At 41.5% G+C, this 72,089-nt stretch overlaps 1 protein-coding gene across 1 annotated transcript; it reads right to left on the minus strand.

Moving 5' to 3' along the window:
* Positions 1–1,795: 1,795 nt before the first annotated feature.
* Positions 1,796–56,772, minus strand: LOC131233779 (magnesium transporter MRS2-I-like). The gene is made up of 11 exons (XM_058230567.1): positions 56,429–56,772; positions 56,293–56,322; positions 39,456–39,609; positions 38,740–38,861; positions 28,018–28,092; positions 25,200–25,427; positions 24,826–24,870; positions 24,015–24,059; positions 23,845–23,874; positions 2,407–2,526; positions 1,796–2,303 (listed from the first exon to the last, which is right to left on the minus strand). Exons 1-11 carry the CDS (start codon positions 56,669–56,671, stop codon positions 2,163–2,165), a joined length of 1,233 nt encoding a protein of 410 aa, XP_058086550.1. The 5' UTR covers positions 56,672–56,772; the 3' UTR covers positions 1,796–2,162.
* Positions 56,773–72,089: the final 15,317 nt, after the last annotated feature.

Genomic DNA, 72,089 nt, shown 5'->3' on the forward strand with positions numbered 1-72,089 from the left:
GGGACCGTATTTCCTTTCTCAACCATCTATTTACTGGCCATCCTGTTTAAGGGTTAATATTGGGCATTTGGGAGATTTTTGCAGCATTAATCATCCACAATGGGGCCTCTTATTTGATGGTAGGTCCAGATTCGGTAAATAACCTTGGGCTATCAGTTTGTATAAGTTGGAAACAAGTTCAGTGATCCAAACCCTTAATATCAAGAGGGAGATTACAAGTTCTACAGCCGTTGATAAAATGATTCAAGCCTCGAGCATCTAGATTGACAGATCGGGACCAAAATAGCAAGATCAGTAAAATTCCAGCGTCTGCTGAATATATAGTCCATCATAGTAGGGTACATATTTGCTTGTGTTTTCTTAGAGTGCAGAAGATCAACCGCGATAAAGGGAACACATGGGTTAATCAAAATCCAAAATAAAAACCATGACGATGGATGACCCTGACCAGCAAGTGGAGGTGCGAAATGAAGCAGCGTGCATATTAGCCATTAATTAAAATAATCTTTAATTATAAAACTATCAAATTAAAGTGAACAAATCAGATCAGCTGAGAGGTGACCCATCATTAATTTAACAGGGCTCACACTTCCTTCACAAAAGGCTATTTTGACTTCCGCAAAAAAAAATTACTGATGTATGAAAGAATGGCTAAGTAGAGGAGCGTTTTCATCCAAAAAAAAAAAAAGTGTCCAAGAGACTAGAAAAAAATATGGATTTACAATCTGACGTGAGCGCATTTATTACATTATAATTGAGGGTTATTTATATTAATTTTCCGGTGGAAGGTCCGTGCAAATGTAAGTGGCTAACTTTTCTTTTTTAATTATTGTTTGAAGGTCACCAATCAAGCTTAGAGCTGTCAATGGGCTGGACTTGGGCCTGCAAAATCAGAATTTTGAATAAGGCGGGCCCAATGGTCCAGCCGAAAACAATTCAAAACCCGGGCCAAGACCAAACCAGGCCTGGCCTGTTGACAGCCCTAATCAAACCATTAGGATCGCTTGAAAGCAACAATTTTTGTACGGTGGGCCATTTGGGGTAGGGTGCGAGGTGTCTACAGCTCGGATCATCTCCATTTTACACGTGCCCGGTGAAGATTGGAAGGAGATTGTGATTCATCGAGTGGAGAAACATAACCATACAAAACGATCTGATACACGGTGGATGCGAGACCAATTAGCATCTCCACCGTACACTTGGCGCGTGTTGTGGATGATCAGCACTGCAGAATGCAGCCCACCGCAGGGCAGTAATGAAAGCCATATATGTACCACAACAAATACAGACCCTCTCATGCACTTTGAATCTACTCAATTGCAAATGTAAGGATTAGCATGACAATGTTCTTGTCTCATGTAATGCATAAAAGAATTACTAGTGAGAAACTATCAGGCCCTAACACAACCGTCCGGAGCAAGTGGGGCCCACAGCTCGGTCATCAAGCCGTTGATCTGATAAGGCCCGCTATGGGTGGGAAATCTTTGGGTTGTTATCTTTCTTTCTTAACCATCCATTTCCAAGCCATTGATCCCTTGGAGACCTCTGGGGCATCCCCATTAGATCAACTGTCTGGATTACCAAACCATGTGTCCATTCATACAGATGGCTGCATTAAGTTACAATTCATGTCCCGATGCAACCGGACCGATAGTTCCGCGTCGTATATAAATACAAGAAGTCGGGAAAATCAAAGCACTCTATGATCAATTTCTGAAATGGGTCACAAACAACAGGAGTAATCATTGATTATCGACATTAAAAGTACAAGAACAGGACACTGATGTTAATTCTACAACATTTATTTGTACTTTCACCTGAAATCAGATCAATCCCTCCAACGACCATATATATGATCACCACATGTTCATGCAATGGCTGCTGTATCTGATGGTCACCAATCTGAGTTTTATTTTTATTTTTATTTTTAATCTAGAAAAAGAAAGAAACCATTTCTAAAAAAAAAAACAGAAACTAGGCTAAGAAGACAACTCGAAGGTGTTTGATTTTTCAGTGGGGCTAGGTCTGTCGACGGTCTCGTCTGAGTTGGTTTAAGCCCAGATTTTGAACTTGCTGGGTGCTGCGACGAGCTCACTGACAGCCCTAGGCTAACTGGGCCTTCTCTAACCTTGATGTAGAATTTTAGTGTCCACATCTTACCCTCAACGTAGCAGTTGGGAAGCAGAGTCAATTCCAGGAGGGAGGTGTATTAAGACATCAAACCCAATTAGACCTTTGTGGCGCGCATAAAATATGATGGCGATGAAAATAGTGACACAAGTTACTCCCGTGATGATGAGCACCTGTTTGGTTGCACACAAGTAACTTGATTTATATACGAAAACAACATGTATTTGGCCAAGCAGAGATTGTTTATTTGAAAGAAAATAGGAAGAGAAAATGTACCCATTTAAATATATATCCATGGTTTTGATTCCATCCATATGGGACACTCATGCCGAAGTATCCAGCAACCAACGAATAAATAGAGAGGCAAAAAAGTGTACTGTTAAGGAAGAGATCTACCTGCAACGGAATAGAAGAAAAGATAAATAGATATGCAAACAGTGCATTGCAATTGAAACAATTACCGCCGATTATTGCTGTTGTTTTCGACATTGGGTGCGTGGGGGTGCCATAATTGAAATTGCAGCTTCAAACTGAACAACAATGACCCCAAGCACCAAAATAGGCAGACACATAGTGTATATCCGAGATCTAAGGAGATCGGTTATCTATTCAACCACTCACTCAATGTGTAAAATCGGATAAGCCGATATTCAACGGGTGGGATTCATTCTCTGATGATGGGTTGCACCTTTGCCTTCTATGCAAAAGGTCTTTTCAATAAAGATAAAATAGAATGAGAAAAGAGATTCTTATAGTCGGTTATAAAGGACAGTTGTTGAACACCTTTTCGATAAAAGAACTGAATCCAGTGCGGGAGCTTATACTCGAATTACAGCTAGAAATTACCGGCTACTTGATTACTGCTATGAATTACACTATAGAAGGTAAAACAACAAGCTTGAAAAATCAAGATTACACTAAGAAATGTAATTTGCTTAACAAGGGAAGTAAATGATTGCGTTGTGGAATGTAAAATGGCAAGATAATTAAAAGATAGATTGGTATGTTTGGGTTGGTTTGAAACGATTTTCCTTTTTGCAATACTTTTCTATATGTTAATTTGATTTAATTACATGTGTTTTTATCATGCGAGGTGGTTTTGAACCTAAAAATAAATATGCACTTAAAAGGATGGATTCATAGCTTAAAAGAAGATAATGAAGAATTGAATATTTGGAAGTCATTAATGAATAATTCACATGCCAAAGATCCAAGGAAACCAAGTGAAGAATGAAGAGAATCGAAGATTTAAAGTAAATAAAAAGAATCCTGAAAATTGGCTAGAAAAATTATATCATGAAATTCCGAGTCTAAAAAGAGAAGTCCTGAAATAATTTCAGAAACAGACTCCGGTCCCACCGAAATCACGCAAAATAGTCTAGCGAGAAAGTGAAAATTTCAGCCTTAATTCGTTCTGACCGAAGCCAACTTCGATCCCACCAAAATCAGCTTCGGTTCCACCTAAATTTGACAGATTCTGCATGCCTTTTTCATATGCGACTTCGGTTCGACCGAAGGCAACTTTGGTTCGTCCGAAGCTTAACAAAATGTGTAAATCTAAGGTCGATTTGTGAAATTTCCAATTCGGTAGGAAAGTTTAGAGTTCCCCAACTACAAATAGGAGTCCTTAAGATGTTCTAAAGCATCTTTTAGGGTTTGAAAAAAGGAGAGAAGACCAAGGTGAAGCACCGACAAAGTTCTTCCACTTCAATTTCTTCATGGGTTCTAGTTGATCTTTTTAATTTCTTCTAAGATGTTAGTCTTGTTAGGCTAATCTTTTACTTAAGGCTAACGGATGAAGCTTATAGTCTATTTTGATGTTTATCTTACTTTGATTCAAGTATATCGTTGAACTTCTATTGATTTCTAGTTTGAATAAAGGAATATTTCTGGTTTTTTGTGGTTTTTTGTGACTCCAATTACAGTAGATACTTGAAAAGCTTTTAATATCTTCTTATTTATTTTATAATTGTGTGATTTGTAAAATTCATGATTTACCATTGTCTCCTGAGCATGGTATATGGTTAAATTCCCTGCGATCATCACATTAGTGCTTTCTGAGTGAACTAATGCAATGAAAGTTCATATTCTGTTTTAACTGCTCTATCATCCAATTGGATAGGGTACGGCTTCGATTCCAAACTGAGTTATCATTAAATCAAGTATATTAATTTTAAGATTGTTATAGGTGGATTCTTGGATCCTTAGTCTTTTATCTTTATTATTTCAATTTTTTTTTAAATCATTGGATTAAAAACTCAAACCAATCAAGTTAGAATTAGATTAATTTTAGACCGTACTCCTCATTCCTTGTGGATTTGACCCTGTTCTCACCGAGTTATTACTACATTGCAACCCTACACTTGGGGTTGTGAACCATAGGGCTGAAGTTAGGCTACCACTTTTCTTCCTTCAATGCCTCCCAAGGAGGAAAGGTGTGGATTTTCTACACAACCTTCTTGTCTATTGACCCAATCCCAGCTTCAAACTTGATTCTTTCTATCACGGTGGGCATTCAGGGCAGAACGGACACAACTCTAGTCACATTTGTTTATGCAAAATGCTCGAGAATCCTGAGAAGGCAATTGTGAGACCGGCTCGCTTTTTTGGCGATGGGATGTTCGGCTCCTTGGGTTGTTTCAAGAAATTTCAGCGCGGTCTTAAACTCTTCGAAGAGGAGAGGAACTAGCTCTTTCGACTCTTGAGGCTCCTCTAACTTTGCTAAAGGGCTAAATAGGGTAGGGCTGATAGATGTAGGCTTCGTAGAGAGTAGGTTCACGTCATGCAATAACCAGGCTAGCCAAGCAATGGTATGGGCTAGGTTGGATAGAGTGTGCTACAAGAGCTTGTGGATGAACGCCTTCCCGTCATTCCAAGTGAAGCACTTACCTAGACTCAACTCGGACCACGCCCCTCTTCTCCTATCATTTCTAGCTCAATCGAAGTCCTTCTCGAAGCCATTCAGATTCCAACACATGTGGCTGTTACACGAATCTTTCCAGGAGCTGGTTCGAAGGGCATAGGGTTTCGATATTGAGGGGGAGTCGATGTTAGTCCTCCTAAAAAAGTGTAACGTCTCGAAAAAATTGGTATAAAGACACGAGTATCACCTCAGGAAAAAATTACTAAGGATCAAATTCTGTAGAAATTAGATAAAAATTAATTAAGTATTAAACTAAATAATCAGTGAGGTTAGCTTGGACAACAATTTATACAAATTGCAAGACCCAAAACCATTAAAATCTCTAACTCAACATTACCTAAAAACCTACGAGCAATCTCAAAACCCAGTTGCTCCCGAGAGCACATTGAAACCCCGTATCAAACCTGGACAGCGCGTCGAAAGTCCGATTACTGTGAAACTATAAGGTTATGACCATCTTACTAGGCTTAACAACCATCGTGGGAATCAAGCTCAAATAGTATCCAGAAATGCACAACTTGAGCCCCAAGCGAAGTGTGTGAGAAATGCGAATATCTTTAGAAAAGGAACTCAAACTTAAGTGAATTGGACCATTCGCTTACGGGCAAAATTGAAGACTTCAGACCGTCAGTTTTTGACCAAATTTTACCCATAGATCAGGAAAATTTCCTTGCACATGTCAGTATACTTGTGGCCCTCATCGAGTGACGATGACCGTTGAACTGATACAGGTCCTCCATGATCTATCCACAAATCCAATCAGACCGAAATTGTACCTAGCTTAGATCCATGGTCAAGGAACTTACTCCATGATGTAGGTGAGTAATGGGCCTCCAAATGAGTCCCGTTTACCTGAAGCAGACACCATTTAGTTATAACCTAAGTATACCATGGCCATGGGGCCATTTAAACCAGTTCTAGGCCCATTTAAGGACCTTAAACCACCCCATTCCTATTTCATACGAATTTTCTCCTAAGCCTAGGAGAGAAGAGAGAAAAGAAGAGAAAAGAGTGAGGAGAAGGGAGAGAGTTTGGGAGATCGAGGCGGTGCTTCTCTCTAACGACTACACGCACTAGATCGTCTTTACATCTAGCTACTCGAGCCATTTCAACTCTGATTTGGGTAAGAAATCCTAACTATAATCTTGTTTTAGGAATCCAAATTGAAGAATCGATGAAATAGCTAACATATTTCGTGATTTAGGTAGTCGTTGTACTGTAGACGGGGACGTAGGATTCGAACCAAGTTCGAAACGAGAAATCCAACGGAAGGTGTGGACTATAAACGTTTGGGTTATAGTTTTCAAGGCTTTCAATGTCAGCAATGATTTATGTCTGACTTAATTGCTGCCATATAATCTTGGTTACGATGTATTCGATAAACTATACGTGTGTGTGTGAACTATGTGAACATATAATGCATTCCATGTGTTTGTTGAAATGTTTGAATGAAAATAAAATTATCATTTAAGCTTGCCATGACTATTAATCTAGAATACATGCTTGTTGTGTGTATGACAACTCATTTGTGAAAGGATTTACCATAATATATGCTATAACTAATTTAGTTTATGTATATAGTATTATGTAATCTAAATGTCTGATAAACTATCTGAATGAGAAATTATTTGATAAATTGCTTCCAACAAGGGCGTTGAGATGGGATTCTCAACTACCTTATTCATATTTATAGTTTCCTTCAAATAATGTGAATTGCTATGTGATTTATGGACGAAATGCATATGTATATTAACATGTTCAATGTGTTTGATAAAATGCTCACATGAGAATTATGTTTGAATTGTTTGTCAAATGCTGTTATGAGTAACGTATGTGACTACCTATTGCATTTGAGTATGATTGGGATTGCTACGTAGTCCAAGCAATTGGTAATGGTTCCCGATTGAGTGGCCGAACTAATTTCACCACATTAGATACGTTCGATGAAGCCAAGCCGTACGGTGATTGTCGACAGTAGTTAAGCCACGCGGAGTGCTTACGCGCTCCATGTCGATTAATTTAACGTGCGTTCATACCAATCGAACTTGTCAAATAAACCAATTGGTCAATTGTGTGTTCACCATGTATGGACACTACTGCTTGAATCTAAGGTACCACTTACTAATGTAAAACCCGTTTCAACCATGGTATCAAGATCTGTTGAGACTCATGAGCCGGACATGGTAGTGTATGAGACACTGTGGTCGAGCTGTCGGCCTACGCTGGGGTGATGAGCCTCCCCGTAGTGACCAGTAAGCAACCCAAGCTCATGAGCTAAATATAGTGGTGTATAAGACACCGTATTCGAGCTGTCGGCCTACATTGAGGTGATAAGCCTTTCCATAGTGACCTCGAGTATAAATTAAGCCTACGCTGAGGTGACGAGCCTCTCCGTAGTGACCTTGAGTGTAAACTCGTGAACTTACCTATCCACTGTTTTCATCAGGGATGATGCCCTACAACTTATCTATCGTATGTGATTAATTAGGATTGACAACCCTAGTTGGATCCTTGTTTGAGTAAATGATATAACGGGAGATACCTTATCTTCCCGAATCTATTGTATGAATAAGCCTAATTAAGTATTGGCTAACACGACCATGCACCACATTGCATGTGCTTTGGCGAGGAAGTGCACGTTTAGGGAGTTTGCCATACGCGATCGTGAGATAATGTCACTGAGAGAGTGCAGGTGAGGGCATACATCATTATAGCATACCATTCCTGCATTAACAAGAGTACTTAGGATATGATTATTGTATTGCTTTATCATTATTGTTTAACTGAATTGATAACATGTTAACCTTTACCTTGTATTACTACTGAGTTGATCACTCAATCCCACTCTGGGACAGCTTTTAAAACACCAACCAAACTCTGTTTTAGCTACAGATGATGATGAGGCTTTCGCGACGAAGCCAGACTTCTTTGACGAGGAGTTCTCCTACGTTCAGCTCTCAGGCAAGTCTGTGTAAACCTAGAGCTACGTCGTCGGGATTACAGGAATATTCAATTAGTGGAACATTTACATTTTAATATATTGTATATTTTGAAACAGATTATGTATATATTCAACCTGGTAGCACGTTCATACTCTGAAGGTTATGAAACACGTATATACTTTATATATTTATCTCAGTCTTCCACTGGCTTAATTACATTAACTCTGAAGTATGATATGTTGTTTTAGTGTAATCTCACTCATGTTCAATACACTAATATGGTCAACATTTAAACATTATTATCTATGTTGCATAAGTGATGCGTTGGAACTTGGGAGTTGAGCTTTGCTCAACCCCCGATTTTCAGGGCATTACAAGTTGGTATCAGAGCATGATTTGGATTAAACTGGACCTGAGTTATGGCACCACGATGCACACTAACGTACTTTGACTTAAGTGAGGGCGATAAAACATAGAAATGATCATAGGATCCCAAGTTTCACCGACGAGCCAAACTGACCGTTGAATATAACCTGTATGCATCTTTGATCATGTGAAATAATCTCAAGTCCTTTCTAGACCGTCAATCGATAGGCTTGGATGATGATTCAACGAATCCCACACTCAAATGACCTAGAAAGCATGAATACGCACTTGTTGGACCCCCAAAACACTTCGCATGGGTGTAGGGGCCCAAAACTCACTTTTCGGTGGGACCCAGGGGGTCCCTCGCATCTTTCCAGCACCCGGGGGGGGGGGGGGGAGAAGGCCACTGCCCACGGTCCAGCAGACTGCTGTGGCATCATGCCCCTCTCCAGCAGGCCGCAGCAGGCCCACTGGTCCGGCGGCCCGCCGCCCTCTCCCACCCGTGTGGGGCTTGCATTTCGTGTAGGGCCACCCTATTTGCACCCCTTTGCCTCTCATTCCTCCATTTCACTCCATTCAAGCTCTCCAAATCCCTCAAAAATCTCACTTTTCCTCTCAAATCTTCATTCCATACTCAAATCTTCTTCTTCTTCTTCATTACATACCCATCCTCCACTATTTTCCTTAAAACCCATCTCCTACCACCTTCTATCTCCCTTATTTCCTCTTATTTGAGCACACAAATCCATCTTTGTGTCTCATAAACCCCAAAACCTATCAACCCATCTTGTCCTTCAAGCTTTCTTAACCCCATGGCTCTTTTTGAGCTAGTTGCTACAATCTTCTCCCTCTCCACACTCCTTTCTCTCATGGGAAAGAGAAGGGCATCCACAGATGAAGTCGGGCCTAGTTGCCTAACGCTTCCAAGGAAGAAAATGGGTGCCGAAGCAAGCACGAGCATCGAGCAAGAAAGGAGATCAAAACGGGATCTTGACCCGCCGATCCCCATTGAAAGATTGCTACTGGCGGGCATCGAATTGGGTAGGTTCCATAACCGTAGAGTGGTATTCGAGGCCCATGTTGATGAAAGGCTATTTGGTCTATACCCAGTGATGGAAATGCTCCTAGAAAATGGTTGGGGTCCCATATTTGAGGGAAATACCCATGCGAGTGAAGGAGCAATGCGTGCCTTCAATGCTCATATACGGGACTCATTACTGGAGCCGCTATAGTTTACTATCCCTTTGGGAAGAGAGCAAGCCATAGTCAATGTTGACATGATAGCTCAAATCATGGGTATAGAGTATGGACTTGTACATGCTAGTGAGAAAAACCTTACCAGTGAATGAGAAAGCAATCGCTGCACCCGTTTCCTCTGCGGCCAGCTTGAGCAGTGGAGGCAAGGAAATAGCCTTTCATCGACCAAATTTATAAACGATTTTCACCTGCTCCACATATTTACATATAATGTATATCCAAGGTGGAGCAACCACACGGAGTGTACTCAACTCATGGTTGATTTCTTATACAGAGCTGGTTAGGGAGACAAGCTATGCCTGCCTATATTTGTCCTATCTCATATTGTGGATACTGCACGATCCATACGGGGAGATGCCTCACTTCCCTTCGGCCGACTTATTTGTAAAATTGCCCGCCACTTTAGTTTTAGACTCCATATGGGTGATGTTGCCCTGATCATATCATTAATGACATTACGCTCAACAATATGGGCATAGGCCCCAGGCAGCGACAAGCCTGTCTAAGATGTTGAAGCTGCTGCACTACACTGAGGTAGAGCAGGTAGAGTTGGTTGCTTATATGTTCGAGAAGGAGGCCAGTCTCTGGTGGAACAACATCCTACGAATAGTTGCCCCTGGATACGTATGGACGTGGGACGCGTTTGAGACATGCTTCTATGGAAAATACTTCCCCCCTCACTTACCATAATGAAAAGGAGGGTGAGTTCCTTCACCTTCGAAAGGGAGGAATGTCTTTGTTAGAGTATGAGAACAGATTCACGGAGCTAGCCAGATATGCTCCTTTGATAGTAAGAGACAAGTCGATGAAGATGCAACAATTTTCAGAGGGTCTGTGGCTTAAAATTCGCACAAAGATGTGTTGCGCTAGCATTTCCAATTATGTTGAGCTAGTGAACATGTCCTTGCGAGCTGAGCAGGATGGGGACAAACCCGAGGCCTTGACCTGACTTGCCGAACCGACCATTCCTTGATAAGAGGCCACGTGCAGATTCGCCTCCCAGGCTTATGGCTCCACTGACCTAGCAGAGGCGATTTGAGCTATGGTGCGCCTACTATAAGAGCATGGGCCATACAGACACTTATTGCTTTATCAAAATGAGGGATAATGGCTTTACGCCGCCTCAAAAGATCAACCGTCAGTTACTACAAGCCATTTCAACTCCATCTCTACGATCAGCAGTGCCAGCACAGCCTTTTTATAGACCGAATGTACCTTGAAGTTGTTGAGGGTCAAATATTGCATATCAGACCCAGTTGCTGCATAGTTTTACAAGCATGATACCGTTTAATGGCCTGATTTAATTGTGTTTGTGATGCAGAGTATATTTATGAGCATGGGTTGAAAAAGGGTGGTAAATGCATGGATTTGATGCTCTAGGAGCACCAAGGCAAGGAACGGACTCTAGAAGACCAAGAGCGACGGAATTATACACCAGGGGTCCGCGGAAATTGAGAAACTGAAGCTCAAGTGGCCTGAAAGTCAACCAGAATGCAAGATCATAGGATTCCCACCATCTGATCAGTTCGAAACTTCATACGTGGCCTGAGGACCATAAAGTAACCATACACGTCAAATTTCAGCCATTGGATCCCTCTAGAAGTGGCCCAACGGACAGATCAGCCCCTTTAATCATTATGTGGGGCCCGCCTGATATCCGGATATGCTTCAAAATTGTTCTAGACTGTTTTAACCACGTGTCAAAGCGGATGGACGGAGCGGATTGCTCACGATCATCACAGTGGACTCCGTATGCACAGCGGGTGTACATAGTGCACCGCTGCCCGCGCTGCACCGGACGGAGAGTCCGGTCAAACTATATGCTGACCCGAGTCCGTCTTCCTCTAAGAAACAGCGTCCGACGCTGTGTCCACCGGGAGATCGTTGTGGGCCCCACTCAATCCTCAGTTCGATGATCCAAACCGTCCATTTGATCCGTAGGATGGCCAAGACCCTCGCCTAGGTATTTTTTCTCCACCATGCAACCTATCGCACGTTCCTAGCCGTTTAACGCAGAATGGGCGGTGAAATTCAAAATTCAGTGGACCGCATCAACGGACAACCAAAACCGTCCATCTCCAACCAGAATTCCGAGGCGAATCCAACTGACGGAGTGGATTTCCTCTCCAGCATCATTCATGACCTCCACCAACATCCCAGCGCAAGCCCTGTTACGCGCAACCGGGACTTCCGGATCGTTCCCTGATCAAGACAGTGATCGGATCAGCAATCCAAACCGTTCATTCTCATCAACAGGGAGCCATGACCACCACCAAGAAGTCCGATTTTGATTTTGGATTATCAGTCGTCCAAAATCTCAAGCCAAACGAGGGTTGATCACGAGTCCTCCGCTTGTCGCTGCGAAAACCATTTCATTCCGACTCCAACACGGTCTCTGGTGCGTAAGACTTCCGCATGGAGGACAGAAATTGGGCTCGGACGACAGTTCTGTATAAGAGAACGGAAGAAAGAAGAGAAGGGGGTGCTCGGTTTGGTTTTGAATGGGAGAAAAACAGAGGTCGGCTGGAGTTGGGCTCGGTCGTGGGTTTTCTGCTGGAGTTGGGCTCGGTCGTGGGTTTTCTGCTGTAACAGAGAGAGAGCTGCCGGAGCGTCAGGGCTGAAAACGAGAGAGAGGAAAGGTGAGAGGTTAAAGATAAGAAGTTTTTTTCCTTTATTTTTCTTCTCTTTTTCGTTTTCTTTTTCTTTCTATTTGTTTTGGGTTTAGGCCAATCATGAGTGGCTAAACCTCTTAGCTAGGGCTAAGAGGTGAAGCTTGTGGCGAGATGGGAGATACTATTTCCTGCTTTTCATTTAAATTCAACTGAAGTTGATTTGTATCAATGGAATATTTTTTAGTCTTTAATGGTCTGTTGTGACTGAAAATTACAATGGGATTGCAAGGGCTTTGAATATTTCTTTCCTTTTTTTTTATGTTTATGACGTCAGGAAGCCCTGTTGTTCACCATCGTCTCCTGGGCATGGTTGGATGACAGTACCCTTCCTGATCCTCATACATTGTTGATTGGTTGATAATTAGTTTAATCCTGTTGTTGGCTTTGTCTCCTGAGCATGGTTAGATGATGGAATCCATTCTAATTCATATACCTTTCATCTCTTGAAAACCAAATCAAGTAAGTTCAGTTTGAATTCCATAATCCTTGATGCAGGCATAAGATCTCCCTGATCTCTACAAGTGGATCCTCTGAATCCCTAGTTCCCTTCCTCTGAATTCCTTAAAGTTTTAGATAATTATTCCACAATTATTTCTTAAATTCTATTTTGTTTAGATCGCATCTTAGTCTAGTTCTAGTTCTACTTGGTTTCAGATAACGTACAGGTATCAGTCCTTGTGGATTCGACCTCGGTCTTACCGAGTTTATTACTACAACACAACCCTATACTTGGGGAGTGAACAGAAGTAGGCCGCCTCAACGACCTATGGCAACGCAATCGAATCGTCCTCAACAAGCATAAGTACATGCACTTGTAGTTGAAGCGTCTGAGTCAGCAGCTACAGTGCCTTTAGCCTTCGAAGTCACAGCACATATCCAAGGTATACCAGTTTTTCTGTTGGTGGACACTGGGTCCACTATTTCAATGATAGCATACTCCACAGCCAAGCGATTAGCCCTGAGCACTACCCATATGGTTGGGGTGAGAGTCATTATGGCAGTAGGAACCTTCACAGATGCCACTAAGCTTTATAAGGGTTACTTAATAGACTTAGGAAGCATGGTGGTGTCTATTGACCTGATTGTTATCTCATTATATCATTATGACGTCATTCTCGACATGGATTGGCTCACTGAAATGAAGGCAAAGATCAATTGTGAAACCAGATTAGTGACAACATATAGCCCCGAAAACACGACCTTCACTTTCCCCGTTCAGGTCAGTTGCCCCTTCCGGGTCCTTTGTTATGCATTCCTATTAAAATATCATGATGGTCCGTCACTTGGGGACACGCCTATGATCCAGGATTTCTGGGACGTATTCAATACGATACCTGGACTACCTCCTTAGCTCGAGATCGACTTTACTATCGACCATGTGCTTGGTGCGACACCTATTTCTCTACCGATGTATCGCATGCCTCCATGTGAAATGGAGGAATTGAGGAGACAGATTAATGATCTGTTGGATTCAGGTTTCATACGACCGAGTGTATCTCCTTGGGGAGCACCTATGTTGTTTGTAAAGAAGAAGGACGGATCGCTGTGATTGTGTAATGATTATCGCAGGTTGAACCAAGTGACAGTGAAGAACAAGTATCCCTTGCGCAGGATAGATGATCTGTTCAACTGGGTACAGTATTTCTTGAAGATTGACTTACAGTCCGGGTACCATCAGCTGCACGTCAAGGATGAAGACGTGCAGAAAATGACATTCAGAACTAGTTTTGGGTACTACGAGTTTCTCGTGATGTCGTTCGGACTTAAGAATGTACCGGCTGTGTTCATGGACCTCATGAACTAGGTGTTTTGGCCGTATCTGTACCGGTTCGTCATTGTATTTACAGATGACATTTTGATATACTCCAAGAGCCGAAAGGATCACGAAGAGCACCTGCGAGCAGTCTTCATTACTCTCAGGAAGAACCAGTTATTTGCTCAATACCAGAAATGCAACTCCTGAAAGGAAGAAGTCAAGTTTCTGGGACATGGTGTCTAAGGAAGGTATCGCTGTAGACCTCGCAAAGGTGGCCGCAGTTCAGGACTGGGAATAGTTCGGTTCCGTTACAGAAGTGAGGAGTTTCTTCAAACTTGCTGGCTACTATCACCGCTTCATTAAGAATTTTTTCAAGATAGCCAGACCGATATGCAACTCACTCGAAAGGATCTTAAGTTCGCCTGGAACGAGAAAGCAGAAGCAGCCTTTCAGGAATTAAAAGACAAGCCGACGTTCGCGCCCGTGCTAGTATTGCTAGAGCAGGGGGTCAAGTATACTATATACACCGATGCATCTCATGTTGGTTTGGGTTGTGTTCTTATGCAAAAGGACAGAGTGATTGCCTATACATCACGACAGTTAAGAAAACATGAAGAAAACTACCCCATGCACGACATGGAATTAGCGGTCGTCATTTTCGCATTAAAGCTTTAAAGACATTACTTCTACGAAGAGGAGTTCGAGCTCTTTTACGACCACAAGAGCCTTAAGTACATATTCACACAGAGAGACCTGAATATGAGGCAACGACGATGGATGGAAACCCTGAAAGATATTAAGTTTAAGGTCTCCCACCATCCTGGTAAGGCCAACCTTGTGGCTGATGCATTGAACCGCAAGAAGACAATAGAATTTGTGGTTCCGCTAATGATCGGAGAATGGAACATGGTAGAATTTGTGCGAGACTTCGAATAGAGGCTTACAACAGAGGAGCAATTCAAGAGCATCGCATACATCCGCGTGCAGCCACTTATTGATGACTGAATCATTGTGGCTCAGAGAGAAGATGAATGATTGATGAAAATGAGGAAACGAGCTAGTGGCAATGAAGACTTTGAATGAAGAGTTGGTTCGGATGGGGGTTTACGTTATCATGGCTGCCTATGCGTCCAGAATCTTCATGACTTGAGAAAGGAAGTTCTCGAAGCTGCTCACAATTCGAAGATGGCAATGCATCCTGATAGTACAAAGATATATCGAGATATGAAGTGTTCATACTGGTGGGACAACATGAAGGCCCATATAGTAGATTTTGTATCCCGTTGTCTCACGTGCCAGAAGGTCAAGGCCGAGCATCGCTGACCTCCTGGTTTACTTCAGCCCATGCCCATAGCTGAATGGAAGTGGGACTTCATATCTATGGATTTTATTTTCGGGTTGTTAAAGACGAGGAAGGGACATGACTCTATTTAGGTGATTGTGGACCGATTGACGAAATTGTCTCATTTCCTCCTGATTAGAGTCTCAAACTCATCAGATGATTTAGCCAAGTTGTATATCAAGGAGATTGTACGGGTGCATGGAGTGCCTATGGAGATTGTGTCGGATCGAGATACACGATTCACATGGATCTTTTGAACTCGAATTCAAGAAGCAATGGGAGTGAAACTGAAGTTCAGTACTGCGTTCCACCCACAGACTGATGGGCAGACAGAATGGGTAAATCAGGTGTTAAAAGATATGTTGAGGTCGTGTGTGCTCGATTTTAAAGACAGTTGGGATGACTATCTTCCCTATGCAGAGTTTGCTTATAACAACAGTTTTTAAGTGAGCATTAGCATGGCTCCCTACGAAGCACTGTATGGGCATCCATGTCGAGCACCTCATTATTGGGCAGAAGTTGGCGAGAAGAGTTTGATTGTCCCAGATTTAGTACAAGCGACCTCAGAGAAGATCGACATTATCAGGCGTTGACTTCTTGCAGTATAGAGCAGACTGAAGAGCTACGCCGATACCAGACGACGACAGCTAGAATTTAAGGTTGGGGACCACGTGTTTCTTAAGGTTTACCCCATGAAGGGAGTCCTTCGCTTTGGCAAGAAAGGAAAATTCACGCCGAGCTTCATTGGCCCATTTCAAATTCTAGACTGAGTGGGTGTGGTAGCATACTACCTTGCTTTGCCCATACCACTTGCAGGCGTGCACAACATATTTCACGTATCGATGCTAAAGAAGTACGTTCCTAACCCTTCCCATATTATCAAATGGGAGTAGGTATAGTTGAGTAAAGACGCTACTTATGTATTGTGACCAACACGTATTCTTGATGGGAAGGAACAAGTGCTGCGCAGCAAAGTGAATCCGCTGGTGAAAGTACTGTGGACTCACCACACTGAGGAAGAGGCTACCTAGGAAACGGAAGCCGAAGTCTATAAGAACTACCCTCAAATTCTCGAGGAGTACGAAAAGGTACTAATTTCGAGGATAAAATTTTTCTTTAAGGGGGGTAGATTGTAACGTCTTGGAAAAATTCGTACAAAGACCCGAGTACCACCTCAGGCAAAAATTACTAAAGATCGAATTATGTAGAAATTAGATGAAAATCAATTAAGTACTAAACTAAATAATCAATGGGGTTAGCTTGGACCATTATTTATACGAACTGTAAGACCCAAAACCATTAGAATCACTAACTCAACATTACCTAAAAACTTAAGAGCAATCTCAACCCAGTTACTTCCGAGAGCACATTGAAACCCCGTATCGGACCTGGACCGCGCATCGAAAGTCCGATTACTATAAAACTATAAGGTTATGACCGTCTTAATGGGCTTGACAACTATCAGGAATCGAGCTCAAATAGTATCCAGAAACGCACAACTTGAGCCCCAAGTGAAGTGTGTGAGAAACACGAATATCTTTAGAAAAGGAACTCAAATTTAAGTGAATTGGACCATTCGCTTACGGGCAAAATTAAAGACTTCAAATTGTCAGTTTCTGACCAAATTTTACTCATGGATTAGGAAAATTTTCCTGCACATGTCAATATACTTATGACCCTGATCGAGTGACGATGACCGTTGAACTGATACAGGTCCTCCACGGTCGATCCACAAATCCGATCGGACCGAAATCATAACCTGGCTTAGATCCATAGTCAGAGAACTTACTCTATGACGCAGGTGAGTAATGGGCCTCCAAATAAGTCTCATTTGCTTAAAGCAGATACCCTTTGGGTATAACCTAAGTATACCATAGCCTTGGGGACATTTAAACCAATTCTGAGCCTATTTAAGGACTTTAAACCACCCTATTTCCATTCCATACGAATTTTCTCTAAACCCTAGGAGAGAGAAGAGAGAAAAGAAGAGAAAAGAGTGAGGAAAAGAGAGAGAGAGTTTGGGAGATCGAAGCGGTGCCTCTCTCTTATGACTACACTCACTAGATCATCTTTACATCTAGCTACACGAGCCATTCCAACTCCGATTTGGGTAAGAAATCCTAACCCTATTCTTGTTTTATGAATCCAAATAGAAGAATCAACGAAATAGCTAACCTATTTCATAATTTAGGTAGCCGTTGTACTGTAGTCGGGGACGTAGGATTCGAACCAAGTTTGAAACCAGAAATCCGACGGAAGGTGTGGACTATAAACGTTTAGGTTATGATTTTCAAGGCTTTTAATGTCAGCAATGATTTATGTCTGACTTGATTGCTGCCATATGATCTTGGTTACGATGTATTCGATAAACTATACATGTGTGTGAACTATTTGAACATATAATGCATTCCATGTGTTTGTTGAAATGTTTGAATGAAAGTGAAATAATCATTTAAGCTTGCCATGACTATTAATCTAGAATACATGCTTGTTGTGTGTATGACAACTCATTTGTGAAAGGATTTGCCATAATATATACTATAACTAATTTAGTTTATGTATATAGTATTATGTAGTCTAAGTGTTTGATAAATTGTCTGAATGCGAAATTGTTTGATTAATCGCTTCCAACAAGGGCATTGAGATGGGATTCTCAACTCTCAACTACCTTATCCATAGTTATAGTTTCCTTCAAATAATGTGAATTGTTACTATGTGATTTATGGAGGAAATGCATATGTATATTAACATGTCTAATGTGTTTGATAAAATGCTTACATGAGAATTATGTTTGAATTGTTTGTCAAATGCTGTTATGAGTAACGTATGTGACTACCTATTGCATTTGAGTATGATCGGGACTACTACGTAGTCCAGGCAATCTGTAATAGTTCCCGATTGAGTGGTCAAACTAATTTCGCCACATTAGATATGTTTGATGAATTCGAGTCGTACGGTGATTATCGATAATGGTTAGGCCATGCGGAGTGCTTACGCGCTCCATGTCGACTAATTCAGCGTGCGCTCGTACCAATCAAACTTGTCAAATAACCCAATTGGCCTATTGTGTGTTTACCATGTATGGATACTACTACTTGAATCTAAGATACCACTTACCAATGTAAAATTCGTTTCAACCATGGTACCAAGATCCGCTAAGACTCATGAGCTGGGCATGGTGGTGTATGGGACATCGTGGTCGAGCTGTCGGCCTACGCTGGGGTGACGAGCCTCCCCGTAGTGATCAGTGAGCAACCCAAACTCGTGAGCCGAATATGGTGGTGTATGGGACACTGTATTCGAGCTGTCAGCTTACGTTGAGGTGACGAGCCTTTCTATAGTGACCTCGAGTATAAATTAGGCTTATGCTGAGGTGACGAACCTCTCCGTAGTGACCTCGAGTGTAAACTCATGAACTTACCTATCCACTGTTTTCATCAAGGGTGATGCCCTACAACTTGTCTATCGTATGTGATTAAGTAGGATTGACGACCCTAGATGGATCCATGTTTGGGTATATGATATAACGGGAGGTAGCTTAGCTTCCCAAATCTGCTGTATGAATAAGCCTAATTAAGTATTGGCTAACACGACCATGCACCGTATTGCATCTGCTTTGGCGAGGAAGCGTACGTTTAAGGAATTTTTCATGTACGATCATGAGATGATGTCGCTAAGGGAGTGCAGGTGAGAACATGCATCATTACAGCATACCATTCCTGCATTAGCAATAGTTAGGATATGATTGTTGCATTACTTTATCATTACTACTTGATTGAATTGATAACAAGTTAACCTTCGCCTTATAATACCATTGAGTTGATTACTCACTCCTACTCTGGGATGGTGTTTTAAAACACCAACTAGACTCTGTTTTAGCTGTAGATGATGATGAGGCTTTCGCGACAAAGCCAGACTTCTTTGACGAGGAGGAGCAGTTCTCCTACGTTCAGCTCTCATGCGGGTCTGTGTAGACCTAGAGCTGCGTCGTCGGGATTACAGGGATATTAGATTAGCGGAACATTTACATTTTAATATATTGTATATTTTGAAACAGATTATGTATATATTCAGCCTAGTAGCATGTTCATACTCTGGAGGTTATGAAACACGTATATACTTTATATATTTATCTCAATCTTCCGCTGGCTTAATTACATTAACTCTGGAGTATAATATGATGTTTTAGTATAATTCCACTCATGTTCAATGCACTAATATGGTCAACATTTAAACATTATTATCTATGTTGCATAAGTGATGCGTTGGAACTCGGGAGTTGAGCTTTGCTCGACCCCCGATTTTCGGGGCATTACAGAAAGCTCAAGAGTGTCAAGCATGCCTTGAGGAGTTAGAACAAGGACACCTTCAGGACTATTTTTCAGAATTTAAGGATGATAGAAGGGATCTTAGTCGGGTTAAGACTGTAGCACATAGATCCATGGATCCTTACCTACAGTAGATGGTGCAACAAACAAAGGAAAAGATGGCCCACTTGGAGCTCTACGAGGAGGTCTTCTTAAAACAAAACTTTAGGAACCAGTGGCTTGAGAAGGGTGAGCGGAACACCAAATTCTTCCACAGCATGGCTTCTGGGCAAGTGAGAAGATTGATAATCAAGGAGATCAAATTAGAAGATAGGATGGTGGCGGCTGACCAGGAATTGATTAACCAAGCTCCGATTGATTTCTACTCGAAGCTGATCTTGCAAGCAAAGCCTTCAACGCAGGGGGGATCATGAAGGTCATTCTGTCATGCATCACAGTAGAAGAAAACGAGGCACTGCTGGTTGAGCCGTCAATGGAAGAGGTGATTGAAGTAGTTAAGGCGCAACCAAATGATGGGGCCTCGAGCTCGGATGGCTTTTTCGAGGCTTTCTTCTAAGGATGCTGGAAGACAGTTGGTCAGGACATCCTTGACGTAATGCATTCTTTCTGCAGAAGTGGGGCTCTCCCCAGGGCCTTCACATCGACACTTATCTTCCTTATTCCAAAGTCACCCTCTCTAGATAAATTTTCTGATTTTTACCCTATCATCTTATGTAATTGTGTCTATAATATTTTCTCTAAAATTATTGCTGATAGACTGAGAGGGATTCTTCCCATATTCGTCTTCGTGGAATAAGGGGCTTTCATGCAAGGGAGATCTGTGGTAGAAATTTGTGCTCTTGCTCAAGAAATTTTTTGAGACATTAACTGAAAAGTCAAAGGGGGAAGCATTCTCATCAAACTAGACATGGAAAAAGCTTATGATAAGCTCAATTGGGCCTACCTAGTGGCAGTCCTTGTTAAGTTTGGGTTTAGCACGAGATGGATCAAGATGGTTGAAAAATATTGAGCAACACCTAGTTCTCTGTCCTGATTAACGGTGAGTCATGTGGTTTCTTCAAGTCCTCAAGAGGGCTTCGCCAGGGAGACCCTATCTCGTCAGGTCTCTTCATCTTAGTGGCATAGGTTCTCAGTAGAGGCTTTAAGCAATTGGTTGACAGGGGTTTCTATTGACCTTAAGACTCGCAGGGATTTCCCGTTGGTCTCACATCTCCTCTTCGCAGACAGCACGATCCTATTTGCGAATGACAGTTGTGAATCACTGAAAAAGGAATGTCAGCTTTCTCAACCACTACCAACGAGTGTCAGGGAAGAAAATCAATGGTTAGAAGAGCTTCTTCATCCTCTCTGCCAGTTAGGCTAAAGCGCGCGCAAGGTCAACCCAAAGGATCCTTGGATTTAACAAGGGGGTACCTCCGTTCACCTACCTAGGGGTCCCTATTTTCAAAGGGAGACCTTAGAAGACTTACTTCCAGCCAATGCTAGAGAAGATACACAACATAATATCAGGATGAAAGAGCATAATTTTATCCCAAGCGAGAAGACTTACGTTGATCAACCACGTGTTGTGCAGCGTCCCAATTCACACTCTTGTAGCTATGGAGGTCTCTTCTAGCCTATTAGGAGACCTGGAAAAAGCTTTCTCGAATTTATTTTAGGGCTGGGAAGGGAATATGAAGCGATGTCATTGGTTGAATTGGAAGAAAATTACGCTTCCAAAATCTAAGGGTGAAAGTCCTAAAAATTGTGATGAAGGCCTTTCGGATGACGATGGCATGGATTATCAAATATAAGGGAGGTATAGCAGTTAGGAGGCATTCATGAAGGCGAAGTACTCCTACGACTTCCAATCAGCAAGCAGTGCGAATCTCGCCACCTTTGCTTCACCCATGTGGAAGTGAATCTGCAAGATAATCCCAACTGTTGCTACCCAAGCCCATTGGTTAATCGAAAGTGATGGTTGTAGCTTTTGGGAGGATGACTAGTCAAGATTATGGCCCCTCAGTGCCTGGTGACTGCAGACGCTGCCCCCTTAGTTTCAATCAATTCATGAGCTTATTAGGCCTAATGGCTAGCGTTCACAACCAGGTGTGCAACATCTCCTCCCATAAGTGGTGCCAAATCATATTTCAGATGAGGGGATTTGTACCTCTTTAGCAAAGGACAAACATATTTGGATAGATTCCGTGTTGGGTGAATTCGACATTGTCTCGGCTTGACAAATTATCAAATCGATGGGGAAGAAGAAAGAGTGGTCAAAATGGGTGTGGCACCCAAAGCTATCGACGAAACTTTTGCTCCTTACAAGGAAGATCATCCACAATGTTGTTTCGGTGGATGCCAAAATTCAAGCCAGAGGAGTCTGTACTGCTTCTAAATGTGACTATTACCCTTCAACTCAAACATCCCACGTTGAGACAATTGATCACTTATGCTCTTAGGGCGATATAGAAAGAAGGGTGTGGTAAAACTTTGAGTTGTTGTTTAATATCCATGCAACTAGCTACGCCCTAACTTTCGGTAGGGCAGCCAGATGGTGGGTAGCAACTGCAACAGTTGACTGTTTGCTACTCTAAGGGGGTCTCACACCTGCCTTCATCTTTTAGGAAATCTGAATGGCTAGGAACGACGCCCGCTTTAAAGAATCCATGATTTGTGCATCCAAGGTGATCGCCAGGGTCCACCACTAGATCAACCTACTCGGCCCAACTCTCCCCCTTCCCAAGGTGGTGAAGAGGTTGCACGTCACAATGTTAAGAGCTTTGGGGATTGAAGGGCAGACAACTAACTCGAGGAAAGCCCATGTGGTCAAGTGGGACAGAACCTAGCATGGATACGTCAAGATCAACATAGATGGATTAACGTTAGGAAACTCGGGCCCTTCCAGGTCGAGAGGGGAGAGTGGAGTTGAGATAAATAGCGCAGGTGACTTCCTATTTGCTTTCTCATCCAGTTATGGCTTTGGATCCAATACCCGGGCAGATATTAGGGCGATCTAGGAGGGCCTTTCCAGGTGTACAGATTTGGGTTTTACCAAGGTGGAGGTGGCTAGTGACTCTAAGTCTGTGGTGGGATAAGAAATCTTCTCCCTCGTGGGCCATGTGGTACTGGCGGGCCAAGATTAAGTCGCTCATGTGTAGCACGGAGGTTAGCTTCTCCCACAGCCCTAAAGAGGCTAACTCCATAGCGGATGAACTAGCACGTTGGGGGAGTGAAGGCCAAATGCATAGGCTTTTCCGATCATCGGCGGAGCTGAGGTCTTTTATTCCGGGTTAGAGTGGGTTTGGGAAGTTTGAGGGAGGGCTAGATTTTTTGTCTTGGTTTTCACGATAGCCAGACCTGTTCACCTTTTTGTTTATGGGTCCGCCCGAAATTTAACATATATAAATATCTCCTATTAATGAAAAATATTTTATAGGTAAAAAAAAAAAAAAAGGAATTTAGGAGCCGTTGATCGGCTACCAGACTAGAAAAATAAAATAAAATCCAGCGTGGGATCTTAGACTCGAATTACAACTAGAAATTACCTGCTACTTGGTTACTACTATGAATTACACTACGAAAACAACAAGCTTGAAAAGTAAAGATTACACTAAGAAATGTAATTTGCTTAACAAGGGAAGTAAAGGATTACACTATGGAATGTAAATTGATAGGATAATTGAAAGATAGATTGGTTTGTTTGGGTTGATATGAGACGATTTTACTTCTTCCATTCCTTTTCTATTTATAACTTCGATCTACCCATCTAGATCTTTCCCTCGTTCCAACGGTTGCTATAACCGTTCTCCACTACTTGGAACTCTAGTTGCTTCTGACGTTCTAGCCGTAATTGCTTCCCCTCTTACCACCTATCCTGTAATCATTCACGCACGACTGCTTCTTTAACGAATGCTTAAGCAATATACGGCACCATCTAATACACTCTAGTCATGATTAACAAGAAGTCTTCTCCATACACCATGCGGATCCGTACAAATCACACATAAGTCTCCCTAATTGGCTATCATAGGGAATGACGATACTGGGAATGAACACCGGTAGTAAAATGCAAGAACTTGGAGATCAAACTAAAGAAAGAATCCAATGCATGGGCAGTTCATTACCAATGCCCTTATAAAATCTCACCTGAATCAGTCGATTTCGACGATTGTCAAGCTGCAGCAAAAAAAAAATGACTATAAGATAGGGCTTTATTTTATTTATTTATTTAGAAAAAAAACCAGTAATATTCTATTTCCATCCGAATAAAACCACATGGATATAAAAGAAAGAATTCTTCATGTACAAACAATTACCTGAATATTAATGTAATCCTCCGTGTCGTTAATATATTCACGTAGCTGGAAAGATATTTTAATTTAGTAAAACTTCGAATAAAAAGGTAAAATAGAAAACAAAAAAGAAGAAAGAAGATGGTTTACCACGTACAATAGTAGTCAGAACAACATGATATTCAAGGCCTATAGATCTGCCTCGTGAATTTTGAGGGTTACTAGAAGATTTCAAGCTGCTACTTAGGATTCTAAATGCCAATAGGATTAACTTTCTTGTATCATCCGATATGATAGAGCCGTCAATGTGATAGCAAATGTAGCAAAATATAATTGTTATAGTCAATCATGTGCACTGAATCCTCTATTTAAGAACTCAGCAAAGTAGCCATTAGCTAAAGATAATAATCATCATCATGCGCAATTGCTACCGGACATAAATGTATGCAGATCTTTGAATTATATATACATATAGTGCTTGACACCCAATAATTTGTAGACAATCATATTTAGCATTTTTTTAGAACTGCATTAACGGCAATAACCATAAGATACCGATTTAAGCAATCTATTCAGGACATGGTGTCACTCTTACACGAAGAAAATTGGGAAAACATAAAAAGACTGCATCTAATATCCAGGATACAATCAATTTTTCTACAGTATAAAATACTGGAAGGATTTGTAAGCCCAACTAGAACTTTTTTTTTTTTTTATGGAAATGTAAAAGCAATAACATTTGTGAATAGCAACTCGTTTTCAAATTGTAATTTCTTCGTAAACCATTACTGAAAAAATCAATAGTGATGACTACCAAAGCTTAATCAGTGCATACCGTGGTCAGTTTGTTCAGCGTGCCATCAATTTGCATGAAGTATGCCTGCGAAATTGAACAGAAGCTCATCTTAGATTTTGAATTTGAGGAAAGTGGTTTGCTAGAGACATTGGCGATGGAGGTTGTCTTGTCTCCAACATGTTCACCCTACATGCAACAGACATCTATAGTACAATGGAACTGCCAATTAGGTATGTGACAATTCACAACATAGAAAGGCCATTGACCCTAAATAGCTGGGGTAGGCCACCAGAAAAATAGTTCTGATTGCCCTAGAAATGTCCGATGCATGAGCGGTGCAGAAGAGTGAATATCCACTTCAAAAAAGCTGCAAGTGTCCTGATCAATGATTATTGACGAGTAGGTTTTATAACCTCTAGTAACATCTCAAGTTCCTCGACGTCATTCTCATTGCCGTGAATCATTGCTGCGCTTGCCCTACTTGCTCTATATTTCTTTGAGCCTATGGTTGGAGAGGCAGGGAACCAATCCGATACAGCCGAGCCACTACCAGGTGATGATGGACCAGCCAATTTTCTTGACAAGTAAAGGTCTGCCATATCATCATCATCATTCAGAAGTTGTTCAAGCTCATCCCTTACCTGGAAAATGCAATGAAATTATTCATAGGAAAATCACACAATGACAGAATCAGAATGTCGCTGTAGTCAGGATTTAAACATACAATGATGTCAATATGAGCTGCAACATCCACAACTTGAGAAAATAAATTAAGAAATTAGATCGGATGGATGACAAACTTGTTTTGGAGTCATCTTAGAAGATACATCTAAGGTTAGAACAGGCAGCACTAATGAAGTTTCAATCTCTATTTCAATGACTGCTTTCAATGAAACTTCAGGAATTTTTAAAATAGACATTATTACACACTTTTAAATCATAATACCTCATACACACTTTTAAATCATAACACCTCAAAAGAGAAGTGCATAGGTATAGGGTTCTAAGCTATGTGTTGTCAGTCTGACTGAACTAATGCCACTATATTAAAATTAAATGCATAACATTTAGAGTGTATATGATCATCATTTCATCAAACACTCTTAAATACTTTGAAATTAGTCTCAATTAACAGATGGTTGAAGGGAAATTTTGAAAAAAAAATATTTTAATAAATTTTTTATTAAAAAAGTATTTTTATTTTTCAAAAATTGATAATGACTTGACAAATCAGTAGATCGATTCTCATATATACTTGATTTCATGTTTGGAGTGCAACATTGTAAACAATTTGAGGGAAATTTGAGAATTTTTGAATTTTTTTCAAAATTTCTAAAATTGGACCACTTACATTCAAATTTCAAAATTAGAATGTATGTGATGATCATTTCATCAAATACTCCTAAATACTTCGAAATTAGTCTCAATTAACGACTGGTTGAAGGAAAATTTTGAAAAGAACACGGAAAACATGAAGAACCAATATATATCGAAATCAAAGTTCCAACCCCATGATTTTTAATGCAAAACATGAAAACTAATAGATTTTTTTAGACAAATTAATAAACATTTTATTGAGAAACTCACAAAAAGTGAGAAAATAACAAATAGATTTATAGCTATTTGATACTGATTTAATATAATTTCAATATATAAAAAAAATAAAATGGATTGAAAATTGAAAATGCTCATCGGATCGAACATGTGGGATATATTGGCACTACCTATGCGTTTCGTATCCCACAAGTGGGATACAAGATATATCGTGGGATATATCGGCCAATATCGTCGATATTTATAACATTGGGTAGAGTAAGGTTTAAGGTACATTAGGGTGCTAAGAAGCACATATTCTTTTGATTACTGACTGGAAAATTATTTGAATTATTTATACAATTGTGGGAGGCAGAACTAAATCAAAACGAGAGCACAGGATGGGTGAAATCCACAAAATTGAGTCTCCTAATGCAGCCTTAAAAGCTATAAATTTCAAACAGCAAATCCAAATCCATTCTATCCACTAAGAGACCCATTGGATAGGCAAAGTTAATGCAAGTGAAGTGTTGTACTCTTTAAAGAACCGTTTGGATGTTTCGGCAGGAGGATGAACAGTTGACGAATATTATGTGCTTTGGAAGTTTAAAGACGGTAACTGAAGAATGAAATAACATGAATATTGGAGAGCAATTTACCACCCTATATAGATGCCTAGAGTGATGTTTGGGTAGTTAAATACTTTTTAGGACCTACCAAAAGTTGCAAGTGAGGATATCAGCTATAATCCCAGAAGCCCAACATCCGGACAGGCCCTGAGCCAGCTAACAGAGCTCAATAGCCATATCATGTTAGCTAATAGAAGTTCTAATGTATCAAGTACCAATAGTAAAAAATTGATTTAGGCCAGTAATTAATCTAGTACTGCTTATAGCGAATGTCGTGTGAATAGAAACCATAATAGGGCAGGTGCTATGTTTTATTGATAACTAGGAAAAACCTTTTTTGTTTTGGGAAGATTCAGATAGACATAACATCACCAACCATTTTCCAATGTTATTATTATTTTTTCTTTTGTTTTTGTTTTTTGGATTTTTATGGAAAAATTAGTCAAAAGTTCCGTTTTCGTGAAATAATCTCGAATCAAATTGCCTAGCAGGTGCTTTTTGAGAGGGAAATTACCAAAATGCCCTCAATTAGTGTGTGTGTTTTTTTTTTTTTAGTTTATTTTATCTCTAGAAGTGACTCTCAATTAGGTTTTTTTAAGCAATAAAGTCAAGAATTGTAGGGTCCACATGGTCTGTGCATGATATCCAACCCGTTAACAAATGCACCCGACCACGATGATCACCCAAACAAAAAATTGGGCATATCAAATCATTTGATGGGTTACAAATGAATTTGGATGGAGTAACTTATTTTTTATGGTGTGGCCCACCCAATGATTGGATTCTCCATAATTTCTAATCATCCTATCATTATAGTGGGCTGCATCTGTTGGACACCTTGGAAGTCATACACATGCCAATTGGGCCCACACTTCTCGACTTCAACACTTTCCAAAGAAATTATAATAATAAAAAAAATAATGAGACATTTTGGTAATTTAACACCTCTAAAAGTACTGCTCAATAATTTCCAATCATGGATGCATTATTTGGTAAAATCCGAATTAGCGAGGAATTTTACCATTATCGTTCGGGACATGGCACTAAGGAAGCAGGAAGAAAGTCTTACCTTTTGAACTCGAGCATTCAAGCTTGTCATTGCACTCTTCAACTTGCGCACTCGATCCAAGTTACGACGGCTAATCTACATCAACAAACAAATTCAATAGAAGAAGAAAAGAAATTTAGCACACAAAAAGAATTAAAAGAATCAACATTGGTAGAGCACAGTTAGTAAAACACCATATGGAAAAAAATCGTTCGGGAGATGTTCGTGTTTAGTTTGGTCTCAATCATTAACAAGACCATGAAAATTTGGTCAAGAAGTGGAAACATGACGTAGGGATGGACATGATGAGGTTGATCACCGTCTTCCTCAGGGGATAATTACTCCGAATCCACGAAGCTTCTCTGGACTCCTCAAAGAGATTCCTTGAATCCATGAGGAGAAGTAGAAAATAAAAATATAATCTAATAAATTTGAAAATAAATTGATTGATGATAAAAATGAATTTACAACCCTTTAAATAATGATATAAAACCTAGGAAAAGTTTCATAATCAAACTCCTTACAAAATGTGACTTACTATAAATAGTAAACTTACTATTTATAGACGGTCATGATTTCTACTAGACTTCATGAATTTTAGCCAAAAATAGTAAGTGTCCAATTTGGCCTTACCATACTATTCTCCTAATTTTTCTAAGACCTTTTCATGTTCGGCATGACTCCTAAAACTTAAAGGATCAAGAGTTATGATCGAACTAAAACTTACTGTAAATAGTAAAAAAGAAAATAAAATGGACTTTCGACCGTAGATCTGATGGAATCTCACAAATCCGGCATGGGTAGCATGACTTAGTAGGGTTGGTTGGATAAAGTAGCTTCTCCTACCCCAAAATCATATATGGTACGTCGAATAACTTATTCTGCTTATAAGATATGCCTGTTTTAGGGTTCTGACAGTCCTGATCACTTCCACCTCCAATCGGGCCTTATCTGATCCATCTTGGCCATGAAAGTGCCCGTGACCCAGGTTGAGGGTCAAATATTGCATATTATCTCCCATTTATATCTTGGTTTTATGAACATGATAATGCTTAATGTTCTATTTTACTCATGTTTGTGTTGCAAGGTGAATTTAAGAGCTTGGATTGAAAAGGGTGTTAAAAGCATGGATTTGATACTTAAGAATCACCAAGGCAAGGGATGGATCTTAGGAGACCAATATTGAAGAATTCACATGCCAAAGATCCAAGAAAACTAAGTGAGGAATGAAGAGAATCAAATATTTGAAGTAAAGAAAAAGAATCCTGAAATCGTCCTGAAAAAGCATAATCTGAAACTGTAGGTCATTTTGTGAAATTGCGCAGCGTAAAGTCTATTTTGAAAAAGTTTGCAGGGTGAAATCTATTTTAGCAAACTACATAAATTTGAGGCGGTTTCTATAGTTTTCCAACTAGTTGCGAAGGTTGAAGTTCCACAACTATAAATAGGACTCCCTAAGATGTTCCTAAGTATCTTTTAGGGTTTTAAGAGTGGAGCAAAAGGTTGGAGAAGCCGTCGCCAAGTGTTTTTCTTCTTCTTTCTTAGTTATTTTCATGTTTTTCTTAAGAGACTTTGGTCCAATCATGTCTATGGTTGGCTAAACCTCTTAAATAGGGCTAAGAGGTAAAGCTTGTAGCATGATAGGATATTTCTATTGCTTTAATTGATGTTTATGTTGAACTTCATAGATTATAATTTGATATTTAAGGAATACTTTCAATTTTTAATGATTTATATATTATGACTCAAGTTATAGTAGATCTGCAATAGCTTTGAGTATCTTTTTTTCTTAATTTGAGATTGTGAAATTAGTAAGTCTTATTGTTCACCATCGTCCCTTGGGCATGGTAGGGTGATAGAATCCTTTATAATATTTACAATTCTCCTGCTTTGAGATTATGGGATTGGTAAATCCTATTGTTTGTCATTGTCTCCTGGGCGTGGTTTGGTGATGAAATCCTTGCTAATTATCATCGTTCTCCTTCATTGAGAAGTAGGTCAATGGAAGTTAAGATTTGGTTTTATTGATATATTTTCTAATTGGATAGGATAGGACTCCATTTCTAATTATGTTACTTAAATCAAGCAAGATGGCTCCCTAATCACTATAAGTGGATCCTTGACACCCTAGTTCCCACCTTTAAATTCTTAGTTTTAATTAGCTATTCATAATTACTCTCTCAAATACATCAAAATTAGTTTCACATCTTCTTCTAGTTCAACTTCTAGTTAATTTCAGAAACATACAAGTTTCAGTCCCTGTGGATTCGACCTCGGTCTTACTGAGATTATTAGTACATCGCAACCCTACAATTAGGGTTGTGAACAACCCGCTCTATATCAATCCCCTCTACTTCAAAAGAATTCGTCCTCGAGTTCTCGTCCCGCTTTAGTTCATGATACTCGGTCGGGTTTGCGATGTTAAAAGTACGTGAGATCTCCATGTCAACTAGAAGATCAACAATATAAGCATTGTCATTGATCTTTCAGAGGATTGGTACCGGTTCCAATCTTCTTATTTTTTAACTTGTTATAGGTCCCGGTCAGAAATCTCTCCTTACGTAGATGGACCATAGCATGGTCGCCCACTTCAAACACCTTTCATCGCCAATGCTTGTCAACCGGAATGAGGAATTCCCTGTCGAGTGGTTCACCATATTGTTGAATGCAAATTAAGCTTAAGACAAGGCCAAATTCCACTGCTTGAGTTTATCAACTGAAATACATCAAATGAGGTTTCCCAATGTGCGATTCACAATCTCAATGTGATTATTGGTATGTGGGTGGTAAGCACTGTTGAATTAAAGTTGTGTACCAAACCGATTCCACAAAGTTCGCCATAAGTGGCTAATGAACTTCATGTCACAGTCAAAAGTAATAGTCTTGAGAATCCTGTGTAGCCACATAACCTCTTTAAATAATAGAACCGTCATGTGGGTTGCATCGAAGGTCTTCTTACATGGGATAAAGTGCGATATCTTTGAGAAACAATCTACCACCACGAACACCAAATCCGTGAAGAGCTGTTTTCCCGGGAGACCTAACACAAAGTCCATAGGTAAGTCCTCCTAATGGCCATCAAGCATAGGTAATGGGGTGTAAAGGCTTGTATTTTGAGACTGCCCCTTGGATGACATCGCTGCACTGGTTTACCTACGTCACATACCAATTATGGCTAGTAATACTCCTCTTCTATAAGAGCCCATGTCTTATCTCGCCCAAGGTGTCCACCAAGGCCACCTTCATATAGCTCTTGAATAATCTACTCCCTCAGAGAACTTAGGGGAATGCACAGTCGATTCCCTTTAAAAAGGAAACTGCCTTGCATATGTAAGACATTAGGATGACCCTCTTGGCACCTCATCCATGCATCCTTGAAGTCTTTGTCCTCGGCATACAACTCCTTGAGACAGTTAAAGCTGACCATCTCATTGCTCATTATAACTAGTAGTGATGCGCGACAGTTAAGTGCATTAACCACCTTGTTCTACCGCCCTGATTTGTGCTTCAAAATAAACGTGAAATCCTGCAAAAATGTAACCCATTTAGCATCCACACGATTCACATTAGCTTAACTATTAATAAACTTTATGGCTCAATGGTTAGTATAGAGAACAAACTCTCTCTGGATTAGATAATGCCGCCAATGTTGCAGTACTTGGACAACTATGTATAGCTCAAGCTCATATGTCGACCAATTCTTTTGGGCTTTGCTAAGTTTTTCACTATAAAAGGCTACCAGCCTACCTTCTTGTGATAAGACTCCTCCAATTCCGACATATGAGGCATCACACTCAATCTTAAATAGTTTGTTGAAACTATGAAGCACTAAGACTAGTGTTGTGGATAATCGATGTTTGATTTCAACAAAGCTCTTGTCAGCCTCATTGGTCCACTGAAATAATCTATTTTTCTTTTTTGAGACTGCCCCTGGGCTCTTAGCTGCTCATCGAGCTTTTCAGGAGTTGGGGTGCAAGCTCGAGGAGGTGAGGGCGTGTCTCTAGACCAAGGCTACCAAGCTTGAGGCCTTTATCTCAGCTAGGGACGTGGTCGTCACCCAGGCCAAGTCTCTTCAGGAGGCCTTGCGAATTGCTCAGGAGGAGTGTGCATCTCTTGGGACTCAACTGGCTGAAGTGTGGCGGGAGAGGGCCGCATTATGGGCCGAGTCAAAGGGGTTAAAGTTGTGCCTATCCATTTTCGAGGCTGAGTGGGCAAAGGCAGAAGCCAAATCCATGGGGGTGGAGGCTAAGTTGGTAAAAGTTGAGGCCTCTATCCCAGCTGTGCAGGCAACAATGGTGGAGGCATATAAGGCCTCTAGGGAGCGGGCTAACCAGCTTGAGGAATACTTCAACCCCAGCTATGGGCAGTGTCAGGAGCATGTTAGGCAAAAGTATCTGGAGCTCAACTTAGACTACGTAGTCGATGAGTCTCTCGAAGATCCTGCCCCTGCTGCGGCCGAAGCTGAGCAGCCCCCCAAAGAGTAGACCAGGCCTCTCCCCCTTCCAATATTTTTTTTAAAAAAAAAAAGGTTTTTTTTCCCTTTCTTTTGCTAATGAAAAGACATGTTTTTGCAATGATTTCCTAATAATGTTGTGTGTATGTTCTTCTTAAGTTAATAGAATTAATAGGTCAAATAAAGTAGAGTTTGTAGGTCGAGCAATGTATGGCTATAAGCTAATTATGTAGTGGTAGGTCGTGCATGATAGAATGGATAAGCCAACCACATAGTAGTAGGCTGAGAACTTGGAAGGACACTCTCCCCTTAAATTGGGGGAAGTCCCTTGGTCAGTCATATAGCTCGAGTAGTATGGATAATAATGTTAGAAGAAATTTTCTTCCCCTGACTTAGAGAATTATTTTTTTTAATTGTAGAATTCATAGTAGAAAGAGAATAATAATAGTATCACGAGCACCTTTCTCCCTTTGAAAAGGGAGGTTGCTCTTAGTTGACCGAACACTTATCGAGTTGATTAACATGGTTGACATATCTAGAACTTTTGAATTCCTTTTCAGGAATAGTAGATCTTGAGGTGCTCGACATTCCATGGATGAAGCAAAGGCTGTCCATTAATGTCGATAACTCAATATGCTCCTAGTTATATCGTTCCTGTTACTTTGTAGGGTCCTAATGTTCCAGAGCTGGGCTCCTTGGTGCTCTAGAAGGTTTCTCGAAGGACTAGGCCCCCTACTTAAAATCTGCATGCCTTGACTCTGGAGTAGTAGTATTGGGTGGCCCACTGTTAATAGGCGGTGATTTTCAACTATGCTCGTTCCCTTTCTTCCTCAAGGAGGTTTAAACTCAGGGCCATCTGCTAAGAATTTTGGCTTTCGTCGAACGATTTAATATGTGCGGCAGGGATACCTATTTCAACCGGTACCACAACTTCTGCACCAAAATCTAGGGAGAAAGGAGTCCCTCCATTCGAAGTCCGAGCATTTGTTCGGTATGCACAGAGGACATGCAGTAGCTCCTCGGCCCAGGCCCCTTTGGACTTCTCGAGCTTGGTTTTGAGATATTTTTTTTATGATCTTGTTAACCACCTCTACTTGTCCATTGGCCTAGGGATGTCGAGGTGATGAGCAAGCATTGCGAATACCAAGTCTCTCGCAAAGTCCTTGGAAGCGTGTATTATCGAATTGCTTGCCATTATCGGTAACAATCGTATGGGGGATGTCATACCTGCAGATGATGTTCTTCCAAACAAAGTCGATGATCTTCTGCTCCGTAATTTTGGCTAGCGATTTGCCCCGATACCTCGACAACCGACTGTTGATGCTAAGATCTAGTCATCCCTACTAGCTTGTCGTGTACCTGAAAAACTAAGTGAAAATGGGGGCCCAAGTTCTAGCTGGGGACCCTCCGATGCCTAAGTTAGAAAAAACACACTTTGGGTCTAGCTGAGTTAGGGGTGTAGTGCTTACCATCTCCTATAAGGTAGGGTTCTTATTTATTACCTTTCTAGACCTCTACCATCAATGGCGATGAGTCTACCGTGTAGATATGTATCACACAAGGGATCTTCTCCTGGATATATGGCATTTATCTCAGCATGATTTTCAGTAGAGATCTTGGGGAGGTAATCATTTATGTATACAAAGGGGATATCACCTAGTGGAAAGCATCTGAGAAGGTCGTGGTCGATAGTCGAGGCCAACCTAAGTTACTTGGTCAAGATCCTGCAGATCGAGCTTGGTTGATGATTCAGGTCAGAGTCGATTTCTGTGATCATGTTAGCTCCATAGTTGTCCCTTGTTCGAGACAATGAAATGTCGACTAGGCGACCAAGGCCACTACTCATAGCTAGCGCCTGGATTAGTCATGGAGGTCGTAGTCGGCATTCGAGGCCGAGCTCTTACCCGATCTCCCATCCGAGTTGTTTTTCTTTATCGTTTTCTTCTTATTAGAGTCGTTTGGTCAGTTCAGTTTTACCCATAACAAGATGCATAAAAGTGCTTGGTGCATTGGATCAACCGAAGAGCATGACCAACTACTCGTACAACCCTTCCTTAGTCTTAAATGTCGTTTTCCACTCATCACCAAGTCGGATACAAATATGATAGTATCTGCTTCTTAGATCTATTTAGAGAACACTTTAACATCTTTTAGTATATCGAGCATGTCGTCCAACTATGACATTGAGAATCAATATTTGATAGTAATCTTGTTAATTGCCTAGTTGTCGACACACACGCATCAGATCTCATCTTTCTTAGGCGTTAACAATGCTGGCACGACACATGGGTTCATGCTCTCTCTTAAAAGACCCTTACATATCATTTCCTTTACCTTCCCCTGAAGTATCTTGCATTCTTTCGAACTCATCTGATAGTGTGGATGGTTGGGCAAGCTAGCCCTAAGGCTGAAATCTATGTGTTGTTGGATATCCCATATGAGGGGCAATCCATCAAGTAACTCTTCGGGCTAGATTTCCTTGAATTCGTTCGGCAATGGCCTTAAACTTAAAAGAATGTTTAAGGGTTTCGATTCATCGCCCTTTATCACTATAGTGTACACCTCACCGGTTTTCTTGGATTCCTCTACGAAATCTCGGATCGTTAGGAGGGAACTCCCCTCCACTTTAGAAGATTCAGGGTGGTTCTCTGGTATCATAGGGGCAATGATTATCTTTTGATCGTCCTTGACGAAAACATAAACGTTATCTCATCCATGGTGGATCACATCACGATCCGACTGTCATGGTCGACCGAGTAACATATGACATGCTTCCATGTTGACCACTTTACACACTACTTGATCCTTATAATTTTTATCAATTGAAAATGAGAGTGTATTGTTTAGTTACCTTAGTCTTGTTTACCTTATTTATCTACCCAATTGAGTAGGGAGAAGGATGTTTTGTCGTAAGTAGCCGCAACTTATTCACCATCACTTTCGAGATGATGTTCTCGCTACTGCCACTTTCTATGTTTACATCACAGACCTTGCCATTGATGGTATACTGCATATGGAATATATTGTGCCATTGTGGATGTAACTCCTTCTGTGGAGTATACAATAATCGCCTTATGACTAAGGATTCATTATGATCCTCGACCAACCATTCTTCGTCATTAGCTCCTTCTTTAGTGGGTTATTTATCTTCATCGAATCCAGAGTCTTCTTCTACTGCATCACGTATAGTGCCTCCTTCGTTGATGGTCAAGTGGGCTGTAGGGCATTGAGGGCAGGTGTTTGATAAGTGACCTGGTTTGCCGCAACAGTAACAAGTGTTCAGCCTTAGCTGACCATAAGGATTAAGAATCTTACTCGAACCCACTATAGTTTGTGTCACACGTTGAGGCCTAGATGGACCTCTCCCCATGTCATAGCTTGCGGTTACAGGAGGATGAGGATGTCCTCCTACTGGTTCCTTTTCCACATATTAGCGCTGAATCCTACGTGGGACCCGTCATGGGGAGCCAAGTTGAAGGATAGGGTCAAGTAGGGACTCTTGTAAGCTATGTTTCTGCCCTACTTTTCAACTAAACTGCTTCATCCACAATCCTAACCAAGTGTATCTGAACTCAGTCCTGAATTATCGATCATAACCGACCTATAAATCGTGATATCTACTGTGATTTACTTTCCAACAGGTCATTTCACGTTACCAACCGCTGGAATTCTTCAATGTAATATGCGACGGTTCAATTCCCCTGTTGGTAATTTTGGGATTGTTGGAACAAAACCAGCCCGTAATCACTAAGAAAGAATTTTTATCAAAGAAGGCGTCTCATATATGACCATGATCGGATGGGCGCCTTGTTCTATCGGGCATGTAAGAGTTCTAAATGCTATTGATTTTACTTTTTTATGCTTTAGCACATATATGTAATCAAAATATCGTTTTACTTCGGCTAACCAGTCAAGGAAATCTTATATATGCAATAAGCCATTAAAACAGAGAAATTCGACCTTACCTTGATAGTCTCTTTTAGCACGATATAGTCGATCGCCTCCATAGACTAGCCGTTAGGAAAAGCTTCCATCGATGTTCTCATCGTTGGAGCTCAACTCATCTGGGGTAGCTCTATAATTCACCTCCGAAAGTGCCTTACAGAAATTGGGGTTATGTCATAACAATAACCACGGGCAGCTGAGCATTGCCTTGGGCTCGGGGCAAAATTAGCATATTCGCAAGACTGTCGAGGGTTACCTGCACCCCTTACATGGTCAACAGACTCTCTCGGTCGAAAACTTTCATTCATTTTAAAAGATAATAAGTATTGGGATCATCGTCCACGGGATTTTGGTTCATTCCTTTGTTATTTGTCATCATTCTGAGGAGAGTCCTCACTTTGATACCAATTAACACGGGATGAACGTGATAAGGTTGATCATCATCTTCCTCAGGGTATAATTACTCTGAATCCACAGAACTTCCCTAGACTCCTCACAGAGATTCCTCGAATCCATGAGGAAAAATAGAAAATAGAAAAAATCCTAATAAATTCAAAAATAAATTAATTAATGATAAAAATGAATTTACAACCCTTTAAATAGTGATACCAAACCTAATAATAAGTTTCATAATCAAACTCCAACTCAAACTCCCTACAAAACATGACTTACTATAAATACTAAACTTACTATTTATAAACGGTCATGATTTCTACTAAACTTCATGGTTTTCAGCAAAAATAGTAAGTGTTCAATTTGGCCTAACCATGCTATTCTTCTAATTTTTCTCAGCTCTTTTTATGTTGGGCACGACTCCTAAAACTCAAAGGATCAAGAGTTATGATCAAACTAAAACTTACTAGAAATAGTAAAAATGAAAATAATATTGACTTTCGAGTTGATCTGATGGATTCTAGCAAATCCGGCATGGGTAACCCAGCATAGAGGGGTTGGCTGGCTAAAGTAGCTTCTCCTACCCCAAAATCATATATGGTACGTCGAATAACTCATTCCGGATTGCGAGATATGCCAGTTTTAGGGTTCTGATGGTCCTAATCATTTTCGCCTCTGATCGAGCCTTCTCTAGTCCATCTTGACCATGAAAGTGTCCATGACCCGCTCTTCATCAAAACTCCAAAATTCAGATAATGAAAAGTTTGGGTTCGATACGGTCCTAACTTAATTGAACAGAGTGAAAAAAAACAAGGGCTTATGCACATGTATATGTGTGTGGGATATAGATAATGTTAAAATAGAAAACTTCAATTAAAATATTAGAGATTCCAATATGCATAAGCAGTAATGTATATAGGTAATCAAATAGTGGGTTTATATAATTCTTTGCATCTCTTATATCCTTCCTTATAATAAATCAATCCATCTCTACTAAACATTCTGACCTTCTACTCAATTCATGGTGACCACCTATCTTTATTTTTTAATTGCTTATCTTTATTTTTTAATTGTTCAAAAAAAAAAGAAAAAAAAAATCCTGAATAAAATGCTCCAAAAAAAAAAGAAGAAGAAAAGAAAATAATTTAGATAAGGAAGAAGATAACCAGGAAGTTTCTTTTATGCGTATCTTTTTTATCTTTCAAAAACAATTCAAAATAGAGTTTTGCTAACTAAGAACATAAGTTAGATAAGGAAGTCATGTTCTGATATCGCAAACTAATTTCCACTACACAATATCAGCTGCTAGAATAGCTAGCTACTGAGTTTGTATCATTGTTTTAGATGAATTTGGAACATGTCAATCATGATTCAATAATATGAAAATATCATAACAAAGCAAAGACTGAGGGGGTTAGCATTTCATTAACAACAAGGATTGCAACCAGCAAAATCCACATGATGCCTACTGGCAATGGGTCGAAGTGACTGAAACTGTTTCAGAGATTTCAATTACTGCATGAAAATTAGTGGGACGCACCCATTTCAACCTGAAACTCATCTAAGGTGCCTTATATAAATAAGCAAGTCTTATAAGGTTTCATCGACTAAAGTGGAAACAGGCTAGACACATAGTTCATGAAGATAATAAATAAATAAAACTACTCAGGATGGTAAAATTGACCAAGTACATGTGTCATCGAGGTGTAGCAGGATTGAAATTATCTGGGCTTATGTACGTAAGCATGTAACGTACTCCAATATACTCTGAACCTAAAATTCCTTCAAATTCAACCTACATATTTTCTCCCAACCCAAATGAGACATTCATCCATGTCACATTTGTAACATAAAAAAGATCTTTCTTAAAAATGCTAACAAATCACCACTCAGTTTTATTCTCTCAGCCAAATTAGAAGGTCATAAACAGATTGAAAAAGGAATCCAGTTACCTTGGAGGTCAGCGCATCTAAAGCTGGGTAAGCAGCAGTCTCCAGTTCTGTGGTACGTGCATCAAGAAAACTGCAAATGGCTTCCAAGGCTACCTCCAGGGCCCGGAATTCAAATGGAGACTCTACATTGCATGAGTCAGCCTTATCAGGACGTCAAACAATAGCACATCTAGATGAAAGAAAGCAAAATCAATTCTAATTTTTTTTAACAAATAAAAAATGAAAAGAGCTTATCATACTAAAAAGCTTATGCAACTGGAAGCATCAGAGTTTGCTAAAATGAAGAAACTAGCAATCATGCCGAGAAGAGTCACAAATGCCATACGGGACTTACATAATTTCAAATAGATTAAAAAAAAAAAAAAAAAAAAAGCCTATAATGCTAGATGAAAAGATGAGAATGTCCACACTCACAATGCCCTTCACTAGTAGCCCTTAAGAGAGAATAATTTGGTATTTTACCTTTATTTTTAAACAATAATCCAAAAAATAACAACCACGGTAACTCCACTCACATGAGCCGAATGTGAGATCACACATGTGACCATGTGGGTCCATGCAAGTGATCAAGTGGTGTCCACTCGTGGGGATCCACTTTTCACTTTCATCAAAAGCAATCACAGATGAAAGAAAAAAAGGTGAAGTTAGTTCAAACATCAAGAGGCAAAGTCGACACCACAGACAAACACCAGAAAAACATTAGTATATTGACATACCATCTTCTTCGCCAGCTTCAGCATTATTTTGCAGGCTTGGGTAGTCACTCCCATCTCCCTCTGCCTGGTGAACGATATTTGCAGGAGGCAAACGCCTACGAAGCTCCTCGACAATGGGAATAACATTATCATCCGTGGGATCTCGAAGCAACACCTACTTAAAAGAAACTCCTTTTTAATAAATTCATTATTGATCCAATAAATAAATAAATAAAACTTTGGAAAGCTGCAAACTAACCAGTACGAACATATTGGAGTTGCAAACCAAAACCCATTTCCAACAACAGCTGGTGTCTATTGAACTTGAACTTCCAATGCAGCAGTAATAGATCTCAAGGAGGTGTTTTGGAAGATGCAAAGGTTGTATAGGAATCTAGAAATATTAAATGTTGGAAGCTCCTAGTAGGGGTACTGTAGTCTTTTCACATCTCATGAAAATATCTATATAAAGGGTATTGTGTATCGGAATATAGCAAGAGGTGAAGAAGCAGTAAAAACAGTTATAAAAAAAAATAAGTTTTCCTTTGTATTTTTTTCTCTCATCCTTCCTTTTACGTAATCAGATTTTTTAAGTTGTCTTGAGGCTTTGTAAAGCCAATAATTGTATCCTCTTGAAGCAAATAAAATCTGGCTTGTACAGCTAACAATATGGTATAAGAGCCGAGTTTTTTTTTTTTTTTTTTCAAGGGTTGAAGTCGCCAACAGTTTTTCAGCCAAGAACAGAATTTATTTTTTTCAGAAAAACCTGTTTAAGAAGTTCAAAAATAAATAAATAAATAAATAAATAAAATCAGAAATCTATTCCATCCCTCTCTCCCTTCCTTCTTCAAAAATTAGCCCTTTTTCCAAAACTCTCAGATTGTTTGGGTCGTCTTGAGGCTTAGTAAAGCCAATTCGTCTAACCCATAAAGCTTGTTTATGTAAAGATGACCACCACAATCCAGTTGCAGGTTCCTAAGTTGTTAAAGGACAACTATGAAAATTGGTGCTTCCAAATAAAAACGATGTTCAAGTCGCAAGATCTATGGGAGATTGTCACCAATGGGTATATAGAACCTACTATGGAGGAAGAATCCACTTTCTCCAACGAGGAAAAGACCACCCTCAAAAATCAAAAAAAGAAAGACAAGAAGGCTTTATTCCTCTATGAAGCGTTAAATGAATCAACCTTTGAAAAGATTGCTGAAGCAAGCTTTGGAGATCCTTAGCACCATCTTCAAAGGCGTTGATCGTGTGAAATGGGTTCGCCTACAATCTAGAGCCGAGTTCGAAGCCGCACACATGAAGGAAGGTGAGAACATTTACGACTATTTTTCAAGATTACTTGTAGTCGTGAATAACTTGAAAAGAAATGGTGAAAAGATCAAAGACATTCATGTAGTTGAAAAGGTGCTTCGATCCCTCACAACCAAGTTTGAACATGTGCTTGTGGCCATTGAAGAATCAAAATGTCTTGAAAAGCTCTCCATTGAGGAACTAATGGGATTACTACAAGTTCATGAACAAAGAATAAAAAAGAATGCTAGTTCCACAAGTTTAGAGAAAGCATTAGAGTGAAGATTGACTCTAAATTAACAAAAGACCAGTCCTGGTCCTGGAGGCTTCAATTTTTAAGGTGGTTGCGCTCATAACAATCGTGCAAGAGGTAGAGGGTTTGAATATTATCAAGGTCATGCTTAAAATCAATAAAAATTTACCAATGTCCATGGAAGAGGAATTGGTAGAGGAAGATCCATGCATGGTTTTTTTTTTTTTTTTGAACCCAACCTTTTTTCCATTAAACACAGAAAATTACAATTCTTCGGGTGGGACCCAACAAAAAGGGCAGGCCACACCTATCATACGTATAGATCCATGCATGGTTGTGGAAACATAAGAAATGTACAATGCCACAATTGCGGCAAGATTGGCTACTATGTTGGAGTTAAGTGGAGCACGATGAATGATCCAACTATGCCAAAGCATCTAACCATGAAAATGAATACTCCACACTTCTTGCACAAAAACAGGCGTGTGATCGGCTAGACATGTGGTATCTCGACACAGGTGTGAGCAATCATATGAGTGGCAAAAAAGAACTCTTTATAGAACTCACAGAAGATGTTCATGGCAATATGAATTTTGGTGATTCATCAAAGGTGCTCGTGAAAGGAAAAGAAAAAAATCAAAATTTATTAAAAGAATGGTGTGTCAAATTACATCTCTAATGTGTATTATGTACAAAACATGAAAAGTAACATACTCAGTATCGGCCAACTCCTTTAAAAAGGGTAAGCCATACATATGGAGAACTTCTGTCTTTCCTTGAAAGATGCACATGAGAGACTTATTGCTCAAGTCCAAATGGCAAAGAATCATATGTTCTTGCACCATATCAACACAAGACTTAAGAAGTGTCTCTATGGTCTTGTAATTAATGAATCATGGAGATGGCATCTTCGTTTTGGGCATCTCCATTTCAATGGCCTGAGGGTTTTGTCCTTGTCAATCATGGTACATGGCTTGCCAACCATTAAAGATCTAGAACATGTATGTGAGGCATACACACTTGGCGAGCAACAAAGAAACTCATTCCCAAGTGGAGTGTCACGAAGAGCAAAAGATCCATTGCAGATGGTTCACACAAACATCTGTGGACCATTTGAAACACCCTCTCTTGGAGGTAATAAATACTTTATTACCTTTATTGATGATTTTAATAGAAAACTATTGGTGTATTGTAACAAAGAAAAAGTTGTTGCTTTCACTATCTTTAAGAATTTTCAAAGCTCATGTTGAAACTGAAAGTGGATTCAAAATTAAAGTTCTCAGATCTGACAAAGGTGGAGAGTACATATCAAATGCTTTTGAAGACTATTGCAGGGAACTAGGCATCAAGTAGCAGGTCACAACAACCTACACGCCACAACAAAATGGCATAGCGAAACAGAAGAACCACACTAGACATGACGAGGACCATGTTGAAAGAGAAAGGACTGCCAAAGAATTTCTGGCCAGAGGTAATTGCTTGTACTGCCTATTTGCTCAATTGGTGCCCTACGAAAAGTGTTAGGAACATGACACCACATGAGGCATGGAGCGGCTACAAACCAACCATAACGCACCTAAGAATCTTTGGGTGTGTTGCGTATGCTCAAGTTCCAGAGGCGACAAGAAAGAAGCTCGATGATCATGACAAGAAGTGCATCTTCATTAGATATAGTGATGTATCCAAAGCTTATAAGCTCTACAATCCACTAACCAACAAAGTAGTAGTAAGTAGAGATGTGGTCTTCAATGAGGAAGATAAATGGAAATGGAATGAAGAAGAAACTTTTAAAGAAAATCAGATCGAGGTATAAAAACAAAAAGAAATGCCTGAAAGTCAAGAGCAGACAGCTGTGACTCCCACTTCGACCACATCATCAGTATATAAAAGTTTAGAAGGATAACTCATCTCTCCAAAACTACCTCATCAGCCTGAAGTTCTGCCAACTCCTCCTCATCCATGTCTCCTATCAAAATGAGGAGTTTAGAAGAAATCTACGAATAAACAGAAGAAGTTAATCTTTTCTAATTGTATGTAGATCATGCGCCCCTTACATTCCATGAAGTTGTAAAAGAACAATGCTGGAGAATTGCCATGAAAGAAGAAATTCATACCATTGAGAAAAATGACACTTGGGAGCTGACTTCACTACCTCAAGGCCAAAGAACTATAGGTGTCAAATGGGTGTACAAGGTCAAGCATACAACCGATGGAAATATCGTTCGCTATAAAGCAAAACTCATGGTTAAAGGCTACAAACAAAAGTATGGCGTGGATTACAAAGAACTTTTTGTTCCAATTGCTGGACTTGACACCATAAGGATGATAATCTCTCTTACTTCTCATCACAATTGGAAAATCTACCAACTAGATATAAAGTCCGCATTCCTGAATGAAATACTTGAAGAAGAGATCTATGTTGACCAACCCGATGGCTTCATTGTAAAAGGATAAGAGCACAAAGTATATCATTTAAAGAAAGCCTTGTATGGGTTAAAGCAGGCTCCACGTGCTTGGAATGCACGTATTGACAGCTATCTTCAAAGAAATGGCTTCGTCAAATGTCCATATTAGCATGCGGTCTATATTAAGAAGAATGCTCATGAAAATATGCTCATAGTCTGCCCATATATTGATGACTTATTATTAACATGGAACAATCAACAGATGTTCCAAGAATTCAAGCAGTCTATGTTCAAGGAATTCGAGATGATTGATGGCAGACTTATGAACTTCTTCTTGGGGATCGAGGTGAAACAACAACTTAACGACATTTATATATCACAAAAAAGATATGCAAAAGAACTTCTTGAAAAGTTCAAGATGACCAACTACAATGCCGTGAATATTGTTGAATGTCAAATATTGCATATTTCCCCTTGTTTATATATTGGTTTTATAAACATGATAATGTTTAATGAATATATTTTATATATGTTTGTATTGTGATGTGCGTTTAAGAGCTTGGATTGAAAAAAATGTTAAAAGCATGGATTTGATGCTCAAGAACCACCAAGGCAAAGGAAGGATCTTAGGAGACCAAGATTGAAAATCTCAAGCCCTTAAGATTCAAGGAAACCAAGTGAAGAAGGAACAAAGTTGACATATCAAAGTGCAGAAATCCAGAAATCTGAAGCTTCATTGTCAATGACATCGAACACCCTTTAATGGTATCGAAGTAAGTGTTCGATGGTATCAAGACCTGATCAATTGCATCGGAACTTATGTAAAAATCAAGTTTGGTTGCTGGACTAATTGGGTGCATTTCTCGATGGCATTGACCACATGTTCAATTCATCGAAACCCAGTTCGATGGCATCGAGGATCGTCCGATAGGATTAAGATTTTTAGAGAATTATGGAACAACTCACTAGAAAATTTTGGACATTTTTCGATGGATCAAGGACATGTTCGATGGCATCGAAGATACGTTTGATGGAATCGAAGTGACACTCGATGGAATCGACAACCTACGCAATGCGAAAGGGTGTGACTTTCAAATCTCATTCAAACTGGAATTCTTCTTTCAATGGCATCGAAAGTATTACGCAGAGTGAGTAAATTTGAGGTGGTTTCCAAAATCAGCCAGACAAAGGCTATAAATATGAGTTTTCCAAGGAGTTCTAGGGACGAATTAGGGTTCAAGGAGCAGAGCCAAAGGGTAGAGCAGTCTGCCAAGAGTTTTTCTTCCTCTTCCTTAGTTTATTTTCGTGTTTTGTTTAAGATATTTGATTTTAATCATGTCGATGGTTAACTAAACTTCTTAGCTACATTTAAGAGGTGAAGCTTGTAACGTGTTGGGATGTTTATTTTACTTTGAATCTTGTTTATGTTGAACTTCATTGATTTCTAGTTTGAATTTATGGAATATTTTCAGTTTTCTATGGTTTATTGTGACTCAAATTACAATGGACGTTGCGATAGCTTTGAATATCTTCTTTTCATTCTGAGATTGTGAGATTAGTAAATCCTATTGTTCACCATTGTCTCCTAGGCATGATAGGATGATGGAATCCCTTCCAATTATTACAATACTCCTTCATGTGTGAACTAATTTAATGTAAAGTTCATATTATGCTTAAATTATTTTATCTTCCATCTGGATAGGATAGGACTTCGATTCCAGTTATGTTTATTAAATCAAGTAAGGTAGTATCTTGATAGCTACAAGTGGATCCTTGGCGCTCTAATTCCCTTTTGATTGTTGATACTCATTCACAATTACTTCTTTTATTCCAGAATTTAGTTTAGTTTTCGATTCTAGTTCTACTTCTAGTTATTTTCAGAATACATACAAGTTTAATCCCTGTGGATTCGACCTCGATCTTACTGAGTTATTATTACATCGCGACCCTACACTTGGGGTTGTGAACAAATACACCTGTAGCAATGGGCTTAAAATTGACAAGAGAAGGTGGAGGAAAAAATGTGAACTCGACTCTATTCAAAAGTCTAATTAGAAGCCTCAGATACCTCACAATCATAAGGATGGATATCGTTTATAGTGTTGGGCTTTTAAGAAAGTACATATAAGCACCAAAAGAATCGCACTAGCTCCCTGCAAAAAGAATTCTCGGGGTATGTTGAAGGAACCATGAAATTCGGCCTATTCTATCCATATAATGATGAAGCAAAATTATATAGATACTCAGATAGTGATTGAGGAGGTGACTAAGGTGAAAGGAAAATTACCATTGGCTATGTGTTCTATCTCAGGTTGATGACTTTCACATGGAATTTAAAAAAGCAAAGCGTGGTCACTTTATCCACATGTGAAGTTGAATACGTGGCAGCATCGTCCATCATTTGTGAAGTAATCTAGTTGAAGAACTTGCTAAACGAGTTAAAGCATCCTTAAGAAGACTCCGCGGTCATATACGCGGAGTCTTCTTAAAAAAAAAAGACTCTGTGGTCATATACGTAGATAACAAGTCTACAATCGAGCTAGCTAAAAATCCAATGCAACATGGAAGGAGAGCAACACACATCGATACTAGATATCATTTTTTGATAGATCATGTAAAGTAGATAACAGTAAAGCTAGAGTATTGTCATACTACTGAACAAATGGTGGATATTTTTACCAAGGAATTGTTGGCTGAAGCATTTCGATGACTAAGAGAGAAACTCATAATGAAACTGTTATTGGTTTGAAGAGGAATATTGGAGTTGCAAACCAAAACCCATTTCCAGCAATAGTTGGTATCTGTTGAACTTCCAGTGCAACAGTAGTAGTTCTCAAGGAGGTGTTTTGGAAGATGCAAAGGTTGTGTAGGTCTAGAAATATTAAATGTTGAAAGCTCCTAGTAGGGGTATTATAGTCCTTTCACATCTCAAGCAAATATCTATATAAAGGGTGTTGTGTATCGGGATATAGCAAGAGGTGATGAAGCAGTAAAAACACAGTTTAAAAAAAAAAAAGTTTTAGTCTGTTTTTTTTTTTTTTTTTTTTTTTTTCTCTCTTCCTTCCTTTTACATAATTATAATTATTATTATTTGGGTGAGCTTGTTAGTACACACCCATGTCAGTACACACACTCGATGTTAGCCGATCGATACCAAGACCTCAAGTGTTGAAACGAGGTATCTCCACTCAATCTGCAAGTTGAGCTATGGATCTAGATGTTTTTACATAATTAAATTTTCTGAGTTGTCTTAAGGCTTTGTAAAGCCAATAATTCTATCCTCTTGAAGAAAATAAATCTGGCTTCTACAGCCAACGGAACAAGAGTTTCTTTATCTTTTTTTTTTTTTTCATCTCCTTTTGTTTTTTGTTCAATTGAATACTAGCAACTTAAATTAAATAGCTCGACTCGGCCCAAACCCGGCTTTCAAGCCGAACCGAGTCGAACGAGTTAATCGAGCTAGCTCGGTTTGTGTTGAGCTCTATTGAAGGCCTACAACTGAACTGTAATTACTCTATATTCAAGTTGGACTTGAAAGGAATATAATTGCAACTTAAGAGTTACTTCTAATTATGAATACACTGAGAGGGTGGATCCAATATGGGCTAATTCCTATTATGAATGGTAAGTCAGCAACCTAAATTTTTTCCATATGGTTGTTGGGGACAAAAATACAAGTCCGAAGACTCGGACTTAATGCCTCGAGACTCGGACTTAATACCTCGGGTCACCGAAGGATGTGTCAAATCCGAGGCATGGTTCGCTAAACCGAGACAACGGTTGAGTCGGTTCGGACGACTTATCAGCATTCCGGGCATGTGTCGGGCGGACCACCTTACAAGACCGACCGTCGCTAGGTCAGATCTCATCCCGGATATCTTGGGATAAGATCTCCGACCCCGAAGCTCACGGGATCGGATGACGGCTCAAGATGGGCACGATCCTATCTCCGTGATACCAGGAGAAGATCCCGCGCTCAATATCAGAAGGACCCCAGCAGCTATAAAAGGAGGACCCCTGTCACCTTGAGAGGTACAAAACAAATTCCCTCTAAAAACCTTTCAATACTTTGAGACCCCGAGTCCAGGCCTGACTTTGGCATCGGAGGGTCCCCTGCTCGAGCCAGGGTCTCCTTTGTCCTCTTTCTGTGCAGGCATACAAGGGTCAAAGGAGGACTAACCAGACATTTGCATCAACAGTTTGGCGCCGTCTGTGGGAACGTGCAAAAAGCCATCTCGTATCTCTATACTGAGTCCAATGGTGATGACTAGAAGGACGGTCCCAGAAGAAGATTTGAATGAGAACGCGATTACAGGGCCACCGGGTCCAATCGCCGTTCCCCCAGCCCAGAACCCACCTAACAACCGCAACGAGGAGCGACCAGAACAAGCAACAATCAGCGGGGTCACGACGATGGGCGGTTGGACAAGGAGGTTCAAGAAATCCGCTCCGATATGAATATGATGAAGCAGATGCTGGAACGAATGTATCAGCAGCAAATGCAGCCACTCCCGCATCCTCAAGGGGAGACAGCGCACGTACCGACGGCGGCGGATCCTCAACCTTCCGCGCCGCAATCTCTCCGGTCGAGCCAACCCCAAGGCGGACCGGAACCATCTCCGGCGCAGTCAGCCAACGCTTCCCTACCCCCGACTGATCTTCGTCACGAGATAGAGCGAAGAAGGCGCAATCGCCCTTCCATGGAAGGCACGGCAGAGAGCAGTGAACCATGGAAAGCCGACATTCAAAATTTCAAAAAAGAAGTGCGGGAAGAGATGGCAAAAGAGATGGCGGACATAAAGCACGGCCGGAATATATACTCAACCGGGTCCGAAGCGAAAGCGTCCCCCTTTGTAGACTCGGTACTGAAGGCCCGGTTGCCCGAGAGGTTTTGATTACCTCAAATCACTCCTTTCACCGGCAAAACCGACCCGTCCGAGCATATTGAGTGCTTCAGAACCTATATGGAACTCCACGATGCCTCGGATGCAGTAATGTGTCGGGCCTTTTCTCTTACATTGACTGATGTAGCTCGACTGTGGTTCAAACAGTTGAAACCAAAGTCCATCAATTCATTCGTTGAGCTGAGCGAAGCCTTCCTCACCAACTTCATCGGCGGAAAGAAGAAATTAAAGCCCCCTGCATATCTGAATAACGTAGTTCAGAAGCAGGGAGAGCTACTAAAAGATTACATCAAGCGTTTTAATTTCGAATCCCTTCAAGTTTGAAAACATTCGGAAGAAACGGCCCTCAATGCACTCATGCAAGGAGTTAGGGATAAGCCATTCCTGGCATCTCTAGACAAGACTCCGCCCGATACTCTGGCAGAGTTTATGGCACGATCCGATAAATATGCCAACGCCGAGGAAGCGCTAATCCTGAGTGAAACTAAAAGCTCGGCCAACGAGTCGGCCAAAAACGAAGCCGCCTCGGCCGGAGGGAGGACACGCAACGAGGATCACGCGCGTGACGAGCGAAGCTCAGGAAAACGGCCGGATCGAAAATTTTCCAATATACTCCCCTGAATAAGACTCGGGAAGAGGTCTTGATGGAAATAAAAAACGAAGGCTTTGTTAGCTGGCCCAAAAGCTCAGGAGTAATCCTAATCGGCGGGACAAGGATAAGTACGCCATTATCACCGCGATCACGGGCATAACACAAGTGATTGCCGTCACTTAAAAGAAGAGATCGAACGACTCATAAAAGACGGCCGACTCAGAGAACATATGGTCAAAGCTGGGGCATCTGAGGCGCGCCCGAGCGAGAGTCAGCCTATGGAAGAAATCCGGACGATCATCGGCGGTCCACAATGTGGGGGCGACTCAAACAACGCGCGAAGGAACCACGCATGAAAACTTAGTCAGCCTCAGTCCGAGCTCATGATTATAGATCGGCCATCAAAAGAAAGGAAAAGAGAAAGATATTGCATATCGTTCACTGAGGGAGACGCCCGAGGTATCCATCACTCCCACGATGACGCATTGATTGTCACCCTGACTATCGCTAACCGAAAAGTGTTTTGGATACTCGTCGATACGGGGTCATCTGCAGACGTGTTATTTACCCAAGCTTTCGACAAAATGGGGATCGAACGATCCACACTGCGCCCAGTTCGGACCCCGTTGATCGGTTTTTCCGGAGGACAGGTCTTGCCTGAAGGGATTGTCTCGTTACCACTCACTGCTGGCAATGCCCCACATCAGACGACGATGATGGTTGACTTCCTGGTCGTCGATCAACCCTCGGTATACAACGCAATACTCGGCCGACCTTCATTGAGTCTCCTCCAGGCCGTGGTATCCACATACCATCTTTCAATGAAATTCCCGACCGAGTCGGGAGTCGGAATTGTCAAAGGAGACCAGCAAGATGCGAGGCGGTGTTACATGATAGCCGTAAAAGGAGCCGCCGACAAACGTCCGACCAACATATTAACGATCGAATCGTTGGATCCTCGGGCGAGAATTATGAACGAGGACAGCCGGTCGAAGATCTTGTCTCGGTCCCCTTGGTCGAGACAGATGGATCCAAGACGGTGCGAATTGGCTCGTCTCTGCAGTCCCCTTTGAGAGAAAAGCTGATAGCCCTGCTCCGTAGGTACGCCGACGTCTTTGCCTGGGGTCATGAAGATATGCCCGGGATCGATCCCTCTGGTGGTGACTCACCGACTCAACATCGATCCGTCATATCGACCGATCCGACAGAAGCGGCGACCGCTCGGCCCTGAACGATACGCTATCATCGAAGAAGAAGTCAACAAACTCCTCCAGGCTAATTTCATAGAAGAAATACACTATCCAGAGTGGGTCGCGAATGTCGTGCTTGTAAAGAAATCCAACGGGAAGTGGCGAGTCTGTATTGACTATACCGACTTAAATAAAGCCTGCCCAAATGATAGCTTTCCGCTTCCGAGGATATACCAGATAGTTGATAGTACCGTAGGGCATGTTCTCATTAGCTTCATGGATGCATATTCAGGATATAATTAAATTGCAATGCATCAAACAGATAAATCAAAAACTACCTTTGTCACCGACAAAGGCCTTTATTGTTACCGAGTGATGCCATTTGGTCTGAAGAATGCCGGCGCAACTTATCAAAGGTTAGTTAACAAAATCTTTGCTCGGCTTATAGGCCGAACCATGGAAGTATACATCGACGACATGCTCGTTAAAAGCATACACGCGGCTGATCATGTGAATAATTTGGAAGAAATGTTTCTAATCCTATGGAAGTTCCGGATGAAGCTAAATCCAAGTAAATGTGCTTTTGGAGTAGGCTCCGGTAAATTCCTCGGTTTCTTGGTCAGTCAGCGAGGAATAGAGGCAAACCCTGAAAAGATAAAGGCTCTGATTGATATAGAATCCCCCAAAACCATTAAAGACGTCCAAAGGTTGGCTGGACGAGTCGCAGCACTTAATCGGTTCCTGTCCAGAGCAACGGATAAGTGTCTCCCTTTCTTCAAACAATTGAAAGGAAGACAAGCGATGGGTTGGACGGAAGAGTGTGAAGCAGCATTCCAGCAATTAAAATCATATCTTGGTTCTGAACCTCTCTTATCAAAACCCGAACCGGGGGAGTCGTTGCTCCTCTACCTAGCGGTATCCGAGGCAGCGGTGAGCTCGGCTTTGATACGAGAATCCGAAGGAAAGCAACTGCCGGTTTACTACGTCAGCAAAGCGTTATTGCCAGCAGAAACGAGATACCCAAGCTTGGAAAAAGTGGCCTTGGCTTTAATAACTTCCTCTCGGCGACTTAGGCCGTATTTCCATGCCCACACCATCATAGTAATGACCGACCTTCCGCTTCGCCAGGTACTGCAGAAACCAGAAGCTTCCGGCCGACTCACCAAATGGGCTATCGAGCTGAGTGAGTTTGATATTCAATACCGACCAAAGGCAGCAATCAAAGGGCAAGCCGTAGCTGATTTTATCGCCGAGGAAACGTCTTCAGCCGAACTTTCAGCAAATGATACACCGAAGGACGGTGCAGCTCCGACCTCAACCGCTCCCCCTTGCCCTATTCCGTGGAAACTGTATGTCGACGGTTCTTCAAACTCGAAGGCCAGTGGGGCTGGGGTTGTGCTGGAAACCCCCGATCATACCTATATACAGTACGCCTTACGACTTGGATTCCAAGCGTCGAACAATACGGCGGAATATGAAGCGTTGTTACTCGGCCTCCGACTCGCCGCTAGCATGGAGGTCACGCACCTAAGTGTTTTCAGCGACTCTCAGTTGGTTGTTAACCAAGTTACCGGTGTATACCAGACACGAAAAGACCAGCTAAGGGCATACATGCAGAAAGCAAAGGAACTTATCAACGGATTTCAATTCTGTCGTGTCACTCGGATCCCTCGTACGGAAAACAGCAAAGCCGATTTGTTAGCAAAGCTCGCCTCAGCCGATGAAGATGAGATACCCAGGTCCGTCCCTGTCGAATACGTTGACAAGCCAAGCATAGATGAACCAATTAGCGAGGCTGTCAATACAATCGACTCGGAACCTTCCTGGATTGATCCAATCCGCCAATACCTTGACGAAGGAAAGTTGCCCGAGGATCGTGCCGAGGCTCGACGAATTAAGATTCGAGCCTCCCGTTATACCATATTCAACGGAACCCTCTACAAGAAAGGTTACTACGCCTCTGCTGCGGTGCCTCAAACCCAGCGAGGCAAACTATGTGTTACGGGAAATTCATGAAGGAATCTGCGGAAACCACTCTGGAGGGCGATCCCTCGCCTACAAGGTCCTACGACAGGGATACTACTGGCCCACTATCCAACACGACGCTCGCGAGCTCGTTCAAAAATGCGACAGATGCCAACGGTTCGCGGCAATTCCGAGGCAAGCGCCCGAAGCACTAACGCCGATGACCGGTCCCTGGCCTTTCGCACAGTGGGGCATCGACATCATAGGACCGCTCCCTATGGGAAAAGGTCAGACCAAGTTTGCTGTGGTGGCGGTTGACTATTTCACGAAGTGGGCCGAGGCAGAACCATTAGCTAAAATAACCGAGCAGAAGATCACCGAATTTGTATGGAAAAATATTATCTGCCGATTCGGGGTACCCCGTACCATTGTTACAGACAATGGAAGGCAATTTGATAACAGAAGCTTTCGCGGGATGTGCGACAACCTAGGAATCTGAAACGTTTATTCTTCGCCTCATCATCCTCAAACCAACGGACAAGTTGAGGCGGTTAATAAGATTATCAAGCAACATCTTCGGACCAAGCTTGGCCGAGCCAAAGGAGCGTGGGCCGAAGAGCTCCCGAAAATTCTTTGGGCCTACCGAACCACCGCTCGAACAGCCACAGGGGAGACCCCATTTTCACTAGCCTATGGCTCGGAAGCCGTCACTCCCGTTGAAATCGGATTACCTTCGGCTCGGATCACCACGTTCAATGCAGAAGCAAACGAAGAACTCCTTGCACTCGGACTTGACCTTCTGGACGAACAAAGAGAAGTGGCACGGCTGCGCACGGAGGCGCGGCAGCGACAAGTGGCTCGGTTCTACAACACCCGAGTTAGGATTAGAAGATTTCGAATGGGGGATATGGTCTTCGAAAAGTGTTTTCTAACACTAAGGAATTTGGTTCGGACACTGGGACCCAATTGGGAAGGACCCTACATCGTCTCGGGCACCATTAGACCAGGGAACGTATCGGCTAGAAGACCTAAACGGACAACCGTTGCCCCACCCTTGGAACGCCGAACACCTCAAAGTCTACTATCCCTAGTTACGTCTTCAACGATTAAAGACTCGAACTAAGAAAGGATAAAGCCAAGTCGAATAAGTAAAGATAGGCATTTCTCTTCATTCATCAAAACATATGTAAGTACAAAGAAAGCGAATACATCAATCATCAAACATATGTAAGTACAAAGCAAGCGAATACATCAAAGCAAAAAAATATATATGTCCAAGGGCCCCGGTAACTGTCCTCATGCACCTGCCGCAGTATCTTCAGCAGTGGCGTTCGGGTTCTCGGATCCCGAGGTTGCTCCACCCTCGATTCTGAAAGGTCAAGGTCCGGGAAGGATTTCTTTATGTCCTTGACGCATTCCCGATATCCGCTTTGGAACAAGCGGTCCCTTTCATCCTCGAACTCCGCCGACTCGAGGAATGCTTGGACGGCTTGGTCCCTAGCCCTCTCGGCCTCCCGAGTCTTCTCGACGGCCTGTTGAATGTGCTCCGCCGCCTCAAGCTTAGCCCGAGCTAAGTCATCCGCGCACGAAGCATGGACTGCCAGAACTCGCTGATTCTCCTCTTCGACTTTGGAGAGTCGAGCCAGTGCCTGAGCGACCTCTGCCTTCGCTTCGTCCAGGGCTCTTCTGGAGGAAGCCGCCTCTGCCCTCGCGTCTTCGGCAGCCTTCCGGGCAAGGGACGCCTCGCCTGTCAGGACGCCGACCCGGACCTCGGCCTCCTCGCGTCGACCTTCGACCTCAGACAGAAGAGCCTGCAGCCGATGAGTTGAGGATAGCTCCTTGCTGGCCTTGATTAAGCAAGGAGCGAGTTCAAAAAGCATCCGTGGCTGACGGTCTGCGACGACGGGGCGTTGTAGAGTTTCACGAACTCTCTTTCACACCCGTGGGCCAGGGCCCATGGAACCATCCCCGACACCACTTGCTGCAGGAATGACAGCCCCTCCTGGTTCGTCCCCTCCCCTCGGGAGGACGCGATCCTCGTCTCTCCCTCCCCCCTGGAGGACGCGGCCCCGGTCTCCTCCTCCCGACTCGGAACATCCGTCTCAACGCGTGCCGAGTTAGGAGCCGCCCGAGGCTCCGAAGCAGCAACCGCCGTCTCTTCCGCCCGTTCGTCCGGGTCGGGAATTACGACGACGGAGGGGGCAGAACGTCGGCTCTTTCTCCTTCCGCAGCACCCTTTGCCTCTTCGGCCGAGGCTCCGAAAGAAGAACTGACCGCGGAGGATAATACATATAAGTTTAGTCCCTGTGGATTCAACCTCGGTCTTACCGAGTTATTACTACATCGTGACCCTACACTTAGGGTTGTGAACAAATACACCTGTAGCAATGGGCTTAAAATTGACAAGAGAAGGTGGAGGAAAAAATGTGAACTCAACTTTATTCAAAAGTCTAATTAGAAGCCTCAGATACCTCACAATCACAAGGATGGATATCGTTTACAGTGTTGGGCTGCTAAGAAAGTACATATAAGCACCAAAAGAATCACACTAGCTCCTTGCAAAAAGAATTCTTAGGTATGTCGAAGGAACCATGAAATTCGGCCTATTCTATCCATATAATGATGAAGCAAAATTATATAGATACTTAGACAGTGATTGAGGAGGTAACCAAGGTGAACGGAAAATTACCACTGGCTATGTGTTCTATCTCAGGTTGATGACTTTCACATGGAATTTAAAAAAGCAAAGCGTGGTCACTTTATCCACATGTGAAGTTGAATATGTGGCAGCATCGTCCATCATTTGTGAAGTAATCTAGTTGAAGAACTTGCTAAACGAGTTAAAGCATCCTTAAGAAGACTCCGCGGTCATATACGCGGAGTCTTCTTAAAAAAAAAAAGAAAAAAGACTCTGCGGTCATATACGTAGATAACAAATCTACAATCGAGCTAGCTAAAAATCCAGTGCAACATGGAAGGAGAGCAACACACATCGATACTAGATATCATTTTTTGATAGATCATGTAAAGTAGAAAACAGTAAAGCTAGAGTATTGTCATACTACTGAACAAATGGTGGATATTTTTACCAAGGAATTGTTGGCAGAAGCATTTCGATGACTAAGAGAGAAACTCATAATGAAACTGTTTTTGGTTTGAAGGGGAATATTGGAGTTGCAAACCAAAACCCATTTCCCGCAATAGTTGGTATCTGTTGAACTTCCAATGCAGCAGTAGTAGTTCTCAAGGAGGTGTTTTGGAAGATGCAAAGGTTGTGTAGGTCTCTAGAAATATTTAATGTTTGAAGCTCCTAGTAGGGGTATTATAGTCCTTTCACATCTCAAGCAAATATCTATATAAAGGGTGTTGTGTATCAGGATATAGCAAGAGGTGAAGAAGCAGTAAAAACACAATTTAAAAAAAAAAAAATGTTTTAGTTTGTTTTTTTTTTTTTCTCTCTTCCTTCCTTTTACATAATAATAATAATTATTATTATTATTATTATTATTTGGGTGAGCTTGTTAGTACACACCCATGTCAGTACACACACTCAATGTTAGCGGATCGATACCAAGACCTCAAGTGTTGAAATGAGGTATCTCCACTCAGTCTGCCAGTTGAGCTATGGATCTGGGTGTTTTTACATAATTAAATTTTCTGAGTTGTCTTAAGGCTTTGTAAAGCCAATAATTCTATCCTCTTGAAGCAAATAAATCTGGCTTCTACAGCCAACGGAACAAGAGTTTCTTTATCTTTTTTTATTTTTTATTTATTTTTTGTTCAATTGAATACTAGCAACTTAAATTAAATAGCTCGACTCGGCCCAAACCCGGCTTTCAAGCCAAACCGAGTCGAACGAGTTAATCGAGCTAGCTCGGTTTGTGTCGAGCTCTATTGAAGGCCTACAACTGAACTGTAATTACTCTATATTCAAGTTGGACTTGAAAGGAATATAATTGCAACTTAAGAGTTACTTCTAATTATGAATACAATGAGAGGGTGGATCCAATTTGGGCTAATTCCTATTATGAATGGTAAGTCAGCAACCTAAATTTTTTCCATATGGTTACTAAACTGAATTATCGCAATTGAGTTCAATCGAACATCCAAACGCAGCACAATTCTCTACTCCAGACCAAAAATTAAAAAAAATAAATAAATATCAGAAATTGCACTGTTATAAAATAACACAGCATTGACAATACAAATTTAGAAAAAGAAAATACAGATTAGAAATTTCAATGATTGCGTACCTCTTCTGCAGTGATTATGGCCTTGATATGCTGCTTTTGAAGAAAGACAAACAAATAAAGGAAATTTTTTTTTTACAAAAATAGCAATAATATCACCTAAGAATCATCAAAATTACAACAAGGACCGGAACTTCACCTCGAGATTTAGAACAATGGCCTGCTCTCGGCCAAAAATCGTCGACGGATAGGATAGAAGCGGGTCGAGGATCCGAAGATCGCGAGCGTGAATCTGAACCCGGTTCATGATAGCGTACTTGTCGACGTCCAGGATCGTGTCGTCGCCGGTGGAATCTAGCAGTATCCAGCTCCTCGACACGGCCGTTTTCTTCTTTAGAGAGGCCTGAGGGTCTGCTGGGACGACGTATCCGTCTCCAGCCATTTGGACCGTTGGATTTCACGTCCACGACGAGAAAGGAAACGAACGGAAGGAATAGGACTTTGGAATTTGCGTTTTCTGAACGTCCGGGCAGCTTATATGGCCAATGTCAGAGCGAGAGGAATCCCTGCATGGAGAAAAAAGAAAAAAAAGGGTGTTAGAGCTGTCGAGTTTCTGGGTTCGTCGCGATGAACCTCTCTTTGGTTCGTATGCACACGTGATTGCGTTGCATGGTGCATGAGAACCTTCTATCCGGTGGCAGGTGGGAGTTCAGTCCTCCGCAGCGCAAAACATCCCCCTCTGTAGGTCGCACCATGTTGAATATGTAAAATCCACTCCGTCCATCAGGTTCTAATCCTCAATTCTAGATCCTAATCCAAAAATCAGATCAATAAAAAATATTGGTGGGCCACACCACATGGGAAAATGGAGATGGGATGCCAACCATAGTTTGTGCGTAGGGCCACCATGGTTTATATATTTCATAAAACCCATTAATCAGATGCAAATCATCAGGAAGATGAATGAAGAGACAAAAGTCAGCATAATGCAAAACTCGGGCGGGGAAATACGGTGTGAAATGAGAGGTTTTAGGAGCAATTTACACAGTTTGCGTTGGTGTAGATCATAATATTAGGCTGATCTTTTATATGTACGGTTGAAATGAGGGTTTTCACCTGATGGACGGAGTGGATTTACAGATGAAAAATGGTGGGGCCCACCAAGATTTGGTGGTTTACGCCCGCGAAAAACTGCCGTGATTGAAGAATTTTAGCTGTCTGATTTTTGCAGCTCTCTCTTTTAGATGTAGACATTGTGTCCACAGTGGGTCCCACTAGATCAATGGTCTGGACTCTTTGGGCCACGTGCCCCACTTATCAGAAGTCAAAACCCGAGTATATCCTGGAAGCGCCTTCGGTCGAGGATCTCCCGTAATTCATTGCGAGCCTCACGCGTGCTTGCTGCCATAGGACGTGGATTGGTTACTACCGGACGCGGATGGGCTGGGAAAGCCTTTTGCCGGTAATCCGGGTCCTGTTACTGCCGCCACCAGAAGGGACGCGGATTGGGTACCACCCCCACCAGAACCTGGCAAGAGACGGAGGGTCCTGCCAGGGACACTATCGGGCCCACCGTGATGTACATGTTTTATCATGCCGTTCATCGTTTTGACAGATCATTTTGGGGCGTGAATTCAAAAAAGAGTCAGATTGAAGGCTCAAGTGAACCATACCATAGGAAGCATTGGATATTAAAATTCTGCCGTCGGAAACTTCTTGGGGCACAAAAATTTTGGATCAAGCTAATATTTATGCTTTCCCTTCATCCGCGTTGATATGAATTTATGAATAGGTTGGATGGCAAATAAACATCACGGTGGGCTTAGAAATTTTTCAACAATAGGAGTTCAATCTTCACTGCTTCAAGTTGTTTGGTCCATTGAGCCTTAGATCTGCTACCCTTTTAGGCCATGCCCTAAAATAATTTGTCAAAATACATGGACAGTGTGGATAAAATATATAGGTCAACGTGGGCCCACAGAACCCCTGACAAGACCTCCCCTCTGGCTAGGTCCCAGTGGGAGGGGATCGCCTACTCACCCTGTCAGTAGCCAAAGTCCTTGCTGGACGGTTCGTAGATGCGAAGCTCAGGTGGACCACACCACAGGAAACACTAAGTAATTAAACGACTATTATTAAAAACTTCGCAGGGCCCGCTGTAATGTTTATTTGCTATCTAACCTGTTGATTAGGTCACGAAGGCATGGATGAAAGGAAAACACAAATATCAGATTCATCTTCGACTTTTGTAGCTCCCAAGAAGGTTTTAATGGTGGACGTTCATTCACAGCTGTTTCTATGATGTAGTCCACCTGAGATTTGTATCCAACTCAATTTAGGGCTCATGCCATAAAATGAGCTTGGAAAAACATACGGACAGCATGGATAAGACACATACATCATGGTGGGCCCACAGTAGCGAATCGCTACCGGCAATGTCTAAGATTAGGAATAAGACATCGTGAATGATAACATAACAAATACGGACGGAGGTTGCTTGAATACATCCCACGTATTACAATACAATATGCGTTAGATCCGGGGTCGTATTCACTTATCTAAGCCGTTTTATATGATTGGCGTCAACGCAGATGGAGGATATCTACTAAAAGAACTTCTGGATTAGAATACTTAAGTACTTATATTATTTAACTTTTCCTAATTAACATGGAACGTTGCGTTGCTTTTTGGGCCATTGATTTTAAAGTATTAGATTTACCGATCTTTAAGAATTTTAATGCATCCACCTTCAGCATTGTATTTTCATGGGATCAACAGCTTAGGCCGGTGGGATGTACTACGAGCAAACGTGGCACGGACGATGTGTTGTCAATGTAAGTTGATGACTCGGTCTATGAAAATAACGGAGCCGAATTTCCCTGTGACGACCCCTTCCGTCCTAACGGATGCTGACTTCGTGGAACCCAAATCGGACAGCGTACTAGGGGTGCACAAGGATCGGTTCGGTCCGGTTCAAGGGTGAAACCGGAACCGAACCGTTACTAACAGTTCTAAGATTTTCGGAACCGGAACCGGACCGTCAGCACCCTAGAACTGGACCGTGAAAACCTGTTCAGTTCCGAATCGGTTCCCCAATTCTGGGCTTTTTAAAATCCAACCCAATTGATATGAATTGCTGGGGCCCATCATGATGCATAAATCTATTCTTGTTTACGTACTGGAAACAATGGAGGTGTTGTCTAGTGTCTCCTACAGTTTTGAAACCTTCCTAAGGCCCATCATGATGGAAATATTTCATCCACACCGTACATACAGAGGACCCTAACACCTAAGACAGTTGAGGTGCTGACGTCCAACATTAAAACCTCCCTAGTCTAGAGGTGTTGACATCCAGCATTAAAACCTTCCAGTTCATTGGGCCATGGGCCCACTAGATGTATACGTTTTATCCATTTGTTTGTCCAACAGTTCGTATGCACACGTGATTGCGTTGCATGGTGCATGAGAACCTTCTATCCGGTGGCAGGTGGGAGTTCAGTCCTCCGCAGCGCAAAACATCCCCCTCTGTAGGTCGCACCATGTTGAATATGTAAAATCCACTCCGTCCATCCGGTTCTAATCCTCAATTCTAGATCCTAATCCAAAAATCAGATCAATAAAAAGTATTGGTGGGCCACACCACATGGGAAAATGGGGATGGGATGCCAACCATAGTTTGTGCGTAGGGCCACCATGGTTTATATATTTCATAAAACCCATTAATCAGATGCAAATCATCAGGAAGATGAATGAAGAGACAAAAGTCAGCATAATGCAAAACTCGGGCAGGGAAATACGGTGTGAAATGAGAGGTTGTAGGAGCAATTTACACAGTTTGCGTTGGTGTAGATCATAGGAGGTTTTTTATATTAGGCTGATCTTTTATATGTACGGTTGAAATGAGGGTTTTCACCTGATGGACGGAGTGGATTTACAGATGAAAAATGGTGGGCTCCACCAAGATTTGGTAGTTTACGCCCGCGTAAAACTGCCATGATTGAAGAATTTTAGCTGTCTGATTTTTGCAGCTCTCTCTTTTAGATGTAGACATGGTGTCCACGGTGGGTCCCACTAGATCAATGGTCTGGACTCTTTGGGCCACGTGCCCCATATCAGAGTCAAAACCCGAGTACATCCTGGAAGCGCCTTCGGTCGAGGATCTCCCGTAATTCATTGCGAGCCTCACGTGTGCTTGCTGCCATAGGACGTGGATTGGTTACTACCGGACGCGGATGGGCTGGGAAAGCCTTTTGCCGGTAATCCGGGTCCTGTTACTGCCCCCACCAGAAGGGACGCGGATTGGGTACCACCCCCACCAGAACCTGGCTAGAGATGGAGGGTCCTGCCAGGGACACTATCGGGCCCACCGTGATGTACATGTTTTATCCATGCCGTTCATCGTTTTGACAGATTATTTTGGGGCGTGAATTCAAAAAAGAGTCAGATTGAAGGCTCAAGTGAACCATACCATAGGAAGCATTGGATATTAAAATTCTACCGTTGGAAACTTATTGGGGCCACAAAAAATTTGGATCAAGCTAATCTTTATGCTTTCCCTTCATCCACGTTGATATTGAACTTATGAACAGGTTGGATGGCAAATAAACATCACAGTGGGCTTAGAAATTTTTCAACAATAGGAGTTCAATCTTCACTGCTTCAAGTTGTGTGGTCCATTGAGCCTTAGATCTGCTACCTTTTTAGGTTATGCCCTGAAATGATTTGTCAAAATACATTGACAGTGTGGATAAAATATATAGGTCAACAGGGGCCCACAGAACCCCTGACAAGACCTCCCATCTGGCGAGGTCCCAGTGAGAGGGGATCGCCTACTCACCCTGTCAGTAGCCAAAGTCCTTGCTGGACGGTTCGTAGATGCGAAGCTCAGGTGGACCACACCACAGGAAACACTAAGTAATTAAACCACTATTATTAAAAACTTCGCAGGGCCCGCTGTAATGTTTATTTGCTATCTAACCTGTTGATTAGGTCACGAAGGCATGGATGAAAGGAAAACACAAATATCATATTCATCTACGACTTTTGTAGCTCCCAAGAAGGTTTTAATGGTGGACGTTCAATCACAGCTGTTTCTATGATGTAGTCCACCTGAGATTTGTATCCAACTCAATTTAGGGCTCATGCCATAAAATGAGCTTGGAAAAACATATGGACGGCATGGATAAGACACATACATCATGGTGGCCCACAGTAGCGAATCGCTACCGGCAATGTCTAAGATTAGGAATAAGACACCTTGAATGATAACATAACAAATACGGACGGAGGTTGCTTGAATACATCCCACGTATTACAATACAATATGCGTTAGATCCGGGGTGGTATTCACTTATCTAAGCCGTTTTATATGATTGGCGTCAACGCAGATGGAGGATACCTACTAAAAGAACCTCTGGAATATTAGAATACTTAAGTACTTATATTATTTAACTTTTCCTAATTAACATGGAACGTTGCGTTGCTTTTTGGGCCATTGATTTTAAAGTATTAGATTTACCGATCTTTAAGAATTTTAATGCATCCACCTTCAGCATTGTATTTTCATGGGATCAACAGCTGAGGCCGGTGGGATGTATTAAGAGCAAACGTAGCACGGGCGATGTGTTGTCAATGTAAGTTGATGACTCGGTCTATGAAAATAACGGACTCGGATTTCCCTGTGACGACCCCTTCCGTCCTAACAGATGCTGACTTCGTGGAACTCAAATCGGACAGCGTACTAGGGGTGCACAAGGGTCGGTTCGGTCCGGTTCAGGGGTGAAACTAGAACCGAACTGTTACTAATAGTTCTAGGACTTTTGGAACCGGAGCCGGACCGTTAGCACCCTAGAACCGGACCGTGAAAACCTGTTCAGTTTCGAATCAGTTCCCCGGTTCTGGGCTTTTTAAAATCCAACCCAATTGATATGAATTGCTGGGGCCCATCATGATGCATAAATCCATTCCTGTTTACGCACACGAAACAATGGAGGTGTTGTCTAGTGTCTCCTACAGTTTTGAAACCTTCCTAAGGCCCATCATGATGGAAATATTTCATCCACACCGTACGTACAAAGAACCCTAACACCTAAGACAGTTGAGGTGCTGACTTCTAGCATTAAAACCTCCCTGGTCCAGTGGTGCTGACGTCCATCATTAAAACCTTCTAGTTCATTGGGCCATGGGCCCACTAGATGTATACATTTTATCCATTTGTTTGTTCAACAGTAAAATGTTTTAAATATTCCAATATAGCAGCACTTTCGGGACATGACATATCTCAATGGGGCGCTTTAGATCAAGGGTTTTGATCAAGTTCAACCGCGAACCCCATGGCACTACATACATAATCCTACATTTTGGTAAAATGACAATGAGCATAACAATAGAAAATTAGCTGGTCTTGAACTTGTTTTAAATTGTAGTTGGGTTCCATGGTTCGGTTCCTAGTTCGGTTCTAGGTTCGCTTCCACGGTTTGGGTCCATGGTTTGGGTCAACGGTTCGGTTTGGATCTACATGCCCCTAAACCGGAACCAATCCGTATCCAATGGTTCTTTGGTTTTTGGAACCAGAACCGGTGCACTCTAGAACCGGACCAAACAGGACCATTTGATCGGTTCCAGTCCGGTTCCACGGTTCCACCGGTTCAATGTGCACCCCTATTGCGTACAGAGTTACTTAGTACGCTTTTATCGGAAATCGAATTGTGTACTGAGTTACTCAGTATGCTTTTATCGTACTAAGTAAACTCAGTTGGGCCTACCGTGAATGTTTGTGGGTTATCCACACCATCCATCCGTGTTTTTCCTGCTCATTTTAGTGGTTGAGCTGAAAATTGAAGAATTCCCAAAGCTCAAGTGTGCCACACCACAGGAAACAGTGGGAATAATGACTTTCACTGTTGAAAACTTGATAGGGCCCACAATGATGTTTATTTGTCATCCAACCTGTTCATAAGATCAAAAAGACATGGATGAAGGGAAAACACAAATAACATATTGATCCAAAACTTTTGTGGCCCCTAAGAAATTTTCGATGGTAGAATTTCAATTCACATAGCTTCTCGTGGTGATGTCCGCTTGAGATTTGGATATAATTCTTTTTTAGGCCAGAACCCTCAAATTATCTCTTAGAATGAATGGACGGAGTGGATAACATATGCAAATCATGGTGGACCCCACAGATTTTACTCAGTACGCTTAGCGTGCTGAGTTACTCAATACGCAATCCGCGTCCCTTTTATCATACTGAGTAAACTCCATTGGGCCCACTTATCCACACCGCCCATCCATTTTTCCCACTACTTTTATGGGTTGAGCCTAAAATAAAAGCATATCCAAAGCTCAAGTGAACCATACCAATCGAAATAGTGAGAATAATAATTTCCACCATTGAAACCTTTCTAAGGCCCACAATGATGTTTATTTATCATCCAATATGTTCATAAGATCAAAAAGACATGAATGAAGAGAAAACACAAATATAATCTTGATCCAAAACTTTTGTGGCCTTTAAGAAATTTTCAATGGTAGAGATTCAATTCACTCTGTTCCTCTGGTGTGGTTAACTTGAGCTTTGTATATGCTTCATTTTTAGGCTAAAGCCCTAAAATTATCCATTAAAATGAATGGACGAAGTGGATAAAATAAATAAATAATGTTGGCCACACGGAAGCATATTGAGTTACTCAGTATGCAATCCAATTCGAATGTGGATTTCCTTCGAAAGCCTTCCTACCGAAGTTCCTAGGTTGGAAGCTTAGGTGGGGGCCACCTTGATGTTTATGAGAAATCCACTCTGTCCATCCGTTTTTTTACCTCATTTTAGTCCCTGAGACCAAAAGTGAGGTGTATACAAGACTCAAGTAGGCCGCACTAAAGGAAAAGGTCAATAGGAAAATTCCTACCATTGAAACCTCCTTAGGGTGAACAGTGATGTTTAAATGCCATCCATATCGTTCATAACGTCATTCCCACTGGGATGAATTGAAAACACAAATATTAGCTTGATTCAAAAGTTCTGTGGCCCCACGAATATTTTAACTGTGTACTTTCAATCCTCATGTTTTCAGCCCACTTAAGTATTGGATCCGGCTCATTTTTGGCCTCATGTCATACAATGAGCTCGTAAAATAGATGGACCGGGAATATTTCTCACAAACATCACTATGGGTCGAGCCTAGGTTCCCAGTTAGCAGGAAACTGCGTCCACCGGCTTCCGTGTCTTTTACTTCCGCGTAGGGGTGTACACAAACCGAGTTAGCTTGGTTAGCTTGCTCGACTCGACTCGAAAAACCTCGATTCGACTTAGTTCGAAGCTAAGTTTGAGCCGAGTTGAGGTAATTTTTTGAGCTCGAAAAAATTTTGAACCGAGTTCGAGCTTGGCCGAGCTAGATCGAACCCCAACACGAATCGAACTCGGATCTAACTAATTCGGTGACTCAGTTACTTTGATATTGATGTTGTTTACCAAGTGTTTAATGCAATGACTCAATGAAGTGTCAACTAGTGGCAAGGAAGGTATGTATATGAAACAAATATCATTTTTTCTTAATTTTGATGTTGCCTACAAGGTGTTTGATGAAATACTTGTAAAAAATTGTTGATGTTTTACATACAATGAGAAATTGAAAGTGCACAACATGTGTTTGTGAAAATGCCGCAGAGGCTCGATTTTAGCTCGAACTGGCCCGAGCTGCTGGCTGAACCAAACCGAGCTGGCCGGTCAGGCTCAAAGACCGAATCGAGATGAGTTCAAGCTGGGATCAGCTAGTGGCCGAGCTGAGTTGAGACCAGCTTGACTCAGTTCGACTTAGTGTACACCCCTACTTCCACACGGATAGATGTTGACTTTGTAGACCCACCGTAATGTGTCTTTTATACTTACTGTGCATCCATTTTTTACAACTCGTAAGTATGTATGTTCAGCAGTTTAAACTTTAGGCAGCTAAATTAATTTTCGGATCTTATTTTTTGGTTTTTCAAACGATGCTTAAGGTGGACCGAATCACAGAAACAATATGATAGTTAAATGTCCACCGTTAAAAACTTCCTAAGAGACACAAACATTTTTGAATCAGGCTAATATTTGTGCTTTCACTTCATCCCATGTGACTTAGTCAATGGATTAGATAGCAAGTAAACATTAAAGTGGACCCAAGAAGTTTTTAATGGTAGGTGAGGGCCGATTGTGTATTGAGTAAACTCTATAGGGCTTATATATGATGCATGTGTCTTACCCATGCCGATTTTACCAGCTCTTTTAAGTGCATGAGCTCAATATGAAAGCATATCCAAAGCTCTAGCCGACCACACCATAGAAAATAATAAGTATAATGATGCCCACCGTTGAAACTTTCATACAGCACATAGTGATATTTATTTGCCATCCAACCTGTTCGTGAGGTTCAAGACATGGATCAACAGAAAAAGCAAATATCAGTTTGATCCAAAACTTCCATGCCACCGAGAAGCTTTCAATGGTAGATGTTAAATTGCCACCGTTTCTTGTGATATGGTCCATGGACATGCTTCAATTTTGAACTAATGCCTTAAAATAAGCTGGTAAAATGGGTTAACGGCGTGGCCAAGAGACGCATGACTATGGGACCTATAGAGTTTAGCGTACTGAGTTGGTACCCAATTCGCTATCACACCGGGCGTTCAATCACCACGGTTTCCAGTGGTGTGGTCCACCTGAGATTTGGATCAGTCTCATCTCTTTTTGGCTCATACCTTAAAATGAGCTGAAATTTTAGAGGCACAGCTTGGACAAAAGACATACATCATAGTGGGGCCATAGAGCACCAACCAATACCATGTACGCGCTGGAGCGATTCCGGGTCCGAAAGTAACCCGCCGTGAGAGAATCACCTTGGTCCACTCATCATGTGAGCCGGACTTGTACTTTGAATCCACACTGTCAGCCGGTGATTATTGCAGTGTAACCCGATGAAAGAGCTTTCCATGATTCCAGCTATAGTACGTGCAAGCCTCACCCTCGGTGTGGTACACGTCGTTTTCTAGCCGTTGAATAGGTTAATGGGAGAGAAAAGAATTACGTAGATCACGAGGTATGCCACTTGCAACAGCGTAGGTAGAGAGAGAGGTAGGAATAAAGAAATAAAGGCGTTAATACTCTCACCTACAAGGGACCTGCATGCTTTTTATCCACTTTGTCCACGTGGATGGTCACATTTTCACCTAAAATCCTTTAAGTCCAAGACTTAGATGGGCACAAAAAACATATAAAATTATTTCTAAAACCTTTAAATATTGTACATGGTTTGGCAGATCCTTGAAATGTCAGCTGTTTTAAAATCCCACAACTTAAATAATTTTGATTATGGATCTCCCATCTCAACTGTTTGTTATATTTTAACCCACCTTATGTTGAATAGGCTTGAATTTTATGCCCCAATCTTAACAAAAGGTGGCAAACCTATGGATTGGATCTCATCCTGGTGAAGTCTGTCTATGTTTAATTAAGGGTGGGGATTTAGTCAGGTCTTTGGCTATGCGCCCACCTCAATGTGTTTTGTATAAGTTTGCGAGGTCATTGTATGGCATGGCCTAAAAAATGAAGTAGATCCACATCTCGGGCAGACCACACCACAGGAAACAAGGATCATTGAGCACTCACCGTTAAAAACTTTTTAAGGTCCGCTGTAATGTTTATTCACCTGATGAGGTCACACGTACCTGAATGAAAGGAAAACACAAATATTAGCTTGAACCAAAGTTTTTGTGGATTAAGATAAGTTTTAAATGATCAATCACCACTGTTTCCTAAAGTGTGGTCCACCTGATATTTGGATCTATTTCATTTTTTTAGGCCCATGCCTTAAAATGAGCTGAAAAAACAGTTGAACAATATAGATATATATGCAACACATACAACAAGGTGGGCTCTACACTCAAGACATGATGGAACTCTCAGCTCTCAACCTAGCTGAATCAGCGCCCATTCGTTGAAGTAATGCCTATTGTTCATGCAAAAGTCATGCAAGCATTTTCGCAACCGAGGAGATAGAAATCGACAAACGAGAGAGGAAGTCAGTCTCATAGAGAGGTTAGTTGCAAGCATGAATTGAGAAGCGAGCTGAGTAAACTTCACGGGGCCCACTGTGTTGTATCTGTCTTATCCACACCGTCGGCGTGAGCACGGAATTAAAGCATATCAAAGCTCAAGTTGACTACTCTACAAGAAACAGTGGAGATAATGACGTTGGAACTTTCCTATAGCCCACAATGATGCTTATTTTTCATCCAACGCGTTCATAGGGTCACACAACATAGATAAAGGAAAAATACAAATATCATCTTAGATCCAAAACTGTTGTAGCCCTTAAAGATGTTTTAATGTTCATAGGGTCACACAACATAGATAAAGGAAAAATACAAATATCATCTTAGATCCAAAACTGTTGTAGCCCTTAAGATGTTTTAATGAGCTTAGATGTGATTAAGTGGGATGGAATTTCATTTAGTCCCGTGCAAATTTCATTAGGTGTTTGGGGAGTACGGGAAGGGTTGGAATTATGTGAGATGGAATTACATTTGGTTCCATGCAGATTTTCGATGGATTTTGAAATCCATTACACATGTGGGATCCACATTGATGCATGTGTTTTATCCATGTTGTTCATTTACATGTGTCATTCTAGCTACACATGTGTACAAGTGACTGACATCTGTTATAAATTTGGTTCAATATTGATTACACTTCTAAGGTCCATCAAACGAAATTTTATTTAATATGGTGTTTTTCCCATAACAAGAATTTTATCCCGAATATTGTTGTATTTCCAAACATACAGTCATTGTGCAATAATGGTGTTAATCCTATCTAATATAATTCAGTAGGACATAACATGCTCACGGGATATTCTTTAATTTTGCTCCTAAATGAGATTTTAAAACCGTGGACGAATAAGAAAATCAGAAAGCTTTTGCCGGTTACAAATGAAAATGCTCAATGGGAAGTGGGTAACGGAGATCAGAACTTGTGGGAGTCTAATTGGACAACGTTGGGTCCACTTCAGCGCTTGGTCACAAATCCTATCCCAGAAGCCCTGCAATCCCTTAAGATCAATGAGTTCCTAGGACCTGCTGGTCTCCTGCCTCCATCCTCTGTTTTCTCCTTTTTATCCCAGGAAGTATTCTCTCTCATTGTTCAAGGTGGATTTGCTATTTCAGATGGGAATCCAGTTTGCTTTTGGCCCCATGAATCTTCCGGCTCCTTCTCGATCAAGTCGGCATGGTCCATATGCAAAGTACGCCATCCTCCCATCGTTTGGTCGAATTGGATCTGGCATAAGCTGTTACCACCCAAGATCTCTATTTTCGCATGGATGCTAATGCAGGGTGCAGTCCCAGTAGATGCAAGAGTCCAATGCAAAGGTATTCAGCTAGCTTCTCGCTACAAATACTGTGATGTGGGGCCCTCTTATCGACCTGACCTGGAATCTATCATTCACCTCTTCCTCTACGGGCACCAGGCCTCGTCGGTATTGGCCCATTTCAGCTCCATGATCGAGATCCCCATTTTATTGCATCAATCCCTAGTAGGTAGGCTTCTTCAATGGCATCGGGCATCGGCCCTCGGCAATGCTCCATCCCACATCCGTAAGCTCCTTCTAATCCTGATCCTCTGGGAAATCTGAAAAGTCAGGAATGCAGCGAGGTTTGATAACAAACCAATGAGAGCCTCCATCATAATAGCTCGTGTCAGAATCTTCACCTCTAATCTTGTAGGCAGCAAGCTAGGAAATGTGCCCCTGCGGTATCAGCCCCGGGATGTTTTGGGAATCTATTCTCCTCCTCCCCTTCGCTTCCACACCGAAGTTATCAGGTGGGCCAAACCGGCTAAGGATTGGGTAAAGTCAATGTGGACGGGTCTGCGAGAGGGAATCATGGCCTATCCGGAGGTGGGGGCATCTGCAAGAATGTTAACGTTGATCTAATCTTCGCTTTCTCTAATGGTTACGGTGCCGAGCTTCGAGCAGTTCATGATGGGATCATTTTATGCCTGGAATTGGGGCTGAACAAGGTTGAAATTGAATCTGATTCAAGAGTCGTCATTGATCGTCTTTCGGGGAAATCTCTCAACACCGAGCAGTGGAAACCTTGGGTCCAAAGGATAGAGGAATGTGCGAAGGGGATCTTTCATCTTCAGATTTATCAGTAGAGAAGGAAATGGTCCAGTTGATGGTATGGCCCGGGAAGGGAGTAGGCGCCAATCTGCTAATTATTTTCGCTAGGTGAAGGACCTCCCAACCCAGGTCCGCGGGCTGATCTTCCTCAACAAAGTTGGTCTTGGCTCCCTTAGGTCATCCCATAGGGCTATTTCATAGTCTTGTTTTGTCTCTAGGTGGCCGTTTGTGGCCGTTAGCCGTCGCTCTCACAATAGGCGCCTCTGTTGTCCTTTTTTGCCTATGGGGTGCCCGAATGTCCATATTTTGTAAATTTCCCTCTATGATGAATTAAATCTTCGGTATATATATATATATATATATATATATATAACAAAAAAAAAAAAACCACATACATTGAACCCCATCAAGAGTTTACTCACCATGCTACTCCGCATGCAATCCACGTCACTTTTTTTAGTTAAAATGTTTTAGCATGTTCTTTAAATTTTCTGGTTCCCATGTCATCCATCACATCTGCAGAGTCTTAAAGAATAAATACGGTAATGGATATCAGGCATGCAACTACACAGTTATTACGCTTCCGGTACAGCTATTCTCTTTCTACAATTTGAACCCTCCAAGCGTTGATCTACACCGTTCATTCATTCTACCCAACACTTGTCTGTGGCGCTTCAACAATCACGCCAATCAGATGGTTGTAACCATCACAGCAGCATGCACAAGTGGACGGCCAAGATCCTGGAAAACAAGATAGGTCAAACCATCAACTTAAAGCATTTATTCAATTGGATATTCTTTGGATTTTTATTTTATTTTATTATTTTTTTATGGGATATTCTTTGGATTGCTTATAATTCTAAATAAGTAATTCGGTCAGATGATGCTACCCATTTTATGAATCCGGATCCTCTTGCTTGCCACGTAGAGGAAAAATCCTAGTTTGTGATGATCTGGTCCAATCACATTACAAGAGACAGGTTTTTCCTATTTGTGCCAACAAGACCACACAGATTCCAATTTTATATATGGCTTTCTGAAATGAACGGTTATAGAAAAGGAACCAGCATTCAAGGGTGCAGAATTATCTGATTGATATGAATTTTGCCTGATGTGCAGCTATTACTAGGCTGGAATGAATGGATGGTCCAGATCAGTGTTGGGACGTACGCTCCCATGTGTCATAAGGAATTGGTTGTATGATAATCCCACCCAAATACGTAATTGCATCTCATCCTTTTTTTAAGAAAAATCAATGGTGGGTGGGTCCCATTTATTTGAATTGACTTAGAGAGCACCAGGAGGGAGAGTTATTTCCAGTGGGATTCGGTAGGTAGAGGAACTGATCCTTCCAGCCTTCCAGGCGGATTAGGCGGTGTTGCCCACCCCACCCCTAGTGGTGATGGGGTGATGTGTTGTGCGTTGTCGGGCCTATATGTATTTCATATCCAGGCTGACCATCCATTTTTTCAGCTATTTTTTGGTAATGAGCCCAAAAATAAAGCGGATCCAAAGATTAATGTTTATTTGCCATTGAACCTATTGATAAGGTCATATAGACCTGGATGAAGAGAGGACACAAATATAAGCTTGATAAAAAGCTTTTTAACCCCAAAAAGTTTTTAACAGTGGGCATTCAATCACCACTATTTCTCTTGGTGTGGTCCACTTGAGCTTCATATCTACTTCAATCTTGGGTTCATTTCCTAAACTGAGATGAAAAAACAGATGGACGCTGTGGATATAAAGAACCTACATCACCACAGCATCCAACACGTCACCACGCCACCCGCTGGGGCTGCCGTCAACGCCACCTGATCCGCATCCTTCGGGCTCGGCGATTGGCGAAGCGTGTGTTGTCGTTTGGGATTTTGACCTTACTGTCATCATTGGATGGTAAATTTTTGAAAGAGGTATCTCCTTCCAAATATTCCGATGGTGGCCTTCAAACTCTAGAAGATTATTCGACCGGAATACCCTTGTATTTAGGTCAGTAGTTGTACAGTACAAGTTTCGTCTTATTTAATGATGAGAATGTGACATATAGGGAAGCCTTTTTTGGCATGGGCTAGGCCCAACTCATGGGGTTCACATTGATGTATGTGTATAATCCATGCCACCCATCTTTTTTGCCGTGTCATTTTAGGACTAAGGCCCAAAAATCAACCTGATCCAGAGCTCATATGGGCCACATAATAAAAAATAATGGTGACAATAGCACTCGCTATTAAAACTTTCTAGGGCTCACTGTAATGTTTGTTAGAAGTGGACACTGCCCAAGTCAAGACTTTTTGGGCCCATGACGAGCTGACCGATAAGGTGAACGAAACAGATCACTCCATTGTAAGCCTCGACTCCTATTATTTAAAAATAATCAAGTTATTAATTACATCAACCTGACAACCATGACCCTTACTACCTTACAACCACGACCCTTACCATATTATATGGGTATAGGTCATGGTTGTCATGTTATATAAGTTGTGATTGTCACGGGTTGAGGTTGTCATGTTATATGAGTCGTGGTTATCATATTATATGGGTCGACGTTGTCATGTTATAAGGTTCGTGGGTCATGCTGTGATTTATGTGTCAAATCTAATCCATCTAATAAATTTAGAATTTAATTTAACATCATGGGCCAAACAATGAGTTATATCAAAAAATTTTATGGCCCCCCAAAGGTTTTCAATTTCACTGTTTTCT

The sequence above is a fragment of the Magnolia sinica genome, chromosome 18, assembly GCF_029962835.1.
Source record: "Magnolia sinica isolate HGM2019 chromosome 18, MsV1, whole genome shotgun sequence".
Classification (NCBI taxonomy): Eukaryota; Viridiplantae; Streptophyta; class Magnoliopsida; order Magnoliales; family Magnoliaceae; genus Magnolia; species Magnolia sinica.

Coding starts and splice junctions, on each gene's coding strand:
- LOC131233779 (XM_058230567.1), bottom strand. CDS start 56,671: ATGGCTGGAGACGGATACGTCGTCCCAGCAGACCCTCAGGCCTCTCTA. Junction 25,428..28,017: donor TGAATGCTCGAGTTCAAAAG/GTAAGACTTTCT, acceptor TGCATTTTCCAG/GTAAGGGATGAGCTTGAACA. Junction 24,060..24,825: donor CGCTGAACAAACTGACCACG/GTATGCACTGAT, acceptor ATATCTTTCCAG/CTACGTGAATATATTAACGA.